Source organism: Grus americana, chromosome 2 (assembly GCF_028858705.1).
Source record: "Grus americana isolate bGruAme1 chromosome 2, bGruAme1.mat, whole genome shotgun sequence".
Lineage (NCBI taxonomy): Eukaryota > Metazoa > Chordata > Aves > Gruiformes > Gruidae > Grus > Grus americana.
Genome location: NC_072853.1, coordinates 152,970,229 through 153,042,317, shown reverse-complemented (window position 1 = coordinate 153,042,317; position 72,089 = coordinate 152,970,229). Strand labels below are relative to the sequence as shown.

At 39.4% G+C, this 72,089-nt stretch overlaps 1 protein-coding gene and 1 long non-coding RNA gene across 7 annotated transcripts; one reads left to right on the top strand and one right to left on the bottom strand.

Annotated features, from left to right (window-relative positions):
- Positions 1 to 27,986: 27,986 nt before the first annotated feature.
- Positions 27,987 to 35,984, bottom strand: LOC129203402 (uncharacterized). 5 transcript variants are annotated; one of them, XR_008576015.1, is made up of 4 exons: positions 35,868 to 35,969; positions 32,522 to 35,528; positions 28,734 to 30,818; positions 27,987 to 28,330 (listed from the first exon to the last, which is right to left on the bottom strand). It is a non-coding gene; the product is annotated as an uncharacterized LOC129203402 (long non-coding RNA). The 5 variants fall into 5 exon arrangements; XR_008576017.1 differs by having other exon boundaries at positions 32,522 to 33,914; XR_008576016.1 differs by lacking the exon at positions 35,868 to 35,969 and having other exon boundaries at positions 32,522 to 32,647; positions 33,765 to 35,830.
- Positions 35,985 to 36,299: 315 nt separating this feature from the next.
- Positions 36,300 to 71,777, top strand: KIF5B (kinesin family member 5B). Of its 2 annotated transcripts, none has more exons than XM_054815202.1 (26): positions 36,300 to 36,688; positions 45,185 to 45,272; positions 47,682 to 47,755; positions 48,224 to 48,328; positions 48,738 to 48,786; positions 49,106 to 49,161; positions 49,271 to 49,358; positions 50,858 to 50,982; positions 52,680 to 52,784; positions 53,189 to 53,334; positions 55,115 to 55,263; positions 56,574 to 56,767; positions 57,582 to 57,650; positions 58,726 to 58,932; positions 60,840 to 60,983; positions 61,591 to 61,776; positions 62,023 to 62,140; positions 62,494 to 62,555; positions 62,645 to 62,754; positions 62,939 to 63,040; positions 65,162 to 65,222; positions 65,330 to 65,401; positions 65,578 to 65,682; positions 66,186 to 66,402; positions 68,184 to 68,316; positions 70,594 to 71,777. In XM_054815202.1, exons 1-26 carry the CDS (start codon positions 36,563 to 36,565, stop codon positions 70,598 to 70,600), a joined length of 2,898 nt encoding a protein of 965 aa, XP_054671177.1. In that variant the 5' UTR covers positions 36,300 to 36,562; the 3' UTR covers positions 70,601 to 71,777. The 2 variants fall into 2 exon arrangements, with proteins under 2 accessions (XP_054671177.1, XP_054671176.1); XM_054815201.1 differs by having other exon boundaries at positions 36,301 to 36,688; positions 61,588 to 61,776.
- Positions 71,778 to 72,089: the final 312 nt, after the last annotated feature.

Below are 72,089 nucleotides of genomic sequence, written 5' to 3'. Positions count from 1 at the left end.
CAGCAGGTTCCTGATGAACACCAGGAAACACTTTTTCACTGTGAGGGTGACCAAATACTGGCACAGGTTGCCCAGGGAGGTTGTGGAGTCTCCATCCTTGGTCCTAGGCAACCTGCTCTGGGGCTTGGACTAGATGACCTCCAGAGGTCCCTTCCAACCTCAATCATTCTGTGATCTTTTCCGGCTTCAGGATCTACTGACAGAACTCAGTAGGTCATTGTGCCATACTCAGTTTCTTTAATTTCTTGTTTTTGTGAAATCAGCAGTGTTACTGATTCCCAGTATACTAACACGTGTAACAGAGAGCAAGATTTAATTCTGAATATGTTCCAGTCCAGGTGCTGATTACCTTCCAAAAATCACTATTCCAGTCACATGCTGCTATTGATTAAGGCTTGAACACATTCTAAATAACTGTTGGTGAATCCAGGGCACACTGTGAACAAGTTAATATTATCTAATTACAATTAGCCCACATGTACCTGGTGCTGAGCTTTAGCAATCAAAACTATGGTTTCATTTTCTGTAAACATTCCTTACATAGCTAATGTAGTATGAAATTATTTTGTGCCACAAAAAAATTATGTGTAAGCTATACTAGAAAAACAGAAGGAAATTATACCATGGTGTTGCCTACAGGAACATCATACATGGATTTTGCTTGCCACATATGACCAATTTCTTTGAAAATTAATGTATATGCCTGAAAAATAAACGATGTCTTACACTGAGTAAAGATTAAGGTTAAAAATTAATGACTTCGAAAACAACACTGTCAAAACTAGCTTCTTTAGCACATATTTACTCAGGAATTGGAGGTCTTGAGATCTTTTTATGGGTTCCTGTTGTGTTTGTAAGGTTGATCTTGGCTACAAACCCTCTCTTAACAAACCTGGTTAAAAGTTAAAAGGCCGGGACAGAATATAAATATACATTTGCTGATATCAATCCTAATTTTGTCTCATTTCAGAAAGTTCTTTACAGCTTAAGGATTCCCTGTGTTTAAAATGCCATTTGCTTAACACTGGGGGAGGAAGGTGGTCCTGGTCCAAGGTCAGCAGGAGCGGAGTCGTGCAGAGGCAGGGGATCAGGAGCAGCTGTCTGTCAAAGGAACAAACCCTCGTCCCTGGGGAAGGGATTTTACTGCATTTGAACTGACTAAGAGCTGAAGCCAGGAGCAGCTTTCAGAAGCAAAAGCTGATCTGTGGAAGGCCCAGAGATTCCTGGCCTTGGCCTGGGAGTGCTTGCTGGTCATGGAGACAAGATAAAACTTCTGAGGGACAAACCTTGCTAGATTACAGCTCCCTGTTAACTCCAGAGCTCACCCTTCAAACCAAATTAAATCAGAAAGCATCGTGTTGGAATATCTCTGCTCACAGAGACCAAGGAACCATGGTTACCTTCGAAGGGTGTGCACACAGACTGGCTTCCAGGGGTTCTTCTGAATGCCTCTCTCTTGCAGCCTGTGTCCTTCCCTCTGAGCCATGGAGGCTGCTACATCCAGTTATGTTGTTTACAAATAAAATGGGCAACTGCCACCCTGTCTCCACTTTTTAATATTGTGACTTACCTATGCAGAACAGGCAGCTTGCATAAAAAAAGAGCTGGACTGAAGTAAATGAGAGCTATGAATGGGAGCCAGGATCTTCCGAGCTTCAGTCAAAGGCCTCACAAGATTTCCCTGTACAGTGCTGGATTGGTTGCTCACCTCCACTACATTTCCTCTTTCAATGAAATGAATGCAGTGGTATTGCTCACATGAGGAAAATAACTGATGTTAAAACCTAGCAACTGGTGTTAGAAAGTGCTCCAGGTTTCAAGCACTAAAGATCTTATTGATTTGACTGTGTGGGTACACTGTAATGAAGTCAGTTTTGATTTGCAACAGTGAATTATGCTATAAAAGTAGCATAGCAGTGAGACAGAAAATACTTCAACTGGAGCTACCCTCCCAGGAACACCAAACCCTTGGCTGCCCTCAGCAGCTGTCATCCCTCTGTGTCTCAGGGCACAATCACTGCATAAGCAATGGAGAAACCTCATCACTTGGAACTTCAAGATGAAAGCAATCGTTATTTACAGTTACACCCAGCGACCATTGTGCACAGGAAGAGTGTGATTATAAAAACACAGTTAGGACGAGTCTTACCAGTTGTCCCTACCTGGCTGTAGCAGGATACATATTGCCCACAGTGGATTAGACAAACTGCAGTGATGTAGAGTAGACCATATCTTTTTGTGCAGGCTACAGATGTGTCACTTCCGGGGGCAGTCATGGTCTTGGGAGCTCTGATGAGCCTCTCTGAATTCTTGTAGGACCTGGAGTCTCAGAGGAGCGTTCCCCTGGAAGGCGAGGCTGGCTGCCCTAAGACATTTCTCCTGACACTGTACCTACACCCTGGAATCTCTTTGCAGGGCCTGTGTGAACAGCCACTGACACCCCCCTCCCCTCACCGAGTCTCCTGCCAGTGCTGGCTGAGGCAGCATCGCTCCGTCCTGTATGGCCGTCAGAAGGGCTGGGCCTGAGTGTGCCTGCAAGTGCAGGTGAGGAAGAAGAGGATGTGGCCTGACAGCCTGTGATATTGGCATCGCAGATGGATATTCATAGAATAGAATGGTTTGGGTTGGAAGGGACCTTAAAGATCATCTAGTTCCAACCCCCCTAACGTGGGCAGGGACACCCTCCCCTAGACCACATTGCCCAAAGCCTCATCCAACCCGGCCTTAAACACTGCCAGGGATGGGGCATCCACAACCTCTCTGGGCAACCTGTTCCAGTGCCTCACCACTCTAACAGTAAAGAATTTGTTTCTAACATCTAATCTAAATCGACCCTGCTTCAGCTTAAACCCATTACCCCTTGTCCTGTCACTACACTCCCTGATAAACAGTCCCTCACCAGCTTTCCTGTAGGCCCCTTCAGGTACTGGTAAGCCGCAATTAGATCTCCCTGGAGCCTTCTTTTCTCCCGGCTGAACAACCCCAACTCTCTCAGCCCGTCCTCATAGGAGAGGTGCTCCAGCCCTCTGATCATTGTCATGGCCCTCCTCTGGACTCTCTCCAACAGCTCCATGTCTCTCCTGTACTGGGGCCCCCAGAGCTGGATGCAGTACTCCAGGTGGGGTCTCACAAGAGCAGAATAGAGGGGCAGGATCACCTCCCTCGACCTGCTGGTCACACCTCTTTTGATGCAGCCCAGGACACGGTTGGCTTTCTGGGCTGCAAGCGCATGCTGCCGGCTCATGTTGAGCTTCTCATCAATCAATACCCCCAAGTCCTTCTCCTCGGGGCTGCTTTCAATCCATTCCTCGCCCAGCCTATAGTCGTGCTTGGGATTGCGCTGACCCATGTGCAGGACCTTGCACTTGGCCTTGTTGAACTTCATGCGGTTCGCACGGGCCCACCTCTCCAGCCTGTCAGGGTCCCTCTGGATGGCATCCCTTCCCTCCAGCGTGTTGACCCCACCACACAGCTTGGTGTCATCAGCAAACTTGCTGAGGGTGCACTTGATCCCACTGTCCATGTCGCTGACAAAGATGTCAAACAGTGCTGGTCCCAGTACCAACCCCTGAGGGATGCCATTCATCACCGTTCTCCACCTGGACATTGAGCCGTTGACCACAACTCTAAGTGCGACCATGCAGCCAATTCCTTATCCACCGAGTGGTCCATCCATCGAATCTATGTCTCTCCAATTTAGAGACAAGGATGTCGTGTGGGACAGTGTCAAATGCCTTGCACAAGTCCAGGTAGATGACGTCAGTTGCCCTTCCCTTATCCACTGATGCTGTAACCCCATCATAGAAGGCCACCAAGTTTGTCAGTCACGATTTGCCCTTAGTGAAGCCGTGTTGGCTGTCACCAGTCACCTCCTTATCTTCCATGTGCCTGAGCATAGTCTCCAGGAGGGTCTGCTCCATAACCTTGCCAGGCCTGGAGGTGAGACTGACCGGCCTGTAGTTCCCTGGGTCTTCCTTTTTACCCTTCTTAAAACTGGGGATTATGTTCCCCCTCTTCCAGTCAGCAGGAACTTTGCCGGACTGCCAGGACTTATCAAACATGATGGTGAGTGGCCTGGCCACTTCATCTGCCAGTTCCCTCAAGACCCATAGATGCATCTCATCAGGTCCCATGGACTTGTGCACCTTCAGGTTCCTTAGATATTCTCGAACCTGATCTTCTCCTACAGTGGGCAGTTCTGCATTCTCCCAGTCCCTGCCTTCTGTGACCTGGGCACTGTGGCTCAAGCATTTGCCAGTGAAGACTGAGGCAAAGAAGTCGTTGAGTACCTCAGCCTTCTCCATATCTTGGATAACCAGGTTACCCGTTTCATTCCGGAGGGGACCCATGTTTTCCCTCGTCCTCCTCTTATCACTAACATACCTATAGAAGCTTTTCTTGTTGTCCTTGACATCCCTGGCCAGACTAATTTCTATCAGGGCTCTGGCTTTCCTAACCTGCTCCCTGGCTGCTTGGACAGTTTCTCTGTATTTCTCCCAGGCTACCTGCCCTTGCTTCCACCCTCTGTAGGCTTCCTTTTTTTGTTTGACTTTGCCCAGGAGCTCCTTGTTCATCCACGGGGGCCTCTTGGTGGTTTTGCTTGACTTCCTCTTTGTTGGGATGCATCGCTCCTGAGCTTGGAGGAGGTGACCCTTGAATATTAGCCAGCTGTCTTGGGCCCCTCTTCCTTCCAGGGCTTTGTCCCATGGTATTCTACCAAGCAGATCTCTGAAGAGGCCAAAGTCTGCTCTCCTGAAGTACAGGGTAGTGAGCTTGCTGCACGCCCTCCTCGCTGCCCTGAGGATCCTCAATTCCACCATTTCGTGGTCACTGCAGCCAAGGCTGCCCTTGAGCTTGACATCCCCTACCAGGCCCTCCTTATTGGTGAGAATAAGGTCCAGTGTGGCATCTCTCCTCGTAGGCTCCTCTATCACTTGGAGGAGAAAGTTGTCATCGACACATTCCAGGAACTTCCTGGATTGCTTGCGCTCAGCTGTGTTGTCCCTCCAGCTGATGTCAGGGTGGTTGAAGTCCCCCATAAGGACCAGGGCTTGTGAGCGTGAGGCTGCTCCTATCTGCCTATAGAGGGCTTCATCTGCTCGGTCCCCCTGGTCAGGCAGCCTGTAGCAGACCCCCACTATGATGTCCCCTGCCCCAGCCCTCCCTTTAATCCTGACCCATAGGCTCTCCGTGGACTCCTCCTCCATCCCCAGGTGGAGCTCCATGCACTCCAGCTGGTCATTGACATAGAGGGCGACGCCCCCTCCTCATCTGCCCTGCCTGTCCTTCCTAAAGAGCCTGTACCCTTCCATCCCAACACTCCAGTCGTAGGAGCTGTCCCACCACGTCTCTGTAATGCCAGTAAGGTCATAGCCTTCCAGGCACACACATGTCTCCAGCTCCTCTTGTTTGTTCCCCATGCTCCATGCGTTTGCGTAGTGGCATTTCAGTTGTGCCCCCGATGATGCTGACTTACTGGCTGGGGTGGCTGGAATTCTTTTGATGTATTCTCCCAGTGTTACTCCTCGTCTCCAGTCTGACTATACATAGGGATGATACATCCCACAAGCGACGGCTACTGGTAAGAAATGTTTCTTTGCTCCCACTGATCAGAGGAGTCTGTCTCTGTACTAACGAGCTCTTGCACCTTCTTAGCTTTGAAGCCTTGAGGCAATACTGCAGCAGAGAGCTGTAAGTTCAGAGCAAAAAGCACTCACTTTCATATAAAAATGCACATACAGTCAGCAAAAGGACAGTTCCAGATGAGATGAAAGTAGATCCAACTTGGGATGCAGGACAGTATTTAATCATCAGAACTAGAGCAGAAGACATAACCTCACAGTTCTTCAATCAATCAGAGGCACACATTAAAGGAAATGGCTGCAGCGAATCTCCTCATTTCTGGCCAACACTTTTGTAATGCATTAGGATTTTTCTAGTCCCTCCTCCAAAGGCAACATATATTTTTGCAATATTTTTAAGTAGCATCAAGGACATAATGTTCCGGTTCCGCATCCCTGATGTATCAATTAACTTGAGTGACTTGGAAAGCTTACCTTGAAGTTGTGCGCATAATGTTGACATTAAAAAAGAAAATGTTGCCGACATTTGTTGAAGTGCCAAAATGAAAGTGCTCTGTTCAGGCTCACCCTGACCACCTCATTGTTCCCATCCTATCTCACAGGATAATCAGAAAGTGTCTGGGCGATTCTCCACCCTTTCCTCATTTTCTTTGCAGGGAAGCATGAGATCAGCAGCTTTCTCCTTTTGTTCATTTTTGTCCTTTGCATGACTGCTATTTGTTTTGCTTTATTAGAATTTGTTTTCTTAAATAGGAAAAAAGTTATGGGGTATAATGCAAGGATACCTGCAGCCTCGGGAAGCTGTCTCTTCAGACCCCCTATAGCCAGGTCTACTCTACAGCATCATTTAGAGCACTTAAATTTTAGGTTTCTGCTCTGAATTGTGCTATAGCAATTTCCTCCTGACTATAGAGGCAGCGCAGGGAGATTAACCTGGCTGGGCTGAAGAAAGCCTTTGTGAATACCGCTGTAGTGATTAGCAGGTTTACAACTGCTAATTAGGTATTCCACTATTTAGCGATGTCTCTGGAAGTTGGAGGTGTTTGTGGTATAGAAATGTTTACGTATAGCTCCCAGCTAGCTAGTAAACATTCAAAGACCCAAGTCTGTTAGTGCCAGGAAATAAATTCCTTGCATATAACATATAAATGCAAGAAACACAGATAGCAACCAAAAGCAAGAATTCTGTGGTCTGCAAGATTTAAAGGAGACAATATTATAACAAAATAGGAAGCACAGTCTGGATAACTACATCATTAGTTATTCACTGTAACTAATATGTTTATTTCCTCATGTAAAAATTAGGAATTCTATCTTTACCTATCAAACCCACAAGTACCAGCCATAAAAACCCCTTGTCGGTGCAGAATTCCTTTGGGTGACACTTCCCGTGCTTTACTCAGGCTAATTCTGATGTCTGGGTTGTCAGTCCCTTCCCTGCCCCGCTTTCCCAGCCGTACAGCAATAGGCTAGTGATACAAACCGAACGGGGCAAGAGCTCCCGGCCGCAGGCGGACTCCCACTGCCCAAGGCAAGACAGGCCAACAAGCAAAGTGCCCGAAGCGTGGCATGGGTAGCCACTGTCCTGGTAGTACAAGGTGCACCTTTAACTGCTGACAGAACAACAGAATGAAAGAACTTGAGGTCAAATCCAGCCATAAATACCAGGCATTGGTACATCTAACGGCAGAATGACACAGAGGGTGGTATTTCCATTTCGGTTCATTTTCTCAGCCTCAGAGGTACCGGTCATTGCCACTCTGTTGTGCCTTGTTTCATGGTTTCCCACTATTTTTTATCTTCTTTCCAACCATTTTCTGGAGAGTCATTCTTATTATTGTCTCAAAACTGCTAAGGAGTAGCCTGCATACGCAGAGTAATCCAAAGAGATTAGCAAAAATGACAAATGTCCAGCTGTCAAACTTTTCTGTGTTCATCTTTTCATCTGTACTTGGTTCTACCGTAACAGCTGGCTTCCATTCTCCCCATTTTATACTCCTTCCCTCCCTCCCTGGGAGATGGCCACCCTCCATGTGGGGATTTAAGAAGAAAGGGAAGCAAGGCGAGCTTTCCACCCTCTGCTCGTACCAGGGGTTCCTCTGACGAGCAGGGGAGTTGTGCTCTACGTGGCAGTGCCTTAGGACTCTCTGTCTACGGGTTTAGGGGATTTCAGCTGCATGCCATGAGGGATTACCCTAATCTTCAGGTACATGTAGCAGAGGTAATTCACCTTTTAATCCATATTTAGCAAAAGCCTTTCAACACACCTCTCTAGTCCAGCTGAATACCTTTAGCATTTTAGTACCAAATACTATAGTAGGTAAAGAATAGAAGTACACTGGAGTTTAGAGGCCAGTCATTATGCATGGTAGTGAATGTATTACAGAGAGGACCTGTAAGCAAAATGTTTAAGCAATAAGGAATAAAATAGTGGCCTCTAGATAAAAGGTGACTTAGTCTACTATGATTGTATCAAACACAATCTCATTGGAAATAAGTCTTGCTAGAGAAAAGAATAAGAGACATACTTTACCTCTGTGAAAATTCTCCCCAGGCAAGGTAACATGATAAAGAACAAGAACAGTTGATATACAAATAAAAATAATCAGGGCATCAGCATCTGTTGCTATGTGACTTCTACTGAATTCACAGTGTGCTCTGTATGAGTTTCTGATGCATCTTCAAGTTCCTTTAGACATTTACACTATCTGCTCTGAAACTAGCAGATTAGCGGCTCCATAACTGGTTCTGGTCAATATTTCCTCCTTTGATTATTTTCCCACATAAATGTTCATTAAATACAATGTGGCTGTAAGATTTAGGGAACATCACTCAGATGCAGAGTACCTGAGCAATTTGATATGCATCCATTAGTAATTATGTCAAATCAGGGCCAGATTTTCAAATTCTAGATCCAGTTCATATATGATTATCTATCAAAGCAAATTAGGTCTTTATATGTCTAAGCATCTAATTTGCATGTATAATCAAGTGTGTAAATACTCATGGCCTCAAATGCATTTCTTTTCTCATTCTGATGATATACAGGAGACTGAATTTGTTCCTGGTTGAAAATTTCACCCTTCATTTTGGTCATTTAAACGCATCTAGGGCAGTTGTAGCAGATGTGATACTGCAGCTTGATATTAACCTGTTGTGTTTTAACCTTACCCGGCACTTCCAAACACGTGATCTCTGTTCAGTTCCCTGCATCATCAATCGTTTGGAGAGATGTTTCTCGTGGTAGCTATCTGTCACAGAGCACGGTTTCCAAATGCATTAGTACGGCTCAGCATGGTCACCTCAGCCAGGAGGAGCCCAAGGAGCCGCTGCTCTGGTCCTCAGCCCAGGCTGGAGAGCAAAGGAGACCACCGTAGGTGTCTGTGGCCCCAATCAGAACATGCGCAAGGCACAAGGCAGCCCAGGGATGAGGTGGGATGTTTTTGTGACCAAGGCAATCGAACACCTCGCTAGAGAACTGAATCTTGTCAATCGCATTTGCCATGTTCTACCTTTTGCTGCAATTCAAGTCCTTCAAAACAAATGTTTCGGATACGCAAACAGGTCGATATTTCAAAGGCTAACTTGAACCTAGGGACTCTCTTCCAGCAGCCTCTGTGGTCATTAGAGAAGGACAGACTCCTCCAGAGGTGATCTGAAATCTCAAGTTAGACACTGCTCCGACCAGTGTTTCTTAGTGTGGACTGTGCAACATCTAAATGTGGTCTGCACAATAAATTAAATTTGTTTTTAATTCACAGATATCCTTAAACACATGAGCACACAAACAACAGGAGGGGGCACTCAGAGTTTGGCCCCAGTTTTATGAGCTGGAGGTGGCAGCCTGCATCAATACTACATAACACAGATATTCCTGAAAAGCTGAGAGGGGAGGTCCAATTTTTTCAAAAAAGTGAGAATCATTATCTGTAGGAGCTCATCCATTAGGATAAAATTAACTGTTGTGGGTCCTTGTAATGGTACACTCTTCGTTGTTTGAGTGTCTGATTTAGGACTTCAACATCATCTCATTTACAGAGTTTTAAATATTCACAACTAAATTAAGGGGAGCAGCACTTCAAATGAAATCTAAAAATCATAAAAATAAATACAAATGTATATATTACACATAGAAAACAATATTTGATGCCAAGAACTCTGAGAAAACAGTTTTTCAGATTGTGCTCTCCAAATTAGCAAACACTGTTATCTCTTCACCATCTGCCTCCGGGTAATACTCATCTCTTAGGCTTTGTGCTAGTGAAAATAAAATATTCCCTGTGGCTTCTCAAGCAATGTGCCTCTTGCAGAAGGACTGGATGAAGCATCATGCTCTCTGCTTGTTGAGAGCTGCAGATCGGCCCATTCTAGGCACAGACACAGTTATAACTCAAACCAGTATTTCCATAAAGAAACGCAAACAAAAGCAGAATGAGAAAAGACAAACAACAAGAAGCAAGGTGGAGCAGGGGCAGAATGTGAAAGCAAAGTGAACTTCAAGCCCAAGAGGCTGAGGAGAGTCACACAGGCGTTCGCCTCCGCCAGCCCAGGCTCGGCAGCAGGGAAAGGGGGGGCAAAGAAAGGGTTAGCATCCCGATCCCCCTCTTGCTGAGCACAGGGGATAAGCATTGATGGCTGGCACCACCCTGGGAATACCAGCTCACGCAGATGTGCAGGGTACTGCTGAGGAGCTTCTCCCTGCTCTGGAGCAGCCCACAATCAACGTGGCACAAGGGATGGTGCTTCCTGCCACAGCTCTCCTGGCTTCTGCCGCACCTCCACGGCCAGATATGCAATGGTCTTTGCCTTTTCTGGTGCAGGCAGGATTGCGTTTCTGTGTCTGAAAAACAAGTGATGTGACAGGGCTCACTATGACTCTCTATCAAAAGAACTGCATCGTACAATAAATTGGGGTAGTTGGAAAAAATGGGCATGACTCAAACATTTTTAAGTCTCCTAACCTGCCTTACCCATTTAGCTGTCATAGTCTTCTAGTCCCCTGTAATATCGAATGTTCCTAGTATCACCGCTTTTAATTTGGCCTCGTCTCTTATCGTGTTGTGCTCGAGTCACAGTTGAATAATTGGTCTCAGCACCAAGCATGAAAAACAGAATCTTAGGGAAAGCAATTTAATGCGTCCACTACTGCAGGTACAGTCTGCTAATGAAATTATGGACTAGAAGCTCATGTTCTTGTAGCTAAACTTAATCAGCAACATAAAGGTTCATTAAAGAACAGGGCATAAATTCAGCTGAGTCTGTAGCTTTGAACAAATTACTTCCAAAACTAATTCCTTTGACTGCAAAAGTGAAAGATAACTGAAAAAAAGCATTCTGAAAACAAGATATATTTTAATTATCAAATTAGGAAGCCAATGTTTAGTATTTTAAGCTCAGTGGGGCAGATATTGCTCTTACAGAGATCTATAAAATTATTAATTTGGTGAAGTTGAATCATCTCAGAAGCTATTTTCCATACAAGTTTAATTATTTTTTTTAAGTTTAATACTAATGATAATATCTTTTCTCATCTATTTTAATAACAAGTGTGCTTTGCCTGGATGAAGACAATCTCTGTAACACGCATCTGACAGTGCAACATGCAGAAGAAACACTGACCCGACGGCGGGGTTCACTTTCATTTAAGGGGAAGCTGAGCAGGTCTCTTTGGCTGGTGAGCACAAAGCACACTGAAAAACTCGTGTTCCCTTCTCTTCTCCTTTCAAGCCCTTACAACATGAACACACTGTCTTAGGAAATAACACATTCACTAGGTCTCAGTAGATAACTACCAGTTGAGAAGCGAACAACCGTAGCAGCACCAGAGAGGGAAGGATTAACTCAGGGGCGTGGAAGGACCCACAGTGGTGGTTCAGGCTGCAGCGGGTGCAGAGACGTCAAAAGCTTCTTGAAGGCAAAAGAGAGGATTTCTCAGTCACTGGATCAAAACCACTCTGGTCACAGTCACTGAAGCCGTTTTCCCGTACTGCTTACAGCAACGCAGTTCTTACTGGAACTTCACAGCCTTCCTAGAGAGGTGGTTGATGCCCCAAGCCTATCAGTGTTGACGATGCATTTGGACAATGCCCTTAATAACATGCTTTAACTCAGTCAGCCCTGAATTGGTCAGGCAGTTGGACTAGATGATCGTTGTAGGTCCCTTCCAACTGAAATAGTCTATTCCAAATCATTCTGGTCAGATGTGAGTGCTAGCACCTATGTATCTGAGAAGCAGAGCTTTGAAAACACTGATTGTGAGTAATCTTGGTAATAAAGCAAGTTTCACTGAATATATGATCTAAAACCTTAACGGCCTGGCCCTAATTGATGCAATGCAAGAGATCAACCATTCTTAGCTAAAACCAACGCTGTGCAAGGGCATGAGCACAAGGTCCATGGGTCAGACCAAAACTTGTTGCCCAAGAAAATTATTTGTTTCTATATGTCTGAGATGATGTCATATACACAAATGGACAGGGATCATGGCTTTTTCATGGCAATAGAGAAAACCGGTGCCCTAGGTTACCACTTTCTGCAGACACAAACAACCATACTGCCAAACTCCAGCTTTGCAACATAAGATATCATGGTCCAGTTTCCTGAGAGTGTGTTAGAAATCTCGCTTTCTAAATTGGCTTTCTGTTTTATTAACTTTCTGGGATAAACTAGTTTTTATCATCAAAGAATTCAAGTTGAAAAAAGGAACAATTGGTTTAATGTGTTAGTATAATTAAGGCTATGGAAAAAATGGGATCAAATCTCCTAAACAAATGCCCTTCCACGTTCAATAGTATTTCCTAAGCATAAAGATGGCATCCTCTTAGGAGTAATATTAGTTTTAGAGATATATATATTTCATTTGAAGGTTTGCATTCTGTTTATAATTGCGTGTCTCAGTGTAATAATCCTATCTCTTAAAGTATGCTTATACACAGATAAAGCCACATCAAAAATCAGAATAGAGATAATATAGCACAGATAAATCTGAAGTTTGGCATCTCTTGTGAGTTCAAAGCTTGTTTTATTCTTTAGAGTATTTAGTTTGTGGTCCATTGATGTCATCGGTAGAGCAGGCACAACTTTCAGTTTCAAAAAATGCCTGATTTAAAGCTTAAAACATTTTGACCATTACTATGGGAATAGCTATTGCTTTAGCATAGGAGATTGCCACATAGAGTTGGAATCAGTGGTGGTTTTAGTATTTTGTTAACAATATGGTCAAAATGAAGAATTTCAGAAAAAAAACTGACCAAGTTTTGCTTGATTTAGCATTTTTCTTGTGCTCTAGAGATAATCAGTACCATTTGCCTCTTGGAAAGTAAAGCATAAGCTAAGGCTCAGGACATTAAAGTGTGCCCATCAAGAAATCATACATTCCATTCTGGATTTCCATAAGCCGCCTCCTTATTTGTAGGAGCTGGCAGGAGGTGACTAATGCAGCAGCGAATAATTCTGCGTGTTTGTGTGGGCAAGCACTAGCATAGCCTTGATAGCCACAGTAGCCACTGCCCCTCAGGGTCACGGCTGGCAAGCAAAGGAGCGTAGAGTCCTTTCTGCAGAAGGCTTGTGTCACCGTATGTGGGTTAGGGAGGCGGGTAGGAGGAGAAGATTACCCCAAGATGAGAAGATGGATATGGGTAAACAGTGAACAAACCTTGAGAATGAACATTAACAGCCTCTGTTGCAGTTTCCTTGGCGCCGATGGTCTTCCTGCTGGAGCACAGCCTTTGGCAAGCTGCTGGGATAAACACTTTGTGGGTCTGCTCGTCTTGGTGCTCTGGAGCAATGCCTGACTGTGGCTGGTGACGACAGTCAGCTGCCATCAGCCAAACCCACTTTCAGGCTCTTTTATATCTAGTATATCAAACTTTGTCTTTATTTCTCTCCTGGTGTTTAGTTCTTAGTGCTGTCCTCCCAAGCTGCTCACAAGTCATTGACTCTTTTTTCCTGTGGTTCCTCCAGATTTGTCCAGTGTTCCAAGTTGCCAACTGTCCTTCTGCTTTACCTTATTCTTTCTCTTGACATAGACAAAATTGGTATAGCTAAGGTGTCTTCTGAAGGCCCCAAAGCATTGCAATAGGGTTGAAGACATTTGTCTGCCTGCAGCACAGGCCAGAGCTTAACAAAGGACATCTTTTAGCTGTTTGGTAGCATAAAAGTGCACAGTTGGTCTGAAGCCAGGTCCTGACAGACATGGATCATCATTATCATGAAACCAATCCCCACAACTGCAATTAATTTGGAGTTCTGTGAGCAGACACATGAGGTTTGGTAAGTGATACGATCTCAGCCCAGAAAAAAAACTAACAAAAATGCGCTTCAATGCTCTGCATTGAAGATTAGGTTTTTACCAGAGCCAACACAGGATGTAACAGCTCCCTTTCAATGGGAGTTTGCATTTTCATTTCCCACCTCAGATTTAGTGGTACTAAAGTGATCCTGCACCTTTGCATCAAGCAGGTATAGGAAAAGAATATTAAATGTTTCACATAAGTAAAGGCACCAAAAAGATAGGTTAGATGATACACTGAATCCAGCTATGTAATTACCTTCTTGCTGATGGCCTCAAAAAAACCTTCCCACAAAGTAAGTCAAGTGATGACAAAGATTGTTTCTCAGGGATAAAATGCCTTCTTTCATTCCTTGTAAATCAGACTGACAAGAGAATTACATGGAATTCTCCATAGAGAAGTGGTGGTCTCAGCAGAGATCCACAGAAAGAGGCAAGCAACAAGACTAAGCAGTAAGGAAAATAACATGTACAAAAACTCTACCTAATATTGAAGTACCAGAAAACCAAATAACCTCATTGGGATTAGGACTCGCTTTGTGTATGACACTCCACACCGAATTTGTAATGAGAAAAGGAGAAATCTTGCTAACACTAGGGCACCTTACACTGCTAGCGATGATGATCTCAGCGTAGACCATCCTGAAGGAACTTGGATGTGTGTGTCGCACACGTTGCACAGAGTCATGTCTCAGCAGCAAGAACAATTTGATTGGAGGTGCTGAATGCCTTCAGATCCTGCCTTTTCTAACAAGACTTCTGTATTTAACCTGGAAGTTTCAAGGAGACATCCCATAATCTCTGTTTCCTATAATATATGCAGCCCTGCCAGATCAGAGGAACAACAAACCTTCAATGATGAGATTACTGCTATAAAAACTACATTAAAATTGCACTCACTAGTGTATAGAAACCTGACAAGGCTTCGTGCCTTATTAGAAACAGACCGTTTCAATATAAAATAAAAATGACACAATATATGGCGTCTTTCTCAATTGCTACAGAGTTCTGTGGATACTGGAAAATTTACCTTTCAGTTATAGTTGGTCTAATAGACATTATGATGAAAATATTTGACTTGGATTAGGTGCAGAAGATAACCCAGCTGGTAATACTCCATCTTTTGAGGAACATTAAGCCCATTCCCTGAAATAAATTGCTTGTCCAGTTTCATATGTCTGCTGGGGTTGAACACCCTGTTACAGTAAGATGGAGAAAGACAGATTCATCAGCAACCACAGAGACCAGGCCCAGAAATAATTCGGCAGAGGTTAGACCTTGAGTTGGCACAGTGCCTGGGAGTGAATTATATCCATGCCACTGGACTTAGTGGCCTTTCTGATATGGCTCTTACTATGTATTCCTACGGTGACTTAGTATCTAGCTCCATTTATTTACTTCTTTCCTCAAATATCTTCAAAATACCAATACCATAACTATTAGAAGATTTCTGGTGATGACATTTTTGGCACCCAGAAGCCTTATCTCTCTAACTTAGTTTGGCTTCTACGCCTCTCTTCTTCGCTAGTCACTTTGGATTAATTTTGCTCTTCTTTGCCCCTCCCACTCCAATTCCTGGTACAAATTTCTATCAATTCACTGTGAACGTGGCTGTTTGGCCAGCTCTCAGGCTTGAGAAGACTTCAGTGAAAGTACAGGAAAGGGAATTCTACTCGGAAAAGTACAAAGATTATGAGAAAAATATTCAGAACAGAACTCTTTCTGCCAGAAGATTGACTTTGCACTGGCAGTGGAACTTCACTGTTTGATAGCAGCTATCACTCCATGGAAAGATAAGGATTGGTCATCATCAAGGGTGTGTAGCAGGCCTGCGTGACTTGGCATTCCCTGTGTAGACACAATGGGTATCAGGACACTTCAAACAGAGGAGCTATCGCAGGGGGTAGCAGCATTGAACTCTGTAGCTCAGTATTTGTTTGGAAAGCACAGCTGTCTTACTAGTAATAGCCAGCACTAAACTAGGTTGTTTTCAGCACTGGTGAAGTATCTCATGTACCTTTTTTTATTTTCAGCTTAAAGGCTTTTATTCAGGATACGGCAAATGGGATCTCTGTGACCTCAGCTCAGCTCCATCTGCTGATAGAGACATTATTTTTGGCCATAATGTCATTGTTGCTTTAAATAATTTAGACTGAAAACCTTCAGGATGAATTTCACAAAGTGATGTCTGCAATGGAAATCATAATGTTTCCTGTAGCATCCTGCTCTGGGACAATGTCTAGAAGGAAGATGAAAACCCGAGCTCAGCTCTCCCTCCCTCGTGCAGGTAAGGGAAGGCTGCGCATGGCTTCTTGAGAAACTCAGCTCCTGTCCGCAGTGCAGTACAGATTTGGGAGCTAAGTTCAGATTAGCTGGCTAGGGCCCCACTAGAAATCTAGCTTTGGTGCATGGGTGCCGGTAGCTAGGCTTGTCCCATCCCAGCGGCCGCTCTGCTGCTGTGATGTGAGACACAAAGCGGTTTCAAGCTGCTGGGGGCATGTGTTCAGGGGAGAGAAAAGCAGGGACAGGAGGCAGGACGGTATAAGATGTAAAGCATACAGGAAACGGACCAGGGATCTTTAAATCTGCTTCCTGTTGAGTTAACTTATATTTCACTTGCAATAACCAACTTGCATTTGAAGTATAGATCTTACCATATACTTCTGTTGGGTTAGTCCTCAGGCTGAACTCAAGCAGTCAAAAAGTCATGAGAGGCTGAAAACAAATAACAACCCCACAGATCGTGCCCTTTGCCTCTGAGCCAGTGAAGTACACACTCAGCAGTTTTTCAAAGACTCGAAGCATGCTTGTTAGCAAGAAAATCCCTGAAAGTGAAAATTCCCACATAACTGTTAGACTCCAAGAATCATGGGTCGGAGAAAAAAAAAAAATGGTATTGCAAATCTTGCTGTAAACTGGGGGCAGCTGATAACATTCAGACTGCAGGAACCCAGGACCCTGTTGAGCCTGGATTGTTTTGCTTATTCGTGCTACAGACAACGACCACTACAGCCAATGCCTCGCCCGTCTCCATCCATTCAAAATATAACACGGCTGCTGTTATAAATCAGTAACGGTGGGTTTCTGGGTCAGTTTATGGATAGGTCTCTTTGAAAGACACCTGGGTTTGGCTTTCGGACAACAGCCAGCACTCACTGAAAGTACTGTACAAAGAGTTTCTTAGTGCAATGGCTTAGGAGGTTGCCCATCCTGTTCTCAGCGCACATCGCCCTTATCACCGAATGCATGACCACAGTGGCAGTGTAACTAAGTTTCAGCAGAAAAAGACTGAAGGGCTACGGACACCAAATTCACATCCCACGCTTGGAAATTATTTCTGCCTAGCAAAGCTGGAAATAAGAGTTATGAAGTGCATTGATGAAGAGGGCTGCACAGCTGCTACCCATATTGGACATTTCAGTGGAGGAAACTTCACTCTATAAAAGTCACCCATGGCCTAAAGCAGGTTTTTCAATGAGGAACTCTCACCAAAATTGCTGGAGAAGAAAAAACAGCCTTGGTTAAGGCAAGGGATATAAGTTTATTGGAATTCTAGATCCACTGAAATTACTTGCAATTTTTCATTGATTTCAATAGGATGGGATCTTGGCCACTGTTGATGGAGAGGAGATGAAGTCCGTAGGATGGCAAGTCATTTAACTCTTCATATGCTTTAGTGCAGGAATTTGAAGAAGGGCATCCTTCCTAACATGCATGTAGTGAAGCGTAGTCACTGGCCTACTGTTCCCAGCCTCTTTATAGCCCACAAATTTGGCAGAAATCTCAGCTGCTATCTGATCTCACATGTTGTCTTTGATGCCCAAGTTGTATTACATGACTGAAGAATTCAAACTCATTAACAATTATAACTGAATTAACACAGATACAATTCAACATAAAACAATTGTATATGTCAGTCTACAAACATCCTAATGTTAAGTTTCAAAAATCCCAAGTGTCTGTCCACAGTACCATGTCTGGAAAGCTCAGTGTTTGCTCTCACCAGTGACAGCTTACAGAGCAGGATCCCAGTCCTGGGCCTGGCCACTCTTCCTAAGCAGATTTCCTCACCTACCCCATGCCTTTCTGAAGTCAGCAACTGTCTTCTCAGCCTCAACGGCAAAACTGAGCCCAAAGGAAGAAAGAAGGAAAGAAAATACTTCTTTTCTGAGAAATCAAATAGTCTAATTAAATACAGTGAGGAAAGGCCCTGCAGAAATGTATTTACAACACACAGGATGTTAAAACAAATAAGTCACTGATAGAGGGAGAATGACTCAAGCAATTTGAGTGTCCAAATAATGCATCAGGCTTTGAGTTGGCAAGACCGCTACAGAACCAGATGTAGGCTGTGAATCAGCAGCTCTGGAATGCCAGCACAGAAAGAATGGCAATAATGACCCAAGGGGACATAGAGGCACGCAGAAACTCTTCCAAGACCATTTTAGCAAAGCACATGTTTCTAATATATATATATATATATATTCTCCCATGATGGTAAAGTAATGTCTCAAACACTTATTAGCTTAGTTCCTCAAAGCACTAACTGAGGTCAAAAAGAGTTCCTGAGATCTTGAACAGATCAGGCAAAGTTTAAAATAAAAAAAAAAAACCAAAACAAACATGCTTTAGAAAGACCTATTTGCTGGAGGGTAGAGGCAAAATGCTGAATTACTGCTGCTTAGTTTCCAAAATCTGAATTCCATAGGCTGACTTCTGCTCTGGCTGGCACTACAATGGGCTGAGAACAAGCAGAGAGGAGCGACCGTGTCCCTGGTGCCAAGCGCAGGATTCCTTTCAGCGGGTGGGGATAAGAGACATGCTGTGGGCAAGAGCAGCATTTGTCCCCAGCTAACTTTGGCTGTTTGCTAAACAGTCTTAGGAGAGACGCGGGTCCAGCGGGAGGGCTTGGCATGTATCCCTGCCCTCACCCCGCTGATTGCGCCCTCTCCTTGGCGATGGGGGATGCAGGATCATTGCAGTACCCAGACTTCATTACTAAAGATCTTTTGGACTCTGTGAAAAGATGTTTGTACGGGTCAGTGAGAGTCCTTATACCCTTTTCTTTTTGGCAGTGTCACTCGTTTCTTCACTTCTATGAGAGGTGAGGGATACCAAAACACTGTTCGACCTCCTTGGTCCTTTGGAATTCATAGCCCCTGTGCACTCCTAGAGAAAAATTAGACTGGGTTCACTAGAGAAAGCAAATGAAGTTTCTGTTTCTGGAAAGAGGAAAAGCACATGCTACTGCTGGAATAATTATCTTTCTTTTCCTGAATTAACCCATACTTCAGGAAATTTTGCAGGGGTTAGAATATATCTACTTAACTTCAAATGTCACTTACTGATTCAATGATTAATTTTGCTTTTCTCTCCTTTTTTATATTGAACAGGAAAAAATAATTTATTTCTAAAATTCTAACAATAACCTTTCCTCCAACATTCAACCCAGAAAAAACTTTAAAAGAATTTCTCTTGGTTACCCCTATCAGCTGACTGACTAAGTATACCCTGCGCTGCTCGGCATACAAAAAGATCATTGTCATTATTCAGAAAACACCTCAACACTTCATACAGAAATCACATGAGAGGACCTTCATGGTGACCAGATGGGTCAGCTGGCAAGAGGAGGGCTGACAGCGATGAGAAGCCTACTCTGTGTGTGTTTATAATTACCACACAGGCTGCTCAGGATATCTTTACTTCTTTTTTCTTGTGGCTCTGCTGTCTGCAAAGTCAAACATCTTTACGGCTTCCATAATCTACCTGAAGATGCATTTTCCTTGAAATCCATTGTAGCATTATGAGGGAGGAATAATCCTATCACCAAGGCAGCACTAATTGTTTGCTTCTTTCAATTAAAAATTAGTTTTACCTTTGATTAGTTCCCTGAATTACTTTGGTCTAGTTCGGAGTAGCAATGCCAAGTTCTTTCCAGAGAGCAGGATAGTAACTCTTTTTTGTCTATGCTAGTGAAATCTCTGGATGTAATTTGGATGAAGACAGGGCAGGAAAAAAACGAAATATGATGAGAATTTCTAGTGTTCCATTCTGCCTCTCAGCTGAAAACCCCCACCCAAGCTGGTAATGCACTTTACCGTGGGTTGTGGTCAGGAGAAGAACATTGTTTTCAGAGGACAATTGCAAAGCACCGTTCCTTAGGCTGGTGCCATACTGTGCTCTGAGGCTTATAGGTAAATCCCATTCTTTTCAGTCCCACCATGCCCAGCTAAGACTGAAGGGAAATTTAATAACAGTCTGTGCGGGCCCTCTGCACTCATTGCGATTATAGCTGCAATTGGGTGACCGAAGGGAGCAGCAGCAGTGGTTTTCTCCCACTGCTGATGTATCTCAGTCCTAACTTGAAAAGACCACTGGTAGGATGAGAAAGTTATGTCACTCTTCTGTTCATCCATCCCTCACTGCTGCCCAGCTTGCTTACATGTGTGACAAAAACGGTAGTTTGGGCGCTGAGGACACCTCTGTGCTGGGAACTGGCCTGTTGCTCCTTGCAGAACACCAAGCAAATACCTGGCAGTAATATCCTGCTGCTGATGGCAGAGTTGACCTGAACTGTTTGTTAGAAGCAAAAGTTTATGCCCCCCATTGCAAAGCACCTGGGCATTTTAGAAATTTGGAAGGGTTTTGGTTTTGGTTTTTTTTTTTGTACTGTTTAAACATGAAAGGAAATTGTTCAAACCTCAGCCTATTTTTGTTCCAATTACTGAACGGCGAGCCTAATCTTGGCCTTATCATGTGAAAAAAAAAAGCTGGTTCCTGTTCAACACGTCTCCTCTGATAAAAAACTTGAAACAATGTAAATCAAAATAAATAAATCAGAATAAAGAACTGCCATGTGTATTTCACATGCAGCTGACCTGCTATGCCCTCTAAATACATACAGACAGCGTGTGATCTTCTTTTGATTCATCACTTGTTGAGGTAATACAGACATTTTGCAGTAACAGTAAAAGGCAGAAAAGACAAAGTAAAACAAAATGTAAAAAACCCCAACCGACTCTCTGTCTAATGGCTTGTACTTGCAGATCAAATAAAGCAGAACTGTTTGTTTCTGAAAAGCTTATGGGTTAGGATATTATCTCACTGAGCAGAAAATCACCAAGAAATGGACAAATGGAGAAAGGCTTCATTTGTAGAAGTATGAGACCTCAATAAATGAATTAAAATAAGATGATCTGTGTCTTGAACTAGAGAGCAGAGGTATGGCTCTGTGTTTGATTCTTTGCCAGCTGTGCCATTGGGACTTTGTCTTTGCACTTGTAACCCCGGCAGAGAAATGGCATTCAAGGCAGAAGAGTGCTGGGAAGGCTCATTACTGCCCGTGCAAATAGCAGTTCGTGCCTTGTGTGGCTGCTGGGAATACTGGTTTTTACAAAGACTCGGTGAATACTCAAGCAGCCTCAGCACTGAAGGACCCTATATTGCTTTATGAACTTTATATAAACTTACGAGGTAAGATTAAAATGCACCTGCAAAATAGTTCAGACTGATCTGCAGCTAGAATTACTCTATTAATTAACATTTTGATATTGAAAGGGTTTTTTTGCATGCATCCCAAGCTAACTGCTAGCTGTAAAAAGCCAGTATTTGGAGTTTGTTGGTACAAAATACAGTGGATGCAGAGCAAACAGAACAATTATGAGTTTGGCTGAGTCTACATACCCTTTCTGCAATTTTACCTGGTTACATTCCCAACCTGAATTGCAAGATCACAGATGACAATGATAATTTCGCATTAAGAAGCAAAAATACAAGTCCTAAGAAAAGAAAACAGTTTGTACTTTCCAAAATGAATGGAAAAGTCTTCTGCACAGACTCACAGTAGTTCATGCAGAATTGCTCATGGCAGATTGTCAGACAACAGGCAATCTGCATACTGTGAAAACAGTTGTACAGACATAATGTCTGTGATTTAAAAGTATATAGCTTGCTAGGGCAAATGTTTCAAGTTTTGTCAATGATATATTTGTTCCTCTGACAAAATAATTAAGCATTCTGTTAGAAAGGATATTTTCTTGTGGCAACCTCAGAAATATCAAAACATTTATGACAGACATCCACTGCATTCATTTGCCCAGTTGAAAGGCAAATCATCCGTCATCTGATTGATTATCTCTGTGACAGCCCTGAAGCTCCACTAACAGTATTTCAAAATGTAAGGAAGTGTAATGCAGTCAAAGAGTTTGAATTTTGGCAGTGTGTCATCACATGCATGTAAAGTTAAGAGATGATACTTATTCTTCAGTCATCAACTTGACTCATCTAAAAACACAATACGGCAAAGCAGAAAAAAAAATCTAAAGGAAATTCATTCAATCAAAATAATTCTTTCATATTTTGATTTCAGCAAATAAAACTTCCATAGTCTTACTCATCCGCTTCCTCTGATTTTTTAGGAAATCATAAGCATTGCTGCTGGGTTAAAGCTGGACAAAAAATTCATAGAGATTGTTTGAATGAGGACTCTTGCATATAGATGAATCTGTGAGCACTTGCTTCACAAGTCTGGTATTAGAATACTAAACCATTTCCTATCGTCAAATCCTACATCTCAAATGATGTAGAATTCATTATTTTCACTTACAACTCAGTTGCAACACAGAAAACATCCTCTTACTTGGAAAAATGAACTTGACAAGATTGCAGAAATTTTCAAAATATTGATACTGCTCTTCTATTTAAATGTAATTTTCATTGCACATGCTGAGAGTTTTATGATTTGATTCTAAATTATTGAAATACATTAAATGATAATAAGGACCATTTCAGAAGCTGGAGCTTATGAAAACAAATTGTGTATTTACAGACAAAAAGAAATCAGCAACAATATCCCCTAATGTAACATACAGTAGCTTATTTTTCATGCGATTGTCTTTATTGTCCCTTCCAGAAAAGATGATCACTCTGATATCCACATAATACAATATATAAATTAAAAGGAAAATTGCATGCTGTGCTCCGCCAGTGGAACGTCTGATTTTGATCATTGCAAAGTGTCAATGAAATACATATAATACACCAGTAGATCAAATTTTTAACCCTGTGTGGGTAGAAAACTTGCCTACACAATTCTGTATTTAGGGTTTGTTTTCATTCCATTTGACATGCATTCATTGATAACGATGTTTCTGTTCCTACCTGGTGGGAAAAGCACATAATAGTCCATTACTGGCAGGCTGTTTAGTCAATCTGTAAAGGATTCCATTTTGAAGCTGACTGTTCCTTACTTTTCTTTCAAAGATACCACGAGCATTTGCCAAATTTTCTCTTTGACATAAAAGTAAAATGTTTCTTTAAAACATTTAAAAAGCCAGTTTCACTTTGGGTTGGTTTTTTGTTTGGTTGTTTGGGTTGTTTTGTTTTTTAATAGAGAAAGTGCAATAATAGAGCAGACGACAGAAGAATTCAGAGGTCATGGCACGGAGGAGAGGAGGGGATGTACATACATGTGTGCCAGAAGTGCAGTTATCACAGAATCCCAGAACAGGTGGGGCTGGAAACAAGCTCTGGAGATCATCTAGTCCTACCCCCTGCTCACGTCCTCTGCCTTTCACTATGTACACAAATACCATTTGGTAGCTTCTATATGCTCATAATTCATGTCAGAGTCTACTCAGTCCTTTCGGAGGGCTAATGACAGAGCTCTTACAGAGAGTACCTCATCACAAGGTTTGAATCAATATCATTTTAATGGATTCTATCTGATCTTTGCAAAATACAGACAGAACCAATCTGATTCTACGTCATTTGAACACTTCAAGTGAGTGCCAAATACAGCCTCTGCTTTGGAAAAACTGTTTTAAAAAGTGTATTGAATATGTGCAGCACATCTGAGACTATCATGTAATTAAAAAGGATGTTGTGAGACTGATGCATTGCTGCTATAGGCAGTTTTCTGGAAATCTCCTTAAGGTGGATTCAAATTTACATTTAAGAGCTCCGTGAGTAAATTTAAGCGTCTGAATAAAATTCCCCTACTTAGGAGTCCAGCTCAGGAATTCATCCTACCCAAGCTTTAGGCACATAGGATTCGGCTGTCCAAAGCTAGGTTAGTTTACTTGGGCTCTTTTAGAGCCAACAGAAGGTACATGGGCCTCTCCAAAGGATGATTTATCTGAGCTGTCTTACAATGACATAAATCACCTTCTGGGGTATTTAAATTTGTCCATAGACTGTAAGAGGAGACTAGGAAGAACAGACTAGATGCTAGACTAGATTCTAGATGTTTATGATAGGTTAGGTGAAATCTGCTCTAGGTTTTAACTGTTTTGTTTAAGAAGCCTCCTGCCCCAGGCAAGGTCAAAAAAAGAGCGTAACACCTCTCTGGCAGACCGAACTTCAGCTTTCCCCAGTCAAAATGCTGAAGAGACTCTCCTGGACACCAGCCAGACTACAGACCATGAATATGAAGGTTCCCATATACCATGGTATATGATGTTTCCTTAGACAATCTGTTTTCTCTTAATATTTCTCAAAAAAAAAAAAAAGTTATTAGCAGAAGAACAGTGTTCCTGCAGATAAAAGATTACTATTTTGCCTGTTTTTTTTTCTTTGTGGGAGCAAAGTAATCTGGAAAAATTAATAATCAATTAACCAGTTGACAGCAACTTTAAAGTCTTGTTTGTATGATTTTGTTTATTTTAATATTGAACCTTGAGGAGAGATCAAAGCCATGAACACCAGTAATCTCAAGGGAAGCCTGTCTGAAGCAAACCAAACCTTTGCCCCTTTTTCAGTGTTCTCATTGTGTTACACAAATATACTTGCTAGCAATGCAGTAAATTCTGTTGACCATGTATAGCAAGAATTCGATTTATTACCTCATACGTGAGTACCATGTCAAACAGGAATAAAAAACAAAGCAAAATTACTTTTGTCACTTGTGTGTGCAGATAAAATCCTTACAGACAGAGACATGCATTTGCTAAGTAAAAATCTGTCATGTTCGTATAATTTTTTCTCATTTCACAGAAATTCTATTTAAAGTAAAACCTTCTATGCATCAGAACACACTAGTGTGAGGACTCTGCTATACTTGCATTAATACATATGAGATTTTCTGAAAGGGTTTCCTCTACAATCTTGTACATCTCATAAAGCCTTCAGTGATCTTAGTAAAGATTTATACCACATTGGATTTTTTAGTTAATTCTAAAGTGATGCAACCCACATGCTAGTACTTGTCTCTTTTAAAGACCAAGTCAAGCTGTTAAGCTGTGAAGTACAAGAAAGAAAGGGAATGCCTGCCTCCCAGGGAACGAGCTGTGCCACTTCCCACATCTACACACAAACAGGAGAAAAAAAAATGTACTTTGGGCTCGGAGCAAAAAACAGCTCTTGTTACACATTCAACATCCACAAAATGCTCAGTTGGGATTTCTCACGAAATCTTTTATTTGGCCAAGAAAGAAGAGTCCTAAGCAGTTTAGAGTTACAAATGGCCAGCCTTCCAAACTTACAAGCACCACTTCTCATTCTTTGGATTCAGATCTTAGCGCAGTCTAGAACATAGCAACAGAGAACTGAAAAAGAGTACTTAGGTTCCAGGTGATCCAAGAAAAACTGCAGATATTTAGTCTTAAAAGAGCCATACAGCTACTTCATGAACAATCTCATATCTCAGAGTGCACACCACTCCTGATTGCTTGTAGACCTGAGACACAGAGAAAAAGCTGCACCTCTGGTGTACCATAAGAAGAAAGCAGAGTGATCATTTCCCTTACAGTAGTAAGAATTGGAAGTAAATTGACCAAAAGATCCTAAGATGTTCCAAGAGCTCCTAACACCAGAAGCAACAGCAGTGCATCTCGCCAAGCACTAAGCCCACCACCCCTACCTGACTCCCATAGCTAAGCCATAGAAGTCCTGTAATGGGAGGCTAAACCATTGCAAACACACAGAATCTCCTCTTTAACATGCATTTGAGTATCAGCCCTACTAATAAATTGGATACAACTTCAGAGTCATTCTTATCTTGTCTTGTGATCCCCATCCATAAACTTATCAACCTCCATCTTAAAACACTTCGAATTTCTTACAACAATGTACCATTGTTGTCTATCTTTTCCCAGGGAAATCTAACCATGGGGAGCGCAACAGGAATCTAACGCATTTTTTCTATTAAAACAACATGAACTTGTGTGTTAACCCTTACATTACTCTGCTAAACATTATAAGTCTAAAATGATAGCAACCAGCCCTGCTTCCTGTAAACCAGGCTGTACCTTCCAGCAATGGAAGTAGGAGACTGATGTATCTGTAATCAGGGTGATCTGTAATCCTTACACAGAAAGGACAGTTGCTCTGGATAGTAAATTCATGCATAAAAGACTGATACAATTAACCTTGCAAATCCTAGATTAAATGCAAAACACATACATGCAGAATTTTTTTCAAAGCATACTCGCCTATGCCACTGTGAACCATGAGATGTTGATGTTAGAAAGGGAAGATTTCCAGAAATTGTGAAGGGATTAAAGAAGTATTCTTTCCTCTCCTATTTTTAAATGAATTTGGGGAATTATATCTGCTCTGGATACTCAATCATCAGTGCTTAATTTTATTAACAGTGAGAAATATATGTTTGATTTGAATATCACACATAAAATACTGATAGTCTATTTACAAAGTAAATACATGCAAATTATTCGCTTTTGAATAAGGGCAAATACACATAACAATAGAAATGGAAATTTTCTGCGCTAAAATTACTTCAACATATTGTTAATGTTGATGGTATCTCTGAAAATAGGAGGAATTAAACTGTTGAAAATTGAAAACACCAATATTATTGACTTGGAAGTAAAAAGGAAGATTATGTTGATGAGGCTTAGAACTAACAGGTAAACAAAGATGAAATTTTATAACAGAAACATAGAACAGTCTGTTCCAGGGAAAACATTTGAAAAAGGGGCCCTGATATCCATACAGATATTTGTTACAAGGCTGCTAACTTTGACCAGTGCTAAGAAAAATGTAAACTGGACCTACAGCATACAAGGACTGTTGATGTCTCATACTAGAAATTTGACACTAACTCAATTAATTTCAAATACATCTTCATTTTAGAAAATATTCTGAAGAACTTTAAATTCTATCAGTAAAACTATTTTACAACTTACTCTAAAAGTATTTCACTGATTATAACGAGTGGAAGTATTTCCCATCAAAGTTTTTTTTTTCCCCAAACATTTTAAATTTGCCCATATCAAGACGCTCCTCCATCACCTAGGGAGTTAATATCAACCCAAGATATCAGTACTGGAAGGAAAAAACCATGATATTCCTTATGCAAATGAAATTCTCACTGTAAGAATTTCATTTCTGAAAAGGCTACAAAACCAGTGCTCACCTGTGCTACACTGCATATTTTGAGTATGCACATATATATGCACCTCAAATATGTGAATAGTAGCTAACTAACTTGGATACCTCTAGTGGTCTCAGCGTGACAGCATGAGGTCCATGCAGGCTGACTGTCCTGCTGAGCCATGACCAGGTAGAGGTCTGGTGGGTAAGAGGAACTAAAGGCCACACAAAGCTTCAAACCTCCAGTGGCTTTAATAACCTTTAACAGGCTGATCTGCCAAGTTGCAATGACCAATGAACCGTGTCCTTCAACTTCCTCCCTCTCAGCTCCCAACACTGTTCTTCTGTCCTAACCCTCACATACTCTTCAAGGCAAACCACAGCATTGAAATGTATTCAGAAGAATGGAGAGATCTATCACCTGTGTGTGCTGCCTGTGAAATGCTGGCCAGCGCAAAGGCCAGAAAATTCTAATTTTGCTCATGTTATGCTATGTATGTTCCAGCTACTTCAAGGGGCACTGTTTTCCAATTTAAATGACATAAACCTTATTGAAAAGTTTATTATGTTTCCTTCCCTTTTAGTTGGTGCCAAGTCTAATGCTTTTTGGGGATTCCAGAAATGGAGACTATACCAACCGAGGAATCCATTTCCTTATTTTTCCATCCAAACACAAACCTTGTTTTCACAGCTGTAAACCAAGGAATTATGATACTATTGTTTCTGAACGAGGTGCATATGGACAAATCAGAATACAATTATTTAAGAGGCATGGGCAATTTCAGTTCCACTATTTCATTTTTTCTCTTTTATTTCTGGCAATGCTCTATAATGTTCTCAAAAAAATTAGGAAAACAACAAGATCGTTGATGTCTAGTGAAGAAGAACTTAGAAGTTCAATGGTCAAAAGGATGAAGAGTAGCTTTGAAGATTAATCCATGTCTTCTTAATATCAGAAATAAAAGGGTTTTCATAAATTGTTCTCACTGTTCTTTTGTCTTCGCCCACATTATTCACCACTTTGGTAGGCATCAAGACAGAATTGATTCTTCCAGATGGTTTGATAGCTGGAGTGATGCAGTAGAAAGCATTGCGGCAACTCTGGGAGAAAAACTGTATTCTGTCATCACTACCAGAGAAAAGAGGACAGGAAAGCCATGAGCAGAGGCAAGGACACATAAACAAACAGCAGCAAAGTCATACAAATCATGGAATGCAAACCCAATGATCTTTAATGCTGTGAAGGTACTTATGGAAGAGAGAATTACGTATAATAAAAGCAAGGGGCGAGAAAGCTTATGTTAGTAGCTATACTTGTTTTGAACTGCTTGAGATGCCTGCTAGGCATTGGGAAAGCCACATGTATACCAGGGAAAACCATTACAGAGCTAGATAGACAGGGTATGGCTATATAAAAGCTGAAAACTGACCACCTACAGGAATGAAATATGGATGTGATGGAAGTTTACTTAGGATGACAAAAGCTCTTTAGATGTTGCCAGGAAGTGATTAGTACCTGTCTCATCCCTTACCTGATTTTCTTTTCTTTACTCAGCCACTCCTTAGTGTGCTAAATCAGCACTTTAGCACCAAAGCTTCTGAATAACCACCAAGAACTGCTGCTTTCCCACACAGCAACTCCATGTCGTAAGATCTAGCAAACATTCACATTTTAAAAAAAAAAAAAAAAAAAGACTTTTACTAAGCATGCTAAAAAGCTGATGAAACCTCTTTATGGTATCCTGTGGACAGCATGGTAAACAACCCTGATGAAAATATGACTCTGAGGAGATGGTGAAAACTGTATGAATGGCACTATGACAAATACCTGTGCATGCATGCACACATACACACCTCACCCCCTTCTCTCAGGGCAGCTCCCCAGCTAATGAAGACTCTAACATTTTCTGCATACAAGGCACACATCCATTTATGGGAAGATTAGAAGTCAGGATGGTGAGTCTGAGTGACGTCAGCAGGAACTTAATATAAGAGGTTGATTTTGAATCACAGTTGTCCCACCCTCTCACCCCCTGTGAATGGTTTGTTTGTCATTGCCAGAGAAATGGCTTCAGCATGCAACTTGAAAAAAGCACTTTCAGCCTAGAAATTTCACACTGGGCTCTGAAAGTCAGCTCTGTTCTGTGTATCTCCTGTGCTGTCACCAACAATAAATGTTGGAATCGAGATAATTCTGGCGATAAAAGAACTAGAAAAAGGTTTGGATTCCTCTCCTCCAGCCTTATTTTTGCAGAGCTTATAAAGTAGATATTCATAAAATATATTTTTTGCCAATAGATTTCAGACATGATTTTTAGTATAAGCATGTTTCAAATTTGCTGAGTAAAAAGCTGTGAATGGTCATCTTTCTAAACAGAATGACACTTTAAAAAATAAATATGGATTTTACAATCACTCTATGTGTGTGTGTGTCTGTGTATCTTTGTGTGTATAGTGTCTGTGAAAAACACTGTTTCCTTCAACAGTCATAGACCCCGATGTTTTTTGATGCATGAACTGGACAAAAACATCTAGCCAGGTATCATTCTTTAGGAACAGTATCAGTGGGAGGCAAAGCCCATACATCTTAAGCTGATTCTGTCTTAAATTTTCATCAGCTGATAGAAGCGTGACAAGCTTGGCCAGTTAGCCGCAAGAATCAATAAACAACAAGGAAGGCAAGATGCTCTGCTCAAGCAAGCTTTTTAGGTCCTTCCCTAAGAAATCAGCTGGACCTTCCCAAATACTGGTATCTTTTGAGCTTTAGATTTTGAAGAAATGTATGAAGATGGGCTTTGTACTGCTAGATTTAGGGGTTTTTTTATTCCTTTGATACCTGTAAATTCAAATTCAGAAAAACACAAGAATTTATACTTTTTTTTCTTCCAGTGCCTGATGAAATACTTCTAATCACAGTGGAGGCAAAAGTGTCAGAGAAGACTCCATAAGCTCCATCAAAAGTTTTTTTGAATCACTGAACATAAGATCTTGCTAAATTCCCTGCACAGTCTCAAGAAAGACAGAAGCTGTCAAAAAACCCCCCAAAACCCAGGGATTTGTTCCTCCACACTCAAGAGGGGACATTGCATATGACTTCTGGCACCCTTAATAGCCAGCTATGTGAGACCACTGGAGGCACTGTGATGTGCTTTAAAGTACACAAGATAGATGGCACTAATGTATTTTGATAGATAATACATATCATATAGATATATGATCATAATACAAAGCTTGATATTTCCTTGTCATTCAACCTACTTTCTGTTCTCTCCTTTCTCTGAGTCTGGGGTCTGAAGGAAGACAAATTAGCTATGACGTAACCTGGATTATATTAGAGTGATTGTTTTTGGCACATAAAAGCACTTAGATTAATAAAGCAAGGTGATCTATACATCATATCAATGAGGGGCTGTGACTGACACTTTAAAGGATACACAGTCTTTTGATCTATTGTTGATTGTGAAGTTCACAACGTACCTTGTGTCCCCCCCCTCCTTTTTTTTGCCATTTACAAGTGAACAAATGAGTGGGGCTATATTTTCAAATGTAAATCTTTTATCCACACTTTTGCTACTTTAGGCAAGGTTACCGACATATGCTCCTTCAGAAGAGCGATCCTGCAGTGAAGAGGAAAACAAAATTGAAATCAAACAGGAAAAAAAGAAACAAAGCAACTCTAAAATGGGGACAAAGAAAAATCTTGCATTCTGAATAGACTGGTGTTACATAGTTAAGGCTGACTTCCATTTTGCACTTCAGGTAAGGATCTAGGCTCTGCTTCCTACGAAATGCTAGTTTCACCACCAGCTAAGTAAGTGGCAGAAAGATCATCTCAGGGGGATTTATTGTCATTTCTGGATGCAACCTGAGATGCAAAGTAATGATAGCCATTGGTGGTTTGAAATCAGTCTATTGTGAGACCACCACTCCTGACGATACCATAGCTTTATGGCTGGATCAGCCAAGAACAATTTTGTATACTTTTTAAATATTTGGATGTTAGTTTTTGCAAAGCTTGCCCAGTGCATAATTTCCTTGCCTTTTAAAAAGCCCAGAAATTTATCTGTATTATACCATTCTGGCATCAATTTTGTTTTGCAGCACCCGAGCCAACTCTTTTCTGGAGTACCTGTTACCACACAAACGTTCTTGTGATTGCACTTTAGGTCCACTGCCCCCACCTCTTTCACTAACAAAGCTATAGGGTGCTGTCCTGCTGCTTATGCGAGATCTGAGATTCACCTGCTTTGCTGAAGGGTTCCACATCTATTTGCTGACAGTAGAAAGTGAGGGATCTTAGATCCCATTCTCAATGCTGAAGGAGCTCCTGCAACATTCACAGACTTTTCTGCCTGTTTCTCATGTCCCCAAACTTGGCTCTTCCACTTTGCCTCTTCTATCCCAACTACTTTTCCCCATTTCTTTTGTGAATAAAGCATCCTCCTCCTTCTTGAATTCAAGTCACGCTTCTTGCCTTCAGCTCCAGCTCCCAGATCAAACAGACAGAATGCAAAAGGAAAGCCTGCTAAACTGCTGTTGCATAGACATGGAGCAAGTTCATTTGTTCAGTGATTCATATATATACATTAGTCAAGGGCAGTAGCTGTGACAGGATGGAAGTTTTACCTCTAGTAAAAGCTTCAGCAGGACTCTAAAGAATATGTTCATATGAGGTTTTTCCCCCCTGAGGTCAGTCTTGAGTAGTTTTAGATAATTAAAAGCAGAGCCTGACACTGGTTTCCCTAACAATCCTTAGGTTCTCTGCTATAACTCCCACATGAAATGGCTGTAAGAGTTTTCCTTTCCTTTCTCCTTTCCTCTGGCAAACAATGCATATCACTCTTCAAAACATCTAAACCATATTTGCCACAACGATAAAAAAAATTGCTTCAGGCAGGCACCCAGCAAGCTAAGATACAATCCAGTAGTGAGTTTAGTAAGGGCTATAAACAATGAAAAGCAACTGAGAGGAGGGATTTATGATGGGATGGTTCAGACAACAGATGTCGGATGTTTTTAATGGTTAAAAATATAAATGAGGTCCAAAAGTGTGCTCCTTCTTCAAAGAGAATTCCAAGTCAATGCTTTAGGTAGTGAGCTGACAGAATGTTTGCATGAATTTGCACAAATTAGCCAAAAAAAACCCCCTCATCTAAAATGCGATATTATTCCCAGAGCTTGCTTTTGCTTTTAATTAGTCTAACACTATTAGAAATAATTAAATATCATCTTGGTGATTGGGAACAAACTAGACTTTTTCTGGGTTTCATGTATTTCCAGTTAAAAAGGAAAAATAAAACTGATTTGTAGATTTACTCACATTTTTGTCAAGAAGAAGTTAATGTGTATCAGCAGATGCCTCCTCAAAGTACATTTCATCCTTCTAGTTCACAAAAAAGCCTAAACTTGATTGGGACAGGAGATATAGTCCACATCATATTGTTTGCTGGAGTGAAAAGAAGCTTTATAACTTCATAATGGAATAAGAGCTTCAGATAATCTAGTTGGATTCCAATAGTACCTTAGGCCATTAAACTCCATTCACCAACCTGCTAATCTCAATAATTTACTTAGTTATTGAGTTCCCCAAGCTGAGCTGACCAGACACAGTCTGTTGGTAAAGAGACTTTAAAATGTATTTGAATAAGCTGTCTGAACCATAAAACTTCGTTACTTTTAATTATGCTTTTCCAGTGTCAGGCAATGACTTAATAAACCATCTTAACAGCCTTTATTTACAAAGTGTGTTACAAGCAACAAAGAATTTTGTTTGAGGTACACCATATCTGGCAGATTAATAACTCTTTTGTCCTACAAATTGACTTGCAAATTCAGAATAAATTTGACCTGGAATGCACCTTAAATTCTCAGAAGTCATGTGCTATATTTCCCTAGCACATTGCACATTAAAATAAGAAAAGCACTTGTGTTTGCATTAGCAACACTGAATGTCAACAAGTACTGTCAACAGATGAATCTCAGAATTTAATTCTTTAAAGGGCAGGAGGGAGCAGCTTTAATTTGCTTCTCCGCAAACACCTGGTTTAAAGATTTATTCAAATATGTAATATTCTTTTAAGATGAAATCAAGATCATTTCTACTCTGCTGGAACAATTTTGATGGTTAATTACATCATTATCCAGATATAGCTTCACTGTAAGGCTCAGGTTTGCCAGTTCCCTTTGCTTAACATGCTTTTATTGCTGGGAAAGACTGGAGATCTAAAGGAACTGTAAATAATGAAAGAATTTTTAGAGGTTTATTGTACAGATCATAAATGGGAAGAAACACGGTTAGTGAACTAACAGACACAAATTCCTTAAAGTATTAATGAATTTGATTTATATGGTCATACTAGGCTTAAATACCAAACAGATTCACTTTTTATGACAACTGATATATCACTTTTTATCACACAATGGATTACTTTTAAACAGTCTTTTATCCTAAATCATAAAAAATGTATGCTACAGACATTACATAACAATATAGAAGACGGGAAATATATTTCCAACTGGCAAAGAAGGAGTATTTTGTAACTGTGATAAAACAGGAAACTTACCGGGATGTTTGGTCCCTGCCTTGTTTTCAAGAAAACAGCTCTGCACCTTTAAGCAGAAGTCCTCAGGACTGCTGTTTTGCCATATGTTAGCGCCCATAGATAACATACTGTGCTCCGAGCACACTGCATCCTGTTGTCGTTGTGGAGCATCTGTTGTTTGAAACATTGAAAAGGTAAGCAAGGCCAAGCTTCTGTTTTCTGAGAATCATGTAATTATGAGGTTTCTTCCATTACTGAAATGTTCTTACGTTGGGTAATATATGTCAGCAAATGTAGCTAATGATTCAGCCCCTTTGCTTATGGATTGTGAGAACTAGGAGTTTCTTAAATAGCTTGGGGTAAAGGATGTCTCAGCAGCTGAAACATGTACTTCTAGAGTAATAGTCATGAAGTTGTTCATTTTGCAGCTAACATTTCCTTTTTCCTCATGCATGAAAGCAAATTAATCAAAACACTAGTAAATAATTTACACACCTTTCAATAAAGTAATTACCTCCTATCATAGGAAATCTGTGAGGATCCAAATCCAGCAGCTGTATAAGAACATTTCTAGCCATAAGCATGTGAATAATCCCAGAAACAGTTGAGTTAGATGCATTAATATATCTTGTTGACTGTGATACAACTTAATAACTTCTAAAATAGCAATCGATAAAAATAGGCTTTCTGAAATGTAAATGTAATAACAATGATGTTTAAAACATTTTATTGAAAACACAGGCAAACAGAACTGTAGACTATATATCATATGCTAGATACTGTGGAGCAGCACTGCACCTTCTGAAGACCAAGTATATATCTTGATTTTATCAGGCAACTATTGCCACGCATACTGGTAGGTGGGGAGGTGTCATTGTTGCTGCCCTGGATAAGACAGCACGGTCCTGCAGAATTTTTAACCACAGTGGAAAAATAAACTTGTTACAACATGAACTCAATTTAGAAGACTTAGCTTACCTCATAAGATAAACTAGGCACAATTTTTTTTTTTGTATTACTGTATGAAAAGAAGCTGTAGATGAAACGAGATTATTAGGTAATTCTTCCGTCATGGGGAGTAGCTTTGAAGCAGTGTTCACCTGGTGCACCTATCCTAAGTGAACACACACCATTGAAATCCCTTCTTCCAAATGGAGGATGCCTGATTTCAGATGGTCTCTATTAAAATTCACAATCTTTTTCCCTTTTTTTAATGCAAAAGAGAGTACTTTTAAGGGAAGGACATTGCTATTCTGAGTCATTCTGGCCTCCTAAAATTTACTAATTTAAGAGAAAAGCTTCCTCTTTTTTTTTTTTATTAACTTCAAGGCTATTTGAAAAATTTGTAGTAGAAACTGTGATTTCTGTCAGGAAGCAGACTTAACTTGGCCAAGCTGCGAGTTTGTACTTTGTCCCAGTTTGAAAGTTCATAGCTGGATGTAAGAGGTACAGTTGTAAACTCATGAGACTCGAGAATCTCTCATCAGAACAGTTTACCTGACTTTTTTACTCTATATACAGTCAATAAGTTTTAATTGACTAGAATTAGAGCACCCTGTAATAAATAAATAAAACTTGCAATAAACTAAGCTTTAAAAAGAAATATTGTGCAACTTTTTTTTTAAATTGGGTTGAAAAGGTGGTGAGAGACTCTGTCACTGGAGGTGACACCAAAAGCAGCACCAGCTCCAGAAGACACGAAGGCAACAATGTTCATGGGCACTTTAGAAAATCCTGACATCCATGAACACCTCATGGAGGTGGGTTTTTTCCTCTTTTAGGTGTCTGAGCAAGAGAAAGAAGAAAAAAAAAACAAACCCTAAACAAACAAACAAACCCCCAGAAATAAATATCGAAGGTTTCTATCTCAACCGTCTGCTCTAAGCTTTTATTTCACACTCGGCCTCTGAGTTTTCAGGCGCACGTACAAAACTCGTCCCTAACCAGAACTGCCCTGCCCGCCACCCCCCTCACCGCCACCGAGGCCGACGGGCGCCCGGCACCGGTCGTTAGCGCTGCCGCCACGCGGGAACGCTGCCGCCCCCGCCCCGTCAGGGGAAAAGCAGTGACTCGACCGCTCCCCCCAAGGCGGCTAGGCGAGGTCTCCACCTCTCCCTGCAGTACCTGTGTCGGGGTTAACCCCAGCTGTATGGCCGCAAACCCGCTCCGCGCCATGTGGAGGAGGGACGGGGCCACCCCGACCAGGGAGGACGAGGAATGGCGGGAGGCAGCCCCCGGCAGCCCCCCAGCAGCCCCCCAGCATACCTTCCTCCCACCCCTGAGGGGTGCCCCGCCCCTCGGAAACCCCGCCTCCCGCGTGACCCCGCCCCCGCACAGCCCCGCCCCCTCAAGCCAATGGCAGCTCCAGGAGCGTCGAACCCGCGGGTGGCAGCTGTCCCTCCAGCCCAGCAACACTTCGCGCCTGCGCCGTAAAGCTCCTGTGGAGCCGGGCCTGGCCTGCCGGGCCTCGGCGCGCCTGCGTAGTAGGTCCCAGCCGAGGGGGCGGGGCGGGGCGGGGCTGGGCTGGGCGCTGCAGAGGGTGACGTCACCCTGCCTGCCCTGCCGTCGGCGCCGCCTCTGCCCGGCGAGGAGGGTCGGGACTTGCCGGCTGCAGGCGCCGCCATGGCTGCCATATTGGGGAGGAAGTGAAAGCGGGAGGCGGTGGGGCGGCCAGGAAGGAGCCCTTCCCTTTTCCCTTTTGCCTGGGCGGACGCAGGCTTCTCGGCAACGGCAGCTTGCGAGACCCCCGGAGCGGGCGGCTTTGAGGCAGCAGCGGGTGGCGGCGGAGCTGAACGCCCCGGAGGCGGTGTTGGCCTAAGATGGCGGACCCGGCGGAGTGTAACATCAAAGTGATGTGTCGCTTCAGGCCCCTCAACGAGTCCGAAGTGACTCGTGGCGACAAGTACATCGCCAAGTTCCAGGGCGAAGATACCGTCGTCATCGCGGTGAGGGGCCGCCCCGGACGGGAAAGGCGGGAAAGCGCCGGGGGGGGGAAGGGGGTGTCAGGGGTCGGCGGGGTCAGATACCGCGGGGATGGGCGCGGAGTGAGGCGAGAGGGCAGGGCTGAGGCGCTCGGGAGCGCCCGCGGGCGGGGACGCCTCGGGAAGAGGGTGGCCTTTTGGGGGGGCGGGGGGAGGTAGGCAGAGCTGTGGACGGGGCTGGCTATTCGTGGTCGGGCAAAGAGCGGGGAGCTGGTGAGGGCAGAGGTCCCTGAGCAGTGGGCGTCGGGTTGTGGGGACACGTCGGTGGTAGCAGGTCAGGAAACCTCTGACAAAGGCTTTGGTGAAAGGCTCGCAACTTGGGGCGTAGCGTGAGGTTCCACTGCCGAGCCGGAGCCACAGGGCACGCTTCGGTATGCCCACGGAAAGCGCGTGAATTATGAGGTGGAGAGTAACAGGCGAGTCCTGCAGTGTGTCCCCCGGCTAGGCTGTCCCTGGTTTTGGCGGCCGTGATGAGTTTGACCGCTAAATAACGCGCTCAAAATGCGTGCGTTGGAGCTACCATCGGGGTAATTGTCTACAGAGAATTTTGGGGGAAGAAGACACAGAACAACAGTGCAGGCTTCAGTTCATTGGTGCTTGTGATCTGTGAATCAGTCTTCGGCCGATAACACTTTTTTAAAAAAAATCAGAATAAACAGATCATTTGGCTTATTACATGTCTGTAAATGTACTTTAACAGAAGTCACCTTGCAAGGTACGAGGCCTGTTATAAAACAATCTGGATGTTACAGGGGAAAAGATAATCCTTTACTTTTTTTCTATGTGTCATATTTGGCTACAAAGCGGAACTGGAATATAAAATTAAATTACAGTAGTTGATTGCCTGGTTTGGTTGATATTGTACAAACACACTTTATTTCCCAATGTTTGTTTTATTTTTGCTAACTTTTAATTTGTGTTTTCATATAAATACTTTTTTCTCTGGAGAGTGCTGCTTCTGCATTGCTGGAAGTAACTTAGATGTCAGTTATTATCTGCCTTTAAATTTTGTTTTTATATTATGTTTCTTGAGACTACCAATAGTAGCTTTTTTGCACAGTATCAGAAGTTGAAGGAGACAATTTAATAAAATACTTTTTTTACTATGACTTACTAAATACTAGTACTCTGTTAATATTCAACTGAATTTGTCAATAAAATATGGAATTCCATGAGTCTGGAGCTACAAGAATGATGGCATGCTTGTGAAATGAAGTAATTTGGGCTTATTTCAGCTGGCAAGTTACTATCTTGGAGTACATCTGTTCTTCCTGAGGTTGTACAGGTAAACTCCAATTTCCAGGCTTGGTTTCTTACTCTAAGGAAAATTTAACCAGAACAGATGATCTCACTTCCATCAGTGAATGCCCATTCATTGTGATGCTACGTATTCTGTTTTAAATCCACAATTAAGTTTAGAAACCTTGATGTTTTCTGACTTTTTAAAAAAATACTTTTTCCACGTATCCTTTAAGTAGTTCTAGTCTAAAGAGAACATAAAACTTACATTGTTTAAATAGTCTTTAAGTATGCTTTAAAAATAACCTAGAATGTAAATTGAGCTGAAGTGGTACTGTATTGAGTAGAACAGTCTGATGGCATGCTCCTTAGGGATCATGTGGAGCTTCTGCTTGGGGTTAATATTTAGTGTAACAACTGTACTTTGGTGTTTTCTGCATTGGTAAAAATGACAACAAAAATCCTTCAGTCATCCTATGTCCAGGACTTGCTGTGTCTGACTTTAGGAAAAATGCCTCAAAAATTATTAGATTGGGAAGCAGTGACAGTATTTGAGTTCTGTTTCACAAAATCTTAATAAAGGATTGATATTCTGTGATTTTGTTTTTATAATGGTGGATATATGACAAGATTGGTGTTCTCAAAGTCGTTATTTGATTCCCCAAAACTGTTGAGATAATTACTTGTGTTTTGTGTTTCGTTTGTCAGGGGGTTTTTTGGTTTTTTTAACAAGCTGACTGAGTTTTCACAAAGTTATGAACCTTCCAACTTGAGGCTGCAGCCACCTCCCTCGAGTGTGTGTTATAGAATTGTCCAGGGGAGGATAGTAACAGAAACAGTCCTTCTCATTAAACAGTTTCTAAAAACACTCAATATGTATGTTTGGTTACTTTCAGTTGTTTGATTTCTGTCTTTATTGCTACATGTTATATTGGCTGCCTGTTGAACAGTAATTGAGCCACTTTTTTTTTTTTTTATAGCTACTTTCCTCACCTGCCTGAAGGACTTGCACCTTCTGTGTGCACCTGGGTCTGTGTTGAAACAGTGGAGGCTTCTTTAATAATACTTGGGAGTTGCCTGTAATGGTAGATAGGAGGTGAATACTAGGAGAAGCAGAGCTTATACCTCTGTGGAGGAGGGTGGGGAGGGAAATTGGTGACTATAACCAAACCCTCCTCCTTGACTCCCCTGTCATCTCTGAGCTATCTATCCTCCCTTCTCTTCCTAACTCGTGTGTAATTACTGGCATGGTTGTCTTTCTGGACAAGTGAGTTGTTTTGATTTGTGTTAGATAAAATACTTGTTGTAATTGTAGCTAGTGTGTAACAGCAGTTTGAGGGGACATATGGTGTTGGTCTGTTTTAAAGAGCAGACTTTGAAAAAGTATTGTCCTTGCACAGGATCAAACTTTAACTATTAAAGAGCTCTTAAATTATTAATTAAAGGGGGCTTCTTTCCATTTTAATTTTTTTTCTAATGGCTCTTCTCGTTAAGTAAATATAAGAGATTTATGTTAAACATCATAAATGTGCCTACGTTGAAAAATTGATAGCAATTTGCTCATGGATTTCAGGCTTTTGAGTAAGATGAACCAGGGAGGAATAGCAAGCTTATAATATATATGATTATGCACTCTGCTTTTTCAAATGTAAAACTGTGTGCAACTGAATAGCTTTATAGTTCTGCATAACATATCTACTTCATTTTAAAAAGCATTTCTGTACCTGGTCTTGCTCATCTTACAGCTGTCCACGAGATAGGATAGATTACTGAATACAGTGACACTCAAGGATTTTGGACTGAAACCTAAGCTGGTAACAGTACTGTCAGGTGACTGGAGTGGTGAGGTGTTATGGACATTCCAGAAATGGGCAGTATCCTTCTGTTGTCCAGATGTTTCTAGTAATGATCATGGTATATTCCTTATTTCTATAGCTTTTAAGAATGAATCATGGTTACCTGCCTGTATTTTCATACTTGTTTAGACTACTATTTTTTGTACATAAGAGATAACCCTGGGAAGAGCTTGACATGTTTAGCTTTTTTATTACATTTTACACTAGTATTGGATAGTAAATGAGAGCAAAGCTAGGTTTAAGTTATGTTAGAATCAGTTTAATGAAGATCACTTGCTGTTATTGCAGCTTTTGGCAGCAGATTATTCAAAAAGAAAAATGTAATTCACGTGCATTGCTGAAAGAAAGGCTGTGCCAGACTGTATAAATGCAAGAAACAAGGTGCATTCTTAAAACTTTATTATTTTGCTACTGTGAAGGAAAGCACTGTTTAATTAGAAACACACGAATAAAAATGCTTAATGCCTACAGTGCAATGTAAGCATAAAGTGTTACTCAGTATTTCAGTGTTACTCTCTAATTTTTTTCATTCCATGAAAAGGTGGTTAACGGAGTTTTTCAGATGATACTGGTACGATGTTTTAACAGAAAGCAAATATTCCTAGCATAGAGTAATGTGTACAAGGAGAGCTATATTCCCTGGCTGCTATACCACTTGCTTAGAAACATCTCACTCATGTTTGGTGGTTGTTCTGAAATTCAATGACCGTTTTCATGCCAGCAGTGCTTGCTTTTCTCTTTAAAAGAAACTCTTTACTAAAGCAAAGCTTGACTGAAACTCTTGTTCCAAAATTTCTCTGTTTTTTTGCTGGATATTGAGTTTCCAGTCACAGTTTTTTAAAAATGAAATTACATGCTTTAATCCTTCTGTAACGATAAATAACTGCTGTAAAAGTTGATACTTGAGTTGCAGGATTTGCACAGAAATAAGAAAAATAGGACAGAAAGAGCTGCAATCCACTAACTGTTCTTGTGTTGGCTGCAGTTTGGTATGCATAGAGCTAGGACAAGAAGGAAATCTTTTTTCCTTATCCTTAAAAATAAAATACTAATTTGGAACGGTGCCCTTTTGCTCATTTGCAGTGTTGGACTCTGTTAGGTGTGTCAAAGCAGCAATACCTTAGCTTAGTGATGGGAAGAACCGAGTCAGGTATTTGACATCATACTTTCCAGAAACTGTTCAGTGTGGGATTTTTCTTTTACCATATTTTGTGCTGATGGAAGAATGCTCTTTGTTAAAATGTGAACCTTAAAGGGGAGATAAGCCCATTACTTATTACTTCAACCTCTTACCAGGAATAAGCTAACCATCGGTGGGCATAATGTTGCTGTAGCAGTCCATTCTAGCAAAAAACAGTAGAGAGCATCTGGATATGTTGTGGTAGAAAAATATGCTACTGATTTTCAAGTAAATTTTCGCTATTGACTTTGCTTCAGATACTAATGCACAGAAAATAGAGTGAACTAAGGTAGTGTTAAGAGTAACCAATTCCTGTAGTTTACGGAAAATCACAATGGGAAAATGAAAGATATTTTAAATTATTTCTATGGAGATAACCTTAAGTATTTCTAGGAATTTTAAGGTAAGATTTCGGTCTAGTGATCACAGATTTTTGGGTAGTCCTCACCGAAGGTACTGAGAAAAGCTAACTTTCCTGAAAAACAAACTCTCATGTGTTCTCCAAATCTTGTATAATTTAGATAGGCTGAGCATCCTTTTATATAAGGATAACCAGTAACTAGTCTTTAACTGCGGAACTGTGTACTTAAACCCTTTCTTAAGGTTCAGTTTAACTACCGCTAAATCATGTTGGCAGCTGTACTTTTTTGAGGGCTGTGAGAGTGCTTGCAAAGTTTTTGCTGTGGAACCATGTCCCTTCAGTACAAGCAACTACAGGAGCTGAAGTTGTCTTGTAGTCGATTACTGACAGAACAAATGCTAGGCAAAGAGTGAGTGTAAATGTTGAATTCTCTCTATTTGGAGAGAAGAAGTCAGAAGCTCTGCTTGTTTGCTTATATTTTCTGTTGCTTATAGGTTCTATGTTTTTAGTTTTTATTAGGATTTGAGTAACATTTGCTGAAAGTTTCTGGAGTATGTCAAAGCAGCATCATATCACAGTAGTGACACTGCTACTACCACTGTTATGGACACCATGTGGTAATGTTGCTTGGACCTTCTGTGTTTTCAGTTCCATCATAATATCTGATTGTTTACTACTTGAGGAAGAAAAGGCATCTGGTATAGAAAAAATGTCTGACACTTTAATCTTTCTTGATTAATCTCTTAAAGGTAATGAGGAGGCTTTCTAGGGCAGGGTAATCTGTGTAAAACTGTTTTAGCTTTGTTTACAGCAGAAAGTAGACTGTAAAGAGAAGTGATAAGACATAGCATTGCAGGTGTCAAAGATGTGAAACTATATGAGTGGGGAGTAACTTGTATTCTTAAAACATAATTATCCTGGAACCTGCTTGGCTAAACCTACTTGGTTAGATATTGATTCAGTAATGATGGAGCAGGGACATGCCTCTAATGTGGGTTTTCATAGGTGTGATAAGTGTACTGCGACCTGGGAGGGAAGTATGTAATTGGATTTTTGAGTGCTTTGAAGTTGTGTTGTGGCTTCATCTAGGAACCTATAATACTGAGGACATGTAAACAAATATTCCACTTTCCACCTGCAAGTGATGGGGAAGTGACAAGTGGTATAAACAAGACCCCTTATGAGATTTTTTTTTTGTCAGAATTTTTAAATTTTATGGGTGTGTTGGTAGCAGTTGTAACTTGAGGGAAATTGGAATTTGTCATGTACCTAGCAGCTTTCACTGTATAAATAAACAAGATCAATTAAAGGCATTACTGTCTGAATGAAGTCCTTGCAGCTTGGTTTTCTGCTGTTACTACTAGTCCATGGCATTCATCATATGTGCTATTCTTTGTATTAAAACTTTGTTTTACAAAGGAGACTGTAAATATGAGATACTGTAATTTGGCTCTGTTTTCTTATGAAGGCATTTGAATGGCAGTTGGAGAGTAGATAGTCTAAAAGTATTCTGTGTCTGCGCACTACTCTCAAATTAGTAAACATAATTTTCCTTTAACACAGATGAAGAATAGTTCAATACAGTCAATCTTTGTTTGACAGAAGAATTAAACAAATAACAAACCCCTCTAAATGCTGTTTAAAAATGTAGAGAAGGAAGGCTTTTTCATAACCTGCTACAAATAGCTGCAGATTGCGGGATGGTTGCAGACTAGTGCAGGTTGTGCCTACAAGTTTTTCTAAACAAGGTATCTTCCTGTACCGGAAACTAGGCTCAACTTTATATATATTTTTTTTTATGTTGGATTTCTTTGAAGTAAGTAAAAAAATCTGCTATTTGGCATCAGAAATATTCTGTAGTGATATATAAATACACAATGATATGTATGTATGCATTCAAACACATATGCAAATAATGTTTGCATTCTAATATACTTTTCTCACTCATAGTTGTCATGATCTATTTGGAACAGCAAAGATCAGATATGTTGGGATCTGTGAGAAATAGTGAGTATTGTTAACAGTTGCTGCATAGACTGTCAGAAGATCATATCCAGGCACTTTCCCTGATTCTTCTAAAATCAATTTAATTGGAATAAATGCCATCTACATATTTTCTGGAGCAATAATTTGGAGAAGAGTTTAAATCTTACAAGTACAAACACACAAATTATTAATGCTGCGCAGAGTGTTTGCAGTGACGTAGGACGCTATTGCTTTTCTCACTGTATTTTTGCAATGTGTAATGGTAAATATGATGCTCAACATGGTATTATTTCAGTGCATACAAATATGCAGAAGAACTTCAGCATCAAACAGATCTGATTAATGTTTTGTGATTTTTGACGACTTACAGTGTGTAGTGTAGCTGATTGACATTTGTGAAGTCAGAGGCTTTTTGAAACTACAGCTGCTAGTGAGAAAGAAGATGTATAGTTAGTGTTATCTTTCCTACAGTGACTTACCTTTTTACATAACATGTTCTCAGTCTTCATTTTCTTACCTCAGTGTTACTTGAACTTGTTAGTTGTTTGTCTTCTGGTGTGTGTAATTTTACCTGTAGAACATATGAATTTGAGGTGTATTTGAAGCTAAAATGAGTAATCAAGAAGGTTGGTGACTTCCCTGCTGTGAAACAAATGTTCTGACAAACTTCAGCACCTTAGGGATAGTTTCTGCCTACTGAGTCTTGTGGTTTCTTGAGTGTATTCACACAGTGAGCATTATAATTATTTTTTCCAAGAGGGAGCTCATCCACCTGAATTCAAACCCTCTCAGCAGATAGGTATGTGTTGAATCTAAAAAGCTTTATTTGGTGTTATGCTAGATATTATTAAAAGACAAATGGAAGGTCAGGCTGGAGAAGGGATGTGGTGGGTGGGTGAAAGATGGAAGCTATACTTGTTTCTTTGCCAGGGAGGCAGTTCCAGAATATCCTTGGGGAAAGATGATAATGAATTAAATTTAGGCAAAATAGAGCACTTAACAATTGCAGCGAGTTTAGCAACGGTAACTGACCTAGGTCCCTTGTAAACTTTGCCTGTCTGCTTGGCTACCTACTAAATCAAGCTCTGAAAATGCCACAATAATTTGAACTTTGTAAGATGGGTTTAATAGTTCATATCCTAATGGATTAGCAGCTGCTTAGAACTGTGTAATGAAAATATCTTCTTTAAAACAAAGCAAAATCCAACATTCCTTTCAAAAAGCTCTGTCAGAGCTTCCTCTTACAATGTCTTCCAAAATGAATCTTCTGTGAAAGGTTCTCTTCCTCCAAAGTGGCCTTTTCCTTCTACTTACAGAGCTTTATTTTAAGGATATCACATATAAGGAAATAGTTCTTGTGCTGACTGTAGGTGATCTGAATGTTTCTTTTTTGGTTTGAGGTTTTTAACAAATATTACCAAGACAGATAGTCTGTGTGATGTGGTGTAAGCTGTTTTTAATAATTTGGGTTTACCAGAGTAAACCTGCTACCAGAGTAGAAGAGAATAAGGGGTTCTCAGATGCACAGATTAGGCATTGGTTTACCTTGTAAATCAAGTAAATTGAGGTCATGTGGCAGAGTAGTTTTGAAGAACTACTTAGATTGCACTTTGAAACCAAATATACTTAATTCAGGGCCTTACTTGTAGGCAAGCATGTGAAGATTTAGACAGCACTATATAAGCTGATTTCTTCACTACAGTCTTCAAATGCTTAAAATAAAAGATTGGGCTGAAACAGTATAGGCTACTTCTAAATTACACGAGCAAACACCTTCCATTTCTACTTCCAATATCTGATTTTTTAAAGAGCTCTTCTGTGTCTTTTTTCTTTTCCAGTCCAAGCCATATATATTTGACCGTGTATTCCAGTCAAACACGTCACAGGAACAAGTATACAATGATTGTGCTAAGAAGATTGTCAAAGGTAAGGTGGAACAGCAACTTTAACAATAAGGAAAAAGTCTCATATTTGTGTGGATTTTGATGTTGCCTTTTACCTTCTGAATGATTAATAAAAGCCGACATAGGTCATAGCAGTATAAAATTATCCTGTAGTTGAGCTGATAATTTATGTCAGTGCTTAACCTGCTGTTTCAGTTGATTTGCAATGTTTGGTAACATTTACCTGTAATTTTTTGGGTTTTTTTGCAGTTCTCTGCAGAAGTTTGTTTAAAATAATTTGTCAGAAATTAATCAAAATAACTCTTATGAATAGGTTTGGGGTTTTTCCCTCGTATTTATTGGTGAAAACATCCTATAATTACTTTAGCTTGTTTGGAGGAATGTAAGACAAAGGAAACTTGTGAAACGCTATAGATCTTTTCTAAGCTTGTTTATTTAATACACAGTTTAAGGGGGATTTTTTTAATGTGATTTTTAGCTTAATTAAAAGTTTAAACAGGAGTTATGGCTGTGCATGTCAGGCTGTACAGTTTCTCTTGTCAGCAAATCAAGTCTTAACACAAAGAAGGTTATACCACAATAAGTTGTTATAGTAAGGAATTAGCTAGTTCATAGAATTATAGAATGGTTTGGATTGGAAGGGACCTCAAAGATCATCTAGTTCCAACCCCCCTGCCTCCCAGGGGCAGGGACACCCTCCACTAGACCGTGTTGCCCAAAGCCTCATCCAACCTGGTCTTAAACACTTCCAGGGATGGGGCATCCACAACCTCTCTGGGCAACCTGTTCCAGTGCCTCACCACTCTAACAGTACAGAATTTCTCTCTAACATCTAATCTAAATCGACCCTCCTTCAGCTTAAACCCATTCCCCCTTGTCCTGTCACTACACCCCCTGATAAACAGTCCCTCACCAGCTTTCCTGTAGGCCCCTTCAGGTACTGGTAAGCTGCAATGAGATCTCCCTGGAGCCTTCTTTTCTCCAGGCTGAATGATCCCAGCTCTCTCAGCCTGTCCTCATATGAAAGGTGCTCCATCCCTCCAGTCAGCTTTGTGGCCCTCCTCTGGACTCTCTCCAACAGCTCCATGTCTCTCCTGTACTGGGGCCCCCAGAGCTGGACGCAGTACTCCAGGTGGGGTCTCACAAGAGCAGAGTAGAGGGGCAGGATCACCTCCCTCGACCTGCTGGTCATGCCTCTTTTGATGCAGCCCAGGACACAGTTGGCTTTCTGGGCTGCAAGCGCACACTGCTGGCTCATGTTGAGCTTCTCATCAATCAATACCCCCAGGTCCTTCTCCTCAGGGCTGCTTTCAATCCATTCCTTGCCCAGCCTGTAGTCGTGCTTGGGATTGTGCTGACCCACGTGCAGGACCTTGCACTTGGCCTTGCTGAACTTCATGCGGTTCGCAGTGGCCCACCTCTCCAGCCTGTCAATTCCTGAAAATACAATTGATTAATTTCTTGAGGAAATCAGTAATAAGTTCTAATTGATACAACTTTAACAAAGCCTTCCCCTGAAATATCAACTATTAGTGACAAAAGAAGATTGGGTAAATGTAGGGGGTTTTGATCATTAGAAAAGTGAATTCCTTTGTAAAATCCATGCTGCTGCAAGTATTTAACCCTTTAATGAGTTAAATAGTAATCAAGACTAGATCAGAAGTTTGCTCCTTAAAAGTTTGAGTTAACTAAGAATTGTAACATTGCCCCTTTCCTGCATCTAAAAATCTGAACTGTGTTTCTCTGTGCAGCGTTTCTAGGCTGTGCTACAACATGTGGCAAGCAAGCTCTAGTGGTGGTACAAATGGATTATGGGTATGATGGGGTGGCAAAGACTTCCCCATTTGGAATATCTCATGCTCGTTTTTGGAAAATAAAAGCTTGCTTGCAGGATGTGATTCTACAGTAACTGACTTGTAAACAAACCAATCCACCAGCCCCTCAATCTAATGCTTTGGGTTGGTTCATTCATAATTTGAAATATAAGCTTATGGCCAAGGAGTAAGATGCTTGAAACTGATGGCATAGCCCATTCTCTTCATAATTGGACAACTGAACTTTCCTGAAGGCAGAAAATATTACAGTGTTCTCCTGTATGGTGGTTTCTTCTGAGTTATCAAAGGCTATCTGTTCAACCTAGCAGTTGTATTGATTTCCTTTTTGTTCCTGACTCTGAAGTCCTGATTTTTCTGGTTTGAAGGAACAGATGCTTCTAATACAATAAACTAAACCACAGTCAATGATGACTTAATGCATTAAAACATTAAAACAGGGAACACCCTCCCTTCCCCCAACTCTAGCACAGTGTTCCCAAACACTGAATTATTTAACTTGCTGAACTTCTTGGGAACTGCCTGCTTGCATTCCATTTCATTTGACTTTACTTTAGAATAAGAAAATGAACCCTAACGAAAATGCTTTTTCCCTTTAGATGTACTTGAGGGATACAATGGTACAATATTTGCTTATGGGCAAACATCGTCTGGAAAGACACACACTATGGAAGTAAGAAATCTTAAAATAATTTTCCTCTTAATGTCACTGTCATCTCTTTTCATCACAATAATCTTATCTTTCTAGAAATAAGATGTCTGCTTGTTTTCATCTTGCAATTTCAATTTTCTTTCCACTGCAAAATTTTGATACCCTAAATGTTTTTTTAGGACTGAGAATGGCAATTATTATTTTTTTTTTTTCAGCCCTCAGTAGCAGGATGAGAAACACAAGAATAATGTTAATAGTACATTTTCACTTTTAGTAGTTTGGGAGGTTTCTGAGATTTGTTCTTTTCACTTCTGGCAAATGCTGGGCCTAAACAAATGGCCAAGATTTCCCTTCATAGATAAAATAAGTGCATCATACCTATCAGCATTTTAAAACTAATTTGTGTGTTAACTGTTTTGCCTTCAGATACTGTTTGTGATGTTGGATTCAATATGAATGGTTCACTTTATTGTATCTTTCTCTAATAAGGGGAAGCTTCATGACCCAGATGGAATGGGTATTATTCCAAGAATAGTGCAAGATATTTTTAATTATATTTACTCTATGGATGAGAATCTTGAGTTTCATATTAAGGTAAACTCTTCTTCATTGTTACTTATTTAATCTATATTAAAACTAGAAGTAGTCTATGGTTAAATGGATGTTCTGTGCCTGTTTCAAATGCCTGTAACTTGGAAAATGTAAATGTGAGTTATTTCTGAAGTAACTGACTCTTCTTAAAGAAGAATTACGTTAACACTTTAATCTTGTTTCCATTAAACATTGATGGTAGCTATCCTGATAAACTATGGCAGTGCTGATAGTGCTTGACGCTTTTGATCGAAATAGTTTCTTCTTAAAGGTGTATTTTAGTTCAGCCTTAAGGATTTGAGCTAGATGTGGTATGTGGGAGGTCATAGTAATCATCCTGGATCCTTCTGATCAAAAAGCAAAGTGTTTTGGCTTTCTGATCCTGTATCTTTATTCCCTTTCCCACTTCTAGGTGTCATATTTTGAAATATACTTGGATAAAATAAGGGACCTTTTGGATGGTAAGCCTTTTATTTATATTGAATATAGAAAGTAAATTGTTCTGGAGAGAAATACAAAAAGAACCAAAAACTTTCTCATGATACTAAGATAGGTATGCAGTATGCTAATAACCTATAAATGATAAGAGTACATCAAAATAAGAAAGCATGGACCTAATCTATATAATAATACTAAAGCTGTGATAGTGGTTGTTTCCTGTATATTAAGTTTTTTATAAAGTGTTGCTGAGAAATAACATCTATGACTTAGACATGTGTTGTACACAGCTCATTCATTTTGCAAAGAAATCAGATAGCTTGAGAAATTTTTCTCTTCCAGTTTCAAAGACCAATCTTTCTGTTCATGAGGACAAAAATAGAGTTCCCTATGTAAAGGTGAGCATCAATCTGATATGTTTTCATTTTTTACTCCTCTAGTGTACACCACTTACTTCTGGCTTGTTGGTGTGATTTTTTTTTTTTGTCCTTTTTTTTTTTTTTTTAGGGTTGCACAGAGCGTTTTGTATGTAGTCCAGAAGAAGTTATGGATACTATAGATGAGGGAAAATCAAACCGACATGTAGCAGTTACAAGTAAGTATTACCTTTTGTCTCCTCTTAATGCTTTATCGATTTGCTTCTGGTATGCCTTAAAAAGTAGGGAAGACAAAAATAGTGAGCTAAATAATTTGGGTTTTTGAAAGGGTCTAGCATAAGCAGTTTCAGTATGTCTTTCAGAAACAAGTATTTCAATTAATTTCCTGTTTATGTTGTTACTTAGACTTGGATTGAAAGGAAAGAGTAAGTGATCAGTGAGGAGCTTTGAATTATTGGAGGAAAAGGTGTAGTTCTGCATTAGGAATCATGCAAAATCCCAGTTTGTGATGTTTGTTTCAATTAGCCCGTGAATCTTTAAGGCACTGTGGCTCGTCTGCAGTTTGGCCATTCTGTTGCATATGCTAAGAAAAGCTGGTCAGAATATATATTCAGACATGCTGCAGATTTAAGCAACATCCCAATGTCCCAAGCTTTTTGGCCTGTGGCATGCAACTGAGTTGCAAGGAGCCATGTCGTAGGTCTCTGAATTCCCACTAGAGGCAGGATTAGGAAGTGACAGAGGGTTAAAAAAAAAAAAAAAAAGAAGAAAAGGGAAGATTAGGTGCATGCAAAATAATACTTCATTATTACTTAACAACTGAAGTGACTGTCAGAAATCTTTGAGAGCCAGTTTGTGGGTGTGTTTCACAATCTTCCTGTGTCTAGTTCTTTATTCAGGAAAAGAAAGAATATACAGTCATTAAGAAAATAAAAGATTTTTCTTGTCAGTTCTTTGGTTAAGGATTGAAAATAAAAATATGATGTTCCACTTAAGGAATGACTCAATCCTGCACTTGAACTATGTTGCTTCTAGCTAGTAAGGTTCTGAAGTGGGGGCCAGACTAAGTAATGGAGAAATAGCAGAAATTTGGATAGAAGGATATTGTATGTTGAGCTGCTTGTGGCATCAATAAGCTGGTCCTTTTAGGCCTGTGAGGGGGTTTATGGTTAAAAGGAAGACTAGGCTGATGTTCAGATGTAGATTGCAGTCTGCTTAAATGTTGTTAATGAATTAAAATTATTCTTTAAATTCAATAAATCTTGTTTACTCTGCATGTTTCACAGCAGAGGGAGCAGTAGATATTTAAACCAGAAGGGGGTGAAAGGTTATGGCCATCTAGTTCAAATTTTCACGAAAGGATAAAATGCGACACATTGTAGACCTACAAAAAAAAAAAAAAGTTCTGATATCAGAATGTGATTGTGCTTTCTTTTCTAATAAAGTAAATTAAATGTGATAGCCATAGTTGACAGGCTAGCAAATATTATCAGTGAGCTTATGTGGTATTAATTGAAGCCCAAGGGAGACTGGATCTTTGTTACTCAATTAAACAATATTATTGGTTTTGCTGCCTCTGTTTTTATTGTCATTGAGAGATTACTCTATATAGTTTCACTAGCTTTAGTTCTGTCGCTTCACTGTGAGAAGGTAATGTTTTGTTACATTAATTTGGTTGTATAAATATTTTTGACAATTTATATATTTTGGGTTATAGATATGAATGAACACAGCTCCCGAAGTCATAGTATTTTTCTTATTAATGTAAAACAAGAGAATACTCAAACAGAACAGAAACTAAGTGGAAAACTTTACCTTGTGGATTTGGCAGGTAGTGAAAAGGTAATTCTAAATTTCTTTTTCTGCTCTGAAAAGCTCCAGTTATTCTTTACAAACACACATTTTACATTAATGTAATATTGATTCTTCAGTTGTTACCTCTGAAGTGTGTTAATTTTGACTTCAAAATGTGGTTTCTGAATCCTAGTCTGGGTTGGCTATTAGGTAATACTACCTCTTTAAGCTGGTCTGCATTTCCGCAGTAAGGGTTTGTAAATATGGAATAGAGTGGGGAAATAGGCTAGAGTTCAGTCTCGGTATCTGTGAGAGCAAAAAAAAGTGTACAGGTGTGTTGGGTAACCAGGTACTTGAATAAAAAGAGTTTTATGGATGTGAAATATCTGAATTTTCTTATTTAGTGGTACAAAGTTTCTCAATTTGAAATTCTGATTAACATTGTTTAAAATGGCAGCTTGCTTTCCTGTGTCAGTGGCTTAAAGCAAAGAAGGAAATATGTACTATTTTGCTTAGTCTCTATCAGTTATAGACTGTAATTTAGCCTTTTAAGAGCTGGATGTATGTTCATCTTTGCTTCTGGGGTAATTCTCATCTCTTTCAGTCTTTCTGCTTGCTGTTGTCTTTCCTCATGTCATTGTTCTATGGCCTTATTGTTGTCCTTGATCCTGTGTTTATTCTGAAATGTGTTTCTTAGTAGTGGTCTTTTTTAATAAGAATGAAAAGAAGCATTGAAGTTGAAAACAAAGTTAAATAGATAGGCTCGGTTGCGGGTCTCCTTTGACTGTAGTTCTGTTCCTTTCACTGTTTATTTCAAACTTTGCTTTTGTGCTTCTCCCAGTCTTTTTGAAGTACATGAAGTTTTTTGATGCCTTGTCTTGGGTTGGTTTAAACATAGGCAAATAGAATTGCTTAGTTATGATCACAGCTTGGTAAGAAGAATAATAAAGGGAGAGTTACAGAACTAGAAGTCAAATTCAGCCCTTGAGGCAGAAGAGTTAAGGTAAATAAAATAGTGTCAGGGTAGAATTTTTTCTTTTTCCACACATTTGCTGATATCTACTTGAGTTGTAGAGCAGTCATGTAGGTAAGATTCAGCCTCTAAAATCTGTTCTCACAAATTCTTGCTAATATAGACTTTCTGCTGTATTTTCTAGGAGAGTGTGGTGGGGGAAGAGTAGTAGTAAGTGGTTTGTTTGAGTTTTGTTTGTTGCTTTTTGTTGTGGTGTTTTCTTTTTTTGGGGGGGGTTTCTGTTTGTTTTATTGTTGGCTTTTTGTTTTAAGGATGACCTCTGGACAAATTGTTTACACCTTCTTATTAAGACAAAGTTCTAACTCTTGGTTGCTCTGATAATGTAAATTTTTCATAATGCTTATTTCCTTTAACTTTAAGGAATTCAAACTTTTTTGCAAACTTCAAACAACTTTTGAAATTGTTTGTTTTATAGAAGTTTTTAACTCTCCATTTATCTTCTATGAAAAGGTGTATATTGCAGGGGAAATATTCATTTCCGTTTAAAAAAATCAGAAACATGTTCAACCACTGAGTTTTGAATGAAAAATTGATAGTGAATCAGGGAAGGAGTCTAAGGAGGAGTTTGCTTATTCTAATCTAACTTGCTTATGAGTACCTCATAAAGTCAGGGAGACTGACTTAGAAGCAAGAAAATTACTCTAAGTTTTATATTAAATGTGGAAGGTGTTTTTTGAAGATGCATTTAGTAATTTACTGAAATACTGTATAGGTTAGTAAAACTGGAGCAGAAGGTGCTGTGCTGGACGAGGCTAAGAACATCAACAAGTCTTTGTCTGCTCTTGGAAATGTCATCTCTGCTTTGGCTGAAAGCAGTGTAAGTGTTCTCTTTTGTATTTTTATACTTCAAGTTTAAAGGCTTGTATCTCTGAACGTGGTATTACACAGAAATTATTTACTGATCTTGGTGATATGCGTGGAGTCTCTTAAACTAATCCAATTGTATCAGTGCATTGAAAATGGTGGTTATTCTTGTATTGACACTGATTAATAAAGTTACATTTAATGTTGGAGGACCTAAGCATCATACTGACAGTTTTCTTGTACTCTAGAAGTTTTATGTCATCCCATGCGTGTTCAGTCCTATATTTTACGAATTAAAGTAGAATTTAATGTCTTGCTAAAGAAGTTATACCTAGTAAAAGCATAGCTCTTATTTCAACAAATTAAATAATGTGTCTGAAAAACCGTGAGTGATTAATTTAACCATTTTCTTGGTAGACTTATGTTCCATATCGTGATAGCAAAATGACCAGAATCCTTCAAGATTCACTAGGGGGTAATTGCAGAACCACTATTGTTATTTGCTGTTCTCCATCTTCATACAATGAATCTGAAACTAAATCTACTCTTCTCTTTGGCCAAAGGTGAGTCAATGACTTAGTATTTTGCTGTTACTATGTTTGGAAATAAATGCAGAATGAGAAATAAATAAGTTGCTGTGTTAAGATTCCTGAACCAATTAGAATGTTTACTTTCTGTAATTCTTCAGTGCGCACATGGCTAAGTGTTGTGATCTATCTTATCTATATAAAAATCCTTAAACTGGGCAGGATTGTGAAGACTGTATTTCCAGGGAGACAGTGTATAGTTTGGTTCAAAATGCAGTTTAATTTATAGTCTTGGATGGTAATTAATACTCTTTCCCTGCCACCCCCACCCCCCCTACCTTTTTCCCCTGCTCATCCCAAGTGGAAGGAGGGAGGAATGAGTTTTCTCCTATTAAGTTGAATCCTTTATGTGCTGGGAGAGCCTGTCCTCTGCCAATGTTTCTTTGACAGTGTGCTGAATTACATCTTCTGGTTTGTTTCCTGTATCTAGCATTCCAGTAACATTTGAGTTAGTACTTGTAAATTCCTGTGTCATTTGTAATTGAATTTATAAGTACCCATTTCAGGTTTGGTATTTTGTTAGGTATCTCTTCTTTGCTACTCTATTATCAATGTTTTATCGTCATACTCCAGTTTCTGACCACTAGATTTAATAATTTCATTTACTGGAGCACATTACAAAAGCTGTCAGCATTTCACTTAGTTCATCTGGTCTTCTATGTTAAGCATACCTCTTCCAGTGTAGTTCAACAAGGTAGTTTTCTACTGGTCTTTTCAGAGGAGATTTTTAGTACGGGAAGTAGACTAGATGACTTCAGAACCTCTTATAAACCTGGCAGAACATGGGTAGTTAGTAGGTGTGGAGTAATGACTACATGCTGCAACAGTGGAGTTTTTTGGTCTCTCTTAGAATCCAGGAGATCCTTTCCTCTGAGTATTTTTTTTGAATGAGCTATTGGGAAGTGTCTTCCAGCTGTAGCTCTGTAGTTTCACTGCCTTATGCTCTTGACTTCTTCAGGAGTTAATAAAGTACACTTCTATTTTTGACTACCATAGTTAGTCTGATATATTAACTCAACCTTCTAGGGGTGTTAAATTTATGCTGAAACTCTTAGCTGTAGTAACTGAAGGCTAAAACTTAACTGAGTAGGAAATCATGTGCCTTTTGGTAGTAATAAGTCCCAATAAGACTTTGCAGAAAGATGCTTATAGGAGTCATAATATGTGGGGGAGAAATTTCTACCTACCATTAAATTTTTCCTGTTTTCATCTTTGGGGAGCGTGTGGGGTATTTGGTAGTAGGAGACGATACACAGGAATTACTGAGGTAAGTGAGGTACGGCACTAAAGTAAAAACTATGCATTAACTTCACGAAGATATATTATTAGTGCCTGTAGTTTCATCTCCAAAGCTAATCTGCTCAGATGAGATTTGCTGGTTAACACCCTCAAAGTATTATGCACTTTGTTGGAGAAACGTTTGCTCGGTATGGTGAATGCTACCCTTTGTTCAAAGCTGTGTGCTGTCCTGACTCAAATTCTTTCAGGTGAAAGTATGCAGCTGAATTTTTCCAACTCAACCAACTTGAGATTTTTTTCCAGCCTTCCCGAAGTTTATTGTATTGCCCTGTCCATTAGCAGATGTATCAATCCAATTGAAAGAATACTAAGTTGGCAGGGAGTAGAAGTAAACTTTCGGAAGAAGTGGGAATTGTTTACACTTTCACCAGTGATATGTAGAAATTTTATTTAAGAGCCTTTAATTCTTTTCTTAAAAAAAAAAAAAAGTTCAGAGCTTTTTGCTCTTTCTATGTAGAGCAAAGACCATTAAGAACACAGTCTGCGTCAATGTGGAGCTCACTGCAGAACAATGGAAGAAAAAGTATGAGAAGGAAAAAGAGAAAAACAAGACTCTGCGTAACACCATACAGTGGCTAGAAAATGAACTCAACAGATGGCGAAATGGTGAGAAGCAATTATATTTTTTGTCCTGCAAACTTTAGGCAAGACAATAGATGCTGAATTAGTTATTTTTGGTATCCTGAATACTCAGAACACTATGCAAGACAGTAGTAGGACTATTAAAGCTAGGATAATAAGTTGATGTTAGAACTTCATATTTTTCACTGTATTGCAACTGGAACAACTTCTAATAATCACATAATGGCAAAAATGTCTGGAAGAATATTGGTATTAGGTTCTTCAGTACTTCATTTACTACAGAACTAGAGTTATGTACATTCTAAAAATTTTATTTTGGGGGAGAAGAAATTATGTTAACTGTAAATGCAGAAACGGAGTAAAATTCCCTCTGGTTTGGTTCTCTAATTCAAATCAATATCACAAGATCTTATCGTTGTTTAAAACTCAAACATGTTAATAAGCAAAAAACCCACCCAAACCCCAAAATCGCTGACAGTACAGACACTTATCTCTTGAAGTGTCTGGCAAAATGCAAGTTAAATAGAAGCCTTAAATTCAGGAAAGGAGGAACATAGGTCATACATACAGATGCATTCTGGAGGTTGGCAGTTACATAATTGGCAATTTTGTTAGACAACTGCACCACATCCTGGTGTGAATCTGAGAAAAACGGGCTCACTTAAGAAAGTTTAGTGGGATGTGATTTTTTTTTTTTAATCTTTTATAGAGATGGTATGAGACTGCACCTGAAATGTTGAGTATAGTTCTTCCAGAATATTGACACAAGATACTGGAGTGTTGGAAAGAGCCTATACCATCCAAGGACTGCATAAAATAATTTGTAATAACACGCGAAGGAATTTAGTTTAGTTTACCAGAGAAATGCCTTGATTACTGTGCATGGTGTTTTTTCTGTTCAAAGTTAGTAAAGTGTTCTCAGAAGAAGAAGGCTTAATGAGCATAAAAGGACAGAAGTGTAATTGAACAAATATTTTACATTAGAAGCAAAGTAATTTAAAAGTGGCTACCTAGCAAAACAGACTGCCAAGGGAAAAGAAAAGATCTTCTGTCTTCAGGGCAAGTTAGGTGCCTTTCTAGAACATACAGTTTGATGTGGGATATGGAGGTCATAGCAGGGTAACTGGGTGAAATATAATATTCTGTGGTAAGCAGGAGATAGTTTGGATGATCTAGCGGTCAAGTTTTTTACACGCAATCATGTAAACTTGATTGCGTATTAACTGTGGAGCAGTACTGGTAGTAGAGAGTATGTAATACTTCTCAAGGCTAAATTTGTGGAAGATACTTCATGGCTGACTGTACTGAAACTAAAGTATATCCTTTTCTTTAAGGGGAGACTGTACCAGTTGATGAACAGTTTGACAAGGAGAAGGCTAACTTAGAAGCTTTTGCAGTGGACAAGGATATTACTGTTATTAACGATAAACCAGCTACCACAATTGGAGTAACTGGCAATTTCACTGATGCTGAGAGAAGAAAATGTGAGGAAGAAATTGCCAAACTATACAAACAACTGGATGACAAGGTATGCCATTCTTATTTAATCTAAGACCTCTTGGAAATATATCTTTCACTGTATTATGTAATGTTTAATTTGCCAGTCTTCATTTGTTAGTACAGCTTGCTTAAATGTTTGCTGGGAGTGCCTACTCTAATTCTGAAGCTTAGATTAAGAGAAATCAAAATTGCCTTATCTGGTGCTAAGTGAGCATCCTTTCTTAGTTGCTCTCCCTCCTTTGCTGAAACTACTGAAAATGTCCTGAAAACTAAAGTATCAGTACATAGAAAACAAGATAAAAGTGAAAGTTAGGAAGGAAAATTTAATGAAAATCTTGAACAGTATTTCTGCTTTCTGGGTATAGAACATTCTTAGCTGATTGTTTGGAATAACACTGTACCAGAAGAAGGAAAATAATGAAAAAGCAAGAAAATGAGTGATCTGAAAACAGCAGTTCTTTCCTTCCATGTTATGCATGTTTTATTTGAACATAATTTTAAATTTATGCAATAGCTCTACATTTGGGGGGGGGGGGGGGGAATCTTTCGTGTCTTAATTGTTTCTTGGAAGTTAGAAGAACTTGGAGAAGGCTTGCAAAAGCACAGGTATAAGAGGTTTTTTTGTCTTTGAAGCATGGTGTTTTACACGTGCATGCCAGGTTAAAAGCCTAATGGATCAGCCAGTGAAGTCAAAAGGATTATCTTCTAACTTTTATTGCTTTCAGCTGTATAATTGTCTCAGAATATGGAAAAATTAGATGCCTAGCATCCACTGTCTCTTAGATTATTTTTCATGAGTGGTATTTGTCAGTTTATTGAACACAGTCTTACTTCAACTGCAGGATGAAGAAATTAATCAGCAGAGCCAGCTAGTAGAAAAACTGAAAACACAGATGTTGGATCAGGAAGAGGTGAGTTTTGCTCTTGCATCTTTATTCTATTTTTTTGTTTATCTTTCCTGTAAAGAAATTGGAGATGTTCTGAATAGATCACGGTTTATGACCATGGAATAGAATGACGGCTTACTGCTGTACAATAGTTCTCTTTTTATTCCTTATCTAAATGCTCTGCCTATTCATTCCCCCCCTCCCCCTTACACTGCGCTAATGGCTAAACTTAAACCAGTTTACTTGAACCTTAAGTATCCATGCAGATTGAAAGAATTGAAATACTTTACTCAAAGACTTTGGCACTTGTTTTTCCCATGCAAAGTTAGCAGTTTGTCAAAAGATACCTTAATTTACTGTAAGAAATCTGTTTTAAGGTTTACTTTTGGTCAGTTGCTGTACAGAGAGAGGAGGAGAAAGAGGGAAGCATAATGGCCCGTAATGAAAAAGGAAGTATCTGTGTGTTACTTCAGATCATACTTGCTAGAATATTCAAATGTTTGGCCAGTGATGTAACTTAATTAAATGGGGAAAATACCTATTAATAATGACATTGTTAATTTCATTTAGCCAAGATATTAGAGGAAAAAAATTCTGTGTAGTGCAAAGATAAAAAAATAGTCTTTGTGTACATGGCAAGAAGGAAATGGGTCAAGGACTCAGGAAGTTTGAGCTACTGCTTAATCTTAAATAAATCTGCCTCTTTAGCAACTGTTTACTTTGTCTAGTTATTCTTCAGCAGCTAACAATGTTAAAATGTTGGAATTTTAGTCCCTGCCTCTGACAATTTCACTCATGAGTAGTGTTCAGTGGCTTTTTTGAGAACTTGCAGTATTCCATGTGCATTTCCAGTTGCTGTCTTTGTGTCTTGACTTGTAATCACTTCCCTTTTGAAAATACTTTAAAAGCTAAAGAACTATGGATATAGATGATGAATTTAATTGTTCGTTATACTCTCACTGTACCTATCCTTGGCATCCTTATTGCATGATGCTAGACACTAAAAATGTAGATATAGGCTATTGTAATAGCTAAAAGCTTTTGTAAGATTTGATTATTTTTTGTTGTAATTTTAAATAAATCTCTATCAATGTTGCAGCTTCTAGCGTCAACCAGACGGGACCAAGACAACCTGCAAGCAGAGTTGAATCGCCTTCAGGCTGAAAATGATGCCTCTAAAGAGGAAGTGAAAGAGGTGCTACAAGCCCTTGAAGAATTAGCTGTCAACTATGATCAGAAGTCTCAGGAAGTAGAAGATAAGGCAAAGGAATATGAACTGCTTAGTGATGAACTCAATCAAAAATCGGTATGAAATTGGGATAAGCAATTACTGATAGTCATCAGTGTAACTTTTCTTGCCTTACCTGTTTTTCTTGCCCGAAGTCATTTAAAGGTTTTTCACAAGGGCAAATGGGAGCTTAAGTCTAAAACTTTTTTAGTTTTAGCAAAGGATGATTTTCTAAAACTAGTAAGTGTCAGAAAAATGCACAGTGAGTATTAATGTTGATAGCTCTCATCTTTTTAGTACCTATGGCATTTCACTACTTAGAGAATATTCAGAAAAATCCTAGATGTTGGAAGTTAACACTTCCATTACATGCTGGTGATCTGACTCAGTTTTGTTTGTCTTTCTGGTTGGGGTAATCCTCACTTACAAATGTGCTCCTTCCAACCTTGAAATTGCACTGAGCATGCTACAGCTTTTCTTGAAAGGAATGTGTATTTAGGGCACGTAAATTATAACTTAGCTTGATGCCTCCAAAAATAGGCAGTTGATTTTACTTTCTGAAAGGAGTAGTCCTGAATGCCAAGGACGTGTTCCAAAAGATTGCCTTGGTTGAAGTACAGATGCAGCATCCATCCCACAGGGTGAATATCATATGCTGCCTCACATACCTGCATAGTTTCTGAATTGACTGACAGTTTTGGTAGCCAGTTTTTTGGTAGACTTCAATCAGTTTTAAACAGTTAATACTCTACCTGCTATCCTAAAATTCTAAGGACTGGAAAGGATCAGCTTGATTGCTGGCATTGCAGACAGAATATGTGATGGTGCAAGTCTCGTTCTTCTCCGTTCTTGAAGATTAAAATTGAGTGGGTCTGGGTCTTCTCGTGAATGTGGCTTTCAATTTTCATTTAGTAAGATTTGACTAGATAGAACACCTGGCATTAAAATTTATGTTCATAAGATCATGAAACCTCTCTTTACTCAGCTCAGAATACTTAGAATTTTAATCTTTATTGCTAAGTTACATCACTTTAAGGTTGGCTGAAAGTCAGATGATCTCTGGTCTTCCTATTATGAGCAGCATTTAAAATTTGGTGGAATAGGCTAGTTGTATGTGGGTATGATTCTGAAGTATGTGGTTAGGTTTTGGGGGTTTTTTGTTAGTTTTGTTGTTTTTAATTAGTTTATAGATAATCAAGTAATTCTAGATACGATAGTAATGTCCGCTGAGTATCATGAATAACTCTCATTCCACAAGAAAATAACAACTGTTCTGAAATGTAGAAAAATTAAGACATTACAGTGTTCTGGGTCTGTCACAGCTAGCCCATGCAGTAACTGTCCTTTGGCATCACTGGCTGAAACTTTCCACCTGTAAAACTTCTGGCATTTTTTTAGAACTAGTGGAGAGCAGACAACTTCTGAGTATGCAAGCTGCTGAGTTGCAGCCATTAAAACCACAGCAGCTCAAACTAGCTGAAAAACTGCTCTAGAGTAAGTGTAGTGCTCGGAACCGGGTGCCATTTTTTTATTTGCAAGTAGGGGAAAGAGTTAAGAGATCTGCAGGTAAAGATGAAATTATTTTCCTTTACCAAAATATGGTGAAAAGTATTCCACTTGTTGTCCATGTACCTTTTTTCTATAAATGCAATCCTCTGCAATATTTAACCGTATATAACTCTGAATGCTGTTTAACAATGTTGATGTAAATTTTACTGCAGAGTTGTAAGATTGTATTTTGTGAGCTGAAGGCCTCTGTCTCCAGTACTTTACATTTCTGTCAGAATAAATACCATCACTGTAGGACTTCTAAATTTTTACTGTATGGCATATTCACATAGGTTGATACCAGTCTGGTTTTAGACATAAAAATGGGACATTTCAGTAGGCCACCACATGTTGCTGTATTTAAATAAATAGTATGAAACTAGTTCCAAAAACAAGAGTGTGTTTTGTTTATTGAAGTGTAATTTCTTTTACTGTAGGTCACTCTAGCCAGTATAGATGCAGAGCTTCAGAAACTTAAAGAAATGACCAACCATCAGAAGAAACGAGCGACAGAGATGATGGCCTCCTTACTAAAAGATCTTGCAGAGATTGGAATTGCGGTAGGAAATAATGATGTCAAGGTAAGAAATAGTGCAATTTTTAAAGCCACGTATTACACACGTATTCTGGATAGGTGGGGTCAGTTTTCTTAGTATGGTAAAAATAACCACTGTAGGAAGCCTCATGTATATTAGTAATTCGGGCATAAGCTTATCCCTTGCTTATGCTGTGACTTATCAGGTCCCAAGCAAAATTTGATTATACAAAGACAAGGAAGAGCAGGCATGATTTTTTTTTTTTTTTTTCTGAAGTAGGGTTTTCATTCATACTGTTAAACTGCCATATGAAATGGTCATAATCAATAGCATTGTCATGGAAATCTAATGCTGACCTACATTCACAATCAAGATGGAACTTATTAAAAATGGAATGAGGAATTGAAATAAAAGATAAATCTAGAAGATCACTGTAGGACAGTGTTGGTGTGTAAGCAGTGTTAGAAATTACCTTTGTGCAAACTTCTAAGTAATCAATCACAAAACCTAAAAGTTATGTTTTGGTGTGTAAATGCTCAGATTATCAGTCAAGGCAGGGGATGTGTGCTGGGCACTAAGTTGCTGCAGCTCATCCTTAATTCTGTTGCATTATCTGAGCTTTCTAAATGCATCATTCCACACTTTTCAGCAGCCTGAGGGAACTGGCATGATAGATGAAGAATTCACAGTTGCAAGGCTGTACATTAGTAAAATGAAATCAGAAGTAAAAACAATGGTGAAGCGTTGCAAACAGTTAGAAGGCACACAAGCAGAAAGCAATAAGAAAATGGAAGAAAATGAAAAGGAATTGGCTGCCTGCCAGCTCCGTATCTCTCAGGTAAGTGTTTCTTTACACTGTATTACTTATATGTTCTTTTGAATTCATTCAATCCAGAATAATGGTATTGTCTTACAGGCTACATTACAAATCTACTTGAGTAGTTGTATTCTTCTTAGAGTTTAGTTGGCACTTTTTTTTTTTTGGATAGCAGGTTACTTGTTTAAAAATAAGTATAAACTGTTTATACACGTGTAATTCTGTGATACCTAGTTCCAAAGTAAATGAATCTTTCCATTCTACAAGCATGAAGCCAAGATCAAGTCATTGACCGAATATCTTCAGAATGTAGAACAGAAAAAAAGGCAACTGGAAGAGTCTGTGGATTCCCTGAATGAAGAATTAGTTCAACTCCGAGCACAGGGTAGGAATTGCCTCCCTACACCCCACCTACCACCACCACTGTTTTAAGTATATAGTGATAACTAGGAAATTGTTCTGTTCTATTTAGATTGAAGGGCAGAGCTTTGGAGTGTCTTTTTGCTACTGAACATGTAGAATTAGTCAATGGGAAAGCATGTTTGCTGTTTGTAAAAACTGCTATGGATAGGATTAAATTAAAAATGTAACTGATTTAATTGATCTTTGTGGTGAGAGGGGACTTCTTCCAAATGTTAAGGTGTTGGGGAGGGAAGAGGGGATTAACACTATCTTCCTTATGATGACCTGGTTACCTGGCTGAAAGGTATTTCCTTTTTTATCCTCTATCCCTACTAGAAAAAGTCCATGAGATGGAGAAAGAGCACTTAAATAAGGTTCAAACTGCAAATGAAGTCAAGGTTAGTTAATTTCATTGTTTTGTTCTTAAAAACAAAGTGAAGCATGGCAAATTCTTAAAGCATATAATATGTACTGTGTTTTCTAATAGCAAGCTGTGGAACAGCAAATTCAGAGTCATCGTGAGACACATCAGAAACAAATCAGTAGCCTAAGAGATGAAGTTGATGCAAAGGAGAAACTTATCACTGAACTTCAAGAGTAAGTAACTGTCACTATTTTGGTAGTGCCGAATGTCTCTGGGACTGTGCGAGTACAGAAGCACAGTATGGTGGGAAGGAAGTGGCAAGCATTTCCTCAAGCAGTGTCTTTCTAACTTGTGTTGCTTTACTGAATGTCATGCCTGACAGGTTCAGTTGATGTAATATTTACTTTCTGTGTTCAGCCAAAACCAGAAGATGATGCTTGAACAGGAACGTCTTAGAGTTGAGCATGAGAAGTTGAAAGCAACTGATCAGGAAAAAAGTAGAAAACTGCATGAACTTACGTAAGTGATAATCACGCATAAAACAAATGTATGTGGGAACGCTTACATTTTAAAAACTAGTGACCTAATACAATGAAGTGGCTCTCACTTTGATATGCTTATTAGAGAGAGGCTTCAGAGCCTTCTTGAATTTAACTTTTTTAAAACCTTTGCACTGCCTTAATATTTAAAATTGGAAGTAAAATTACAAAAGATATAAAGGCTGCAACTTTTTCTTTGTTAATATGCTATAGGTTGGAGTAATTAACTTTTCAATTTGCAGCCAAGTATTGCATGCTCTAAGACTGCAAGAGGCTTATAACAGTTCCCTTACTCCTTTTTTTGGTTCTTTTGTTCCCTTACTCTTTTTTTTTTTTTCCTTGTGTGATTTAACTAGTTAGGTGGTTCTAAGTGGCTTATTCTTGAGATTAAACAGCTGCATACTTCATTGAGTAACTAAATACAGTGTATTAGTGAATTAGAGACTGAAAAGTTAATGCAAAAATTAGAACTGAATTCTGCTTGCAGGTACGTATCCAAGGGTCAGGATGAAAAACAGTTCTCAACTTCTAGAAATCTGACCATAATCTCTTGGAGGTGTTTCTAGAGTATCAGTAGCAACCCCTTTCTGGCATAGATGAATTTATCTTTACAGAAGTTAAAACTACATTATACTTAAAACTTTTTCAAAAGTGCACACTTTTTGGCCACATTTAAAAACACACACAGTGGCTTTCAGGTTTTTTATCATAGAATTTGAAATAATCAGAGGGACCTGATTGACCTGTACTGGTAACCAACAAAGAACACTTTTTTTCTTTTTCTTCTTTTAGCCTTACTGTGAAATACAGTGTTGGTTTAACTGACTAAAATTTTAACAGTACTGTCTCTTGAATCCATCTTATTCTGATTTATTTATATGCCACAATGATTACAAAAGTTACATTAGTTACAATAGGTTTCCTTGTCTTTTAAGATTGATATATGTACCACATTACTGCTGCTTTTTTCAGTTTGCAGGCTAAATTACATATAGGATTGATCCCTTAAAGGCACTTGCTATATTAGAAACTTTCTTCTTCAAAAGACTGGCAAAGAAACATTAAAAATTAGTTTGGAATTCTGTGTCCTCCCGCAGCCTCTTTGAATCCAGTTATTTTCCATTGTATGTTACAAATGTGCATGGCAAATGACAGGCCAGAAGCAATACAGATTATTCACATATTATTCGTTTTTCTTAGTTGTATAAGATGCCTGGAACTGCTTTTCCAGTGAGGTCTGGAAAATGGATAGGATGCTGAGATATTCTTTAGAATATTTTATTACCTCAAATGTTTAATCATTGAGCTGTGAACTAGTAGTGGAACTGGCCAAATGAGAAGACATTTCAAGATGAAAACACACCTTTTTGGCTACTTAATAGGAACACTTCATTTTCATGCAGTCCCTGGCCTTCCTGTTCCAACCTCAAGTCATAAAAAGTCCAAATTTGTTTCCTGTATGCTGTCATCTTCGTAATTGCACTGCCTTATAATTCTGAGAGATAACGTTAGCAGTGCAGTAAATGCTTTCACGTTAAATAGAAAGACAGAAGCTCTGTAAAGTGATAATTATTAGGTTATATTCCTGTAAAATGAGGTTGTTGTTTAGGATACTCGCTTTGGCAAATGTGTTGGGGGTGAGGTGGTAGAATGAAACAAAGAAAAAAATCCTTGATCTGTCACATGATACTTGTCATCTCAGCTGGTCAGAGCTAAGAACGCTTGTAGGAGAAGATCTCCCCAAGTATTCATCCTGAACCTGACCCCGAGAGCCTGTCTTTAGGGACATGGGTTAGTGGTGGACTTGATGATCTTAACAGTCTTTTCCAACCTAAACAATTCTGATTATATTCTAGAATATACTTGTTTTGTATTCCTTCAATATTAAAAGTACTAGCCTCTTATCCTCTGCAATTCCCCCACTCCCACCCTATATGGATTTTTGAGTATGGTGTCATCTGTTGGTTACATCTTTAGTTGAGGACTTCAACTGAAAAACATTCTTCATCTGTACCATATAGTGTTTATTATTCTAGTCTCCTAAAACATTAAAATTTCCAATTTTGCTTGAATGTTTCAGGATTAATTTATTCTATTTTAGGGTTATGCAGGACAGACGGGAACAAGCAAGGCAAGATTTAAAGGGTTTGGAAGAGACTGTGGTAAGATAGTCAGAATATGTTCCAAAGCAAATGTCGACACTTCCTTCCCGCCCCCCCCCCCCTTCAGAGTTTTGTTCAAGTTTTTAATTCCTTGTCCTTAACTGTAGGCAAAAGAACTTCAGACTCTTCACAATCTTCGGAAACTGTTTGTTCAAGATCTGGCTACTAGAGTGAAAAAGGTAACATGGTGCTGTAGTGAAACTTGGTGTTTCTGAGAATGCTACGTAAATTTCAGTTTAGAACTAAATTAGGAATTGATCTTTATGCAATGTAATTTTTCTGGATTAATCTAATATGCAAGTTCAGATTTGTACTCAAGCCTCCTCTCACCCTCCCTGTGCATTTGTTACTGCAGAGTGCTGAGATTGACTCGGATGATACAGGAGGCAGTGCTGCACAAAAACAGAAGATTTCCTTCCTTGAGAATAATCTTGAACAGCTTACAAAGGTTCACAAGCAGGTACAATGAGGCTTAATTTCAAGTTTTAATTAAAACCAAACTACTTAAGGTGCATTATTGTAGAAGTAACTGCATATTGGTCATAAAGTAACTGTTTTATAATTAAATACTTATACATCTTGAGTGTGTGTCTTGATATAAAACAATAGACTAAAGTTTCCTGTAAAGTAAATTAATAGCTATTTTAACTGCATGTGTGAAACAAAATAGCTGCATTTAAACTGAAGAGCATCCAAGTTGGTGTTTAGAGTTAGTGTATCAGTCTGGGGGAAGCTTGCCTGTCTCGCTCTGACTGAAGAACGTAGATTTTAAGTGCCTGTGTTGGGTAGCGCATTCTTCCACAGTAACTGATTTTCAAATTACAATCTTACTGATTTACTAAAAGCTTAAGCAAAGATAATATAATAGCGCTACTGCTTTGCCTGTTTAGGGGCGGGAGGATGTTTGCTTGGCAATCCCCAAGAAGAAAGATGCCAAGAAAATAACGGATTCTGTTTTTGTAGCTGGTACGTGATAATGCAGATCTTCGCTGTGAACTTCCTAAACTGGAGAAGCGACTTCGAGCTACAGCCGAAAGAGTTAAAGCTTTGGAGTCTGCACTGAAGGAAGCCAAAGAGAATGCTTCTCGTGATCGCAAACGGTATCAGCAAGAAGTAGATCGTATAAAGGAAGCTGTAAGATCCAAGAACATGGCCAGAAGAGGACATTCTGCACAAATTGGTTAGTAAAGAATCCCCTGCCCCATAAAGCTTCATCTCTCTCCTGATTTTTTTTTTATCTTTGTGCATGTGTGCATCCTTCAACCCTAGTGGGAGCTGCCTGTGTGAACATGGTGTATTTTCTATCACGAGTTATATTTTGGTTAATAGACTGTGTGTGTGGGTCGTGGTGTATGGTTGGTTGGGTTTTTTATTTGTTTATTGTAAATAAGTCTCTTCCTGGTAGCTGGATTTTTGGGAAAGGCGTACCAACCTAGAATTCTAGCCTGAACGTGTGTTCCATTTCCTAGAACAAAACAATACACTGAATGTGGCTCTTAGGACTTTAACATGTTTCCATAGGAATTTCTAAGACTAAGTAGGTATTCCAAAATAAGGAGAGAGATTAAGCCATCACCTTAAACGACAACAAAATTGTCTTGCTGTCTCTTGATCTTGTGAGAGGGGCAGACAGAAACCCACAACTAACAGCCTCAGATCCCTAATTGCCTTTTCGGTTCTTTGTTCCAAAACATACAGTACTCCATAGCTCTCCCTAGGGGACAAGAATGGAAAAAACCTCAGAAATCTGTAGCAGCTACTAGTGTTTCTTACCATGTGGTGGGAAGGCAGTCATATTCTCTTGGTCCTCCACCTGCCACTATGCTGTGAAGTGCTGAGGGCCAAGAACGTGTGTGATCAGTGGAGGACTTAACTGTGCCTATTTCATTATAGTAGAAGTAACTATGGGTTCCAGCCTTTTTGTTGTCCTGTGTCAGGACTTCAGTAATCAACACACTTCTCTTAAATGCTAATACAGCTGAAATGAGCATTGCAGTTAAACTTCGTTCATATTCTGTAGGTCTGCAAAGAGCTGCTGCAGAATAGTTTTGGTTTTTTTTCTTGGTTGCTTCAAGTGGTGGCTTGAAGACAGGTGCTTTCCTGTCTTATCTTTCTCTCATGTGATCTCCAGGAAGACAAATGGAATTTTCTAGTGAGCTTACCACAAGTATAAAGCCTCTTGTACTTAAATGTCTAGTCGAACTAAGCATGTCTTACTGGACATCAGCTTCCTGTAAGGCAGAAATGGAGAAGTTTCTCTGATGTGGTTGCTACCTGTTGATGCTTGATATCCACTCTTACTGCTGAAACTTTTAAACGCTTCTGTTCAATATTAAAGAACTTTGAGAAACACTCTATAGTTTCAATCAGTTTTGCACTACTCTTAACAGGACATGCACAACAGTATGAGTTTACAAAGTGAATGCAGCTTGTGAATTATCTGTCAAAACTACTGGTTTTGAATTCAGTAATAGAGCAAGTTTTATTTTTATAGGGTGGTAAGAAGTTGATGAAGCAGTGTTACCTGTGGACTGACTGCAGAGTAACTAGTGGCTTATCAGTCAAGTAGATGTGGGAAATACAGCAGGGTATAATGATTCTTTACAGGAACATAAAACCTCATGAAACTTTGTCTAGCGATGTGTCTTATTTGAGTTCTTATTTGCCAAGAAATAGGACTTATACAGGGAAATACATTAGATGGGGCAGATAGCCCCATCTTTGCTAGCTTTAATTCTTCTAGGGACAATAAAGGCAAAATCTTGTCTATTTTTCAGGGCTTGTAATAGTTGATACTAACCTGTTAAATTCTCAGAACATCATCCCCTAAACTTTTCTTATTCAAAGTGCATGTAATGTTGATTGTTACATTTGGGATACTGTAAAATAAAGCATTAGTAAATTTGAGTAATCAAAGGTAAAATTGTGATGTATATATTTGTCATGTTTCTTTTCATGCAGCTAAGCCTATCCGTCCTGGCCAACATCCAGCAGCTTCTCCAACTCATCCAAGTGCAATTCGTGGTGGAGGTGCGTTCACTCAAAACAGCCAGCCAGTTGCACTGCGTGGAGGTGGAGGACGACAAGACAAAGTGTAAGTTTGTCTTGTAGGATTTTTAAATGTGTGATTAAACCACTTCGTATTAGTTTTATTAGAGTTCATTCTGTGGCATAAAATCACTCAGTCCTTTTGCAGAATTTTATAGTTAGAGGAACAGTATACATGTACATCTGACTAATGCTGCTGCTGCTTTTGTTATGAAACTGGTGTTTGTTGTAAAGTGGTAGTTCTGGAATTGTTCTGCTGGAGTAGAACAAACTGTGAAAACAGCCGATTGGAGATAGTTACCAGTCACAGCCAATAGCTGCTGTTTGGGAAAGGAGTGAATGGCTTGCTAGTATCTTTCAGCAATGAAATGAAAAAGTGACTCTGTTCTTGTAGTAAGAACAGCAAATAAACAACATAATTGCACACTGCTTCATGTGTAAGTAATTTGGAAGTATTTGACAGAAAAATTAATCTCTTCATCTGGTAAATTTAAAATGTTAGCCTAGTTAAAATACAGTTACTGTAATTGATACTAATATGTGCACTTATTTGAAAATGTCTCTAATCTCTGAAGTAATTATATGTAGTCTGGTACTTAATATGCTTAAGTTGCTCACAGAATCATGTCTCTCTTTAATTAAACATCTGCATTATAATTGGTCTGTTGTTCACCAAACAGTAATACTTTGCTGCATTCTCTGTTGTCATTTTCACTTCTGAGCATTTGTATAAATGTCATCTAGGCATTCCCTTAGTTAAGATTATCTGCATCTTCAGTTTGAAAATACTCCAAAAATTATTGTGCGGTGCTTGAATCCTGGGCCCTTCTGTTTTGAAGGGCTCCAGAGCAGCTTACGTTAATCTTGTTTCCATTTGTTTCTTTGTATTAGCTGACTGACTTTCTAAAGCTTTTTCTCTGATTTAAAGAAAACCAGACTGTAATACTAGTTAGGGTCCCGCGTTATGTTCAGTAGTGTCTCTTATTTACTAAGAGGTTGAAGTGATATGTACTTTAACCTTGAATAGCGTTTACCTTGAATGACCAAGGAGCTGGCAATTCATGGATTCTTGATTATGTTGATATGGTGAAATTAATCTTCAGACAGATTGCCTTTGTAGCCCAAGTAGCTGTCTCAGCTGTCCAAAGTAGAGACATTTCAAGGTATGATTGACCCAATTTATTTTAGATGCCTACTTTAGCATGAGTTTGCATGTGCTCTGATGTTGCCTAGAATTCTAACTGAAGAGAGCCTACTTAGTCTCATGCTTCTTTAAGAGTACTTAAAATAGTTGATATAATCAGCAATAAATAACTCAATTTTGAGATTGCATTTTGCTTTGCAGAAGAGCCTTCACTGTTAGTCCTGGGGAATTTAAATAGGAGACTTAGCACTTTGACTTTTGGACTATTTGTAGATAAATCATGAAGGAGTAAAAAATAGCTAATCATTAGCTGAAAACCCTTTTTAGCAAACCAACCAAAAATAATTCCTGCGTAATATGCTTATAGAATCCATTAAGCAGTTGTAGAAGTTTCATATCATTCTTCTAATGTCAGTATGTTACCTTTTGCTGTAGAACTAAACAGAGCTTAGCATTTAAAGGCAGGAGAGTGATTGAAATTTATTCCAACTTTCCTATAATGTTTTTGGAAGAACCTGTCCCTTATGGAAGTAAAGGAACAAAACTTTCTTGAACTTTATTTCACTATTAAATATAAATTTTTTCTGAGCTTGTGAAAAGTATCTGAACTTCTGGTTAGAGAAGAACTTTTGGTACAGTAGGAACATGATGTACTGTTTTACGTTCGGAGACTACCATTTAACAAATTATTCTGGAAACATTAAAGAAATAGATAGTAAACTGTTATTTCCCTATGCAAATCAAACTTTTTTAGGATGATTAATGCTAAATGATCTCTTCATTCCCATTTCATCTTCCCAAAACAGCGAAGTCAAAACTTTGCAGCAGCTGGTAAGGTGGTATCCAGACAGTTATCACTGGCATGGAAAAGTAGCAAGAGCCATGGGAAATGGAGCTGGGTTATAATTGGTTTGTGTTTGTAATGTTTACTCTGTTAAGGCAATCAAGATTGGATACTCAGTTTATTGTGCTGTGAATTTGTTGGTAAGAGACAGCATTGCTTAAATGCTTTGTGTTGTGTAATTTCTTATTCTAAAGCAGATGTTTTGTTAGCACTTACTGAGTGGTCTAAGAATTGGGCTGATAAAGGCTGTGAATACGTCTACTGTAAATGTAAATAATGTGGCTTTTTTTGGCTTATGAGGTGCAAGCATTTAACTCTGTTTTTCTCATTTACAGTTGCTGAAAAGTAAACACAGCGTGAGGAGGATTGGATATCGTGTAGAGGGAGTCATTCCATGACAATAATCTCTCCCTTTGGGGACTGTAGGATTATTTTTTGAAAATGTATAAATTATACCTGGCCTGTACAGCTCTTCCCCCTTCTACAAATTCTGCTAACTGATTCCCAAAAAAAAAAAACCTAGAGTGCAATTTTGGCGTCTTGAAAAATGACATGTTACTTAAAGTGTAGCTCTGCTCATTACACAGTTTGTCTTTCATGTCTTAAATTTAGTCTGCACTGTGCCAAGCTGAATGTATGTTGAGAAAAATCTTAGTTCAAATTTTCTAGCTTAATTTGTGTACATCTTATTGTCTTAGGGAATGTGCAACAGTGTTTAAGTATACTTTCATTTTTATCACTTCACATAACACTACATGTCCAACTGAATTAGAATGGCACTCTACATTACAGTTTTCTTTTGGAATGCTACATAGAGCATTGGAACTAAATTTCTTTGTACAGTGTAAGAATACTGAAGTGTGCTTACAACAACTGCCGTAAGGCACTGAGATTGCTACACCATAGAACTAAAGAGTTCAGTATGAACAAGGCTGTTTAACTGTTATCTGATTCAATGCCCGTTTATTGGGTAATTTAGAATTAAATATTGTACAGTAATAAGAGTAAACCTCAGTTTACAAAAAAGACTTTGGCAATGGATTATCCCATCTGTCCTGTTCTTGATTCTATACACAGTACAGTCTGGTGGAGTAAAAACATTCTGCTTCATACCAATGAGCCTGTCTATCCATTTGTCTGTATCTGTGATGGTTCACTTTTGCTATTTTATAATAGTGAAATGAGCACAATCTGAAATTTAACTTGATATTCCACTATATACACAGTACTGGAATTTTTTGCTAAAATTTTAACTTTTGGACTTCAAATTTAATTAAAAAAAATTCAGCAACTGGCCGATGAATTCAGATACACTAATAAAGGATACACCTTTTAAAAAGTGATGTATCTGGAAATCCCAGAGACACGTGTTTAAAAAAAAAAAAAAAATAAAGTGCTATCCTGAATTGTATTTGTAATCCATTTGTAAGTAGGTATATGAAATGTCCAAACTAGTAGTTGTTGAATATTTTTTCTTCTCTTTGCAATAAAGTCCTGTAAAGTGGCTAACCAAATGAAATGGGTTTTTTTTGTTTTGTTTTGAGCTCCAATACTCTCACTAAAGTGAATCTGGGTTTTAAAATTCTATAGTATCATTTGCCTAACTTATTCCTAGGGTTTAGCCACTATAATTTTTAGAACAGCCGCCTTCTGGATGGAAATTAGTTACCAGGTCTTAAACAAAGAAGGAACTTGGTATTACTGAAGGAATTCAGTGAGCTTTCCAGACCCAGTTGGTACCACTTTGTGTACTAGCTTGAATTTTTTGCTGGGTATCCATCAGTTATTGTGGAAACAGTAGAGACTCTGTGACTGTTCAGAGAGCAAATCA

Coding starts and splice junctions, on each gene's coding strand:
- KIF5B (XM_054815201.1), top strand. CDS start 36,563: ATGGCGGACCCGGCGGAGTGTAACATCAAAGTGATGTGTCGCTTCAGG. Junction 57,651..58,725: donor AGATGTTGGATCAGGAAGAG/GTGAGTTTTGCT, acceptor TCAATGTTGCAG/CTTCTAGCGTCAACCAGACG. Junction 62,755..62,938: donor CTTATCACTGAACTTCAAGA/GTAAGTAACTGT, acceptor TTCTGTGTTCAG/CCAAAACCAGAAGATGATGC.